Source organism: Strongylocentrotus purpuratus, unplaced genomic scaffold, assembly GCF_000002235.5.
Source record: "Strongylocentrotus purpuratus isolate Spur 01 unplaced genomic scaffold, Spur_5.0 spur5_scaffold_3, whole genome shotgun sequence".
Taxonomy (NCBI): domain Eukaryota; kingdom Metazoa; phylum Echinodermata; class Echinoidea; order Camarodonta; family Strongylocentrotidae; genus Strongylocentrotus; species Strongylocentrotus purpuratus.
Window position 1 is genome coordinate 15,081,107 of NW_022145609.1, and position 72,089 is coordinate 15,153,195.

Below are 72,089 nucleotides of genomic sequence, written 5' to 3' on the forward strand. Positions count from 1 at the left end.
ATAAGGCTGCGTATTATGTGTGTGTGAGAGAGGGGGGGGGGGCGAAGTGAACGGCCGGACCAAAATGGCAGAGGCCCATCAGGAGGGCTCCGCTCGCTAGTTATAAGGACCGCTATTCACTGGACAACTATTCATGAAGACCGCTATTCGTAATTTGAGAACATGGTCATTATGTATAAGGGTCATGAATTCGTAATCCGACATCTCCCTCCCCAGAACTAAATAAATAAATAAATAGAAAACATGAATAGATTAATAAACTTAACTAATGATACAATAACAAATAATGCCCGGTAACTGGGAATAGCCGCCTATGAGCGGAACAATGGGCGCAACAACAATCATTAGCAGCTCAAAGAGCTGTCTTTTGTCATTGCGTTGCAATAACAAAGTGCTTGTAAAAGTTACATGTACTATAATATCCGTATGCTATATAACACCCAATGTGAACATAACGTGTTCAGGCCTTATAACTATATACAGTGCGCGTTAAAACAAAAGACTTTACTAGCGCTAGCTAACAAATATGAAACGTCAAAACGTCACGAACAATTGACGACAAGAAATTGTTACTATTAATGCCACCACCAAAACAGTTTCTTCGCGAAGAAATATTCGATCGAATTTCATGTTTGGAACAGATATGCGATTTCGAATTGTTCCATCTACCGAAACGTTTTGATGATGCAGGCTCCCGACAATACGACTATCATTTTTGTAATATCTTTAATTTGCAGATGTTTGTTTGTTTCGTATGACATATTTATAAACGCCCTATAATCTTATTTCAAGCAGAATCTTTCAATCTCTTTGATTATAAGTATCATTTTTAAATCACGGGTTTTGAAATACAATAGCTAATTTTGCGAAGATTTAGAGAACCTACGTTTCTATTCTTTAAATCGATCTTGCATGAGAAAGAACAGATTGATGATTTAGATATATGACCTATTTTGATCGGATGACCGAACAAAATAAATGTAATATGAAACAAATAATGTGTCAAAACATACAGAAGGAATACAATTATACATATCGTTTTTGTTTTGTTCGTGAACAAATTAATATAATACAAGTATTGAATACATTAATGAACAGAAATGAACAATCATTCCAACGTCAACGCCTACACAACTTCGATGTTTGGGAGGGAAATAAACAATCAGAACAACAATCTAAATCAATGTCTTGTACATAAAATAATAATAAAACATATCAGTAGCCAAAGTGCAAATTTTAGAGTCAAATCTTTCAAGACGAGAGCGGACGCACACGCGGGGATTACATGAATAACTAATGCGTAGGAACGGGCGCGAAAGCTTTTCTTTAAGCTCCCATTCAAAAATTCACAATTCACAAAAAGCGCTTCGCCGTTAAGCGCACCGCCCCCCCCCCCCCCCCCCCCCCCCCAATGAGTGTTATGTAGGGTACGCATATGCATTTTCCCTCCTTTTGAAAACAGTCGCCTAAGTCCGGTGTGTAAAGTCAATACGGGCCGGATTTGTGTGTACTGGACGAGCCGGACTTTGGTGCGTGAAAAGTACCCCTTTACCAGACAGTAACAATGAGTCTCCAAACAATAGCCAGATTTGATATTCATATTGTGAGCATGTGCTTAGTTATATCGGGATTCCCTGGTTATATTGAAGACGTGGGCTAATATCTGTTTGCCCAGTATTTCTCCCTGATTGTTGGACCATCATTAAATTGCTATTGTCCATGCAGCTGACTTTCCTATAGGCTTTTCTACCCTCGGCGCTAAAGGGATTGCGGACAATTTCAACACTATTTGTGTTTCTTGATGACCCAGTAGAAGAAGAATAAGGGCTAGCCACCACCCCCCCCAAAAAAAAAAAAAAAAAAAAAAAAAAAAATTAAAAGAATAAAAAAATGGCCCCAAAACAACGCAATCATTATTAATTCCGTTTACTACTTGATACCAACACGTGCATGATAGATCCCCCGGATGGATCCTTATTTAGACAGTGAGACAGTTCTGTTACGAGAAGCAATTCAACGAATTGCCATGGTTTGTATTTGTTTTAGAACGAATCTAGAACAATTCAGCACAATATATACGTATTTTAGTTCTTCTCAACAATGACCTGGATCTAAAACTGGTCGCGGATGTAACCCCCCCCCCCCCCACCCCCTCCCCCTTCTTCGCAAAGAAATATTTGATAAAATTCTTTGGAACAGAATGATAAACTAATTTCTTCTTGAGATATGTTCGAGGTGAAATTTCAAACATCATTTCCTGGTAACTCTCTTTTTTTTTAATGCATGCTCTATTCTTACGATTTAGGCATAATTTACTATGTTGATTTGCAATTGATAATCTCCCTGGGAGTTTTGCGATATCCCCGATGATACGGGTACAGTGTATTTTATTTTGTTCGTAACATTAGTGTTTTGCAAAGAAAGAACATTCTGAAAATGAGCGTCTTCCTTCTAACGAAACATATTGATGATGTTCCCGACAATACGGATATCATTTGCATAAAAAAAAATCGTAATACAAATAAAACGCTTTTTAAATCCAATTCAAGGAGAATTTACGACATTCTTGATTAAGTATCATTTTCAACATCACGGATTTAAAAATACGTTCTCTAATTTTAAGAAGATTTAAAGGATCTATGTATTGAAATAACAGACTGATGATATAATTATATGATTTATAATGATCATACGACAGAACTGTTTACAAGATGCAACGAAAATTAAAGAAAACAAAACAAGAAAACCGAAACATGCGATAACATCGCTAGAGGAAATATACACAATTTTAATGTAATATGAAACAAATAAAGTGTCAAAACATGCACGAGGAAAACAATGTCAGAGAGAGTGGGGTAATAAAGTATAAAATAAAGTTGTTTTGTTCGTGAACAAATCAATTTGTATTAAAATTGATATATTGAACACAATCATGAACAGATTACAGGAGGAGATGAAAAAATGAACAATCATGCCAACGTTAACGCCTACAGAACTCCGATGTTGAGAGTAAAATAAACAATCAGAATAAATATTGTAACCAATGTCATGTACGTAAAATAATATTAAAACAAATCAGTAGCCAAAGTAATGCTTTTCAGAGTCAAATCTCGCAAGACGAGAGCGACACACAAGCGGGCACTACATGAATAACTAATGCGCCGGACCGGGCGCGAAAGGACCCGAAAGCTATTCAAAGTTTAAGCTCCCATTCACAAATGTCAAGTGCTTCACCGGGGCGCGCCCCGGCGGGGTAATTTCGTAACAATGAGACGCCAAACAATAGCCAGATTTTAATGAGCTGGAAACCAACTGAAGTCCTCTCGTATCCGACGCAAAAAGGCGCAAATGGGCGCAATAAGGCGCCTCCTTTGTTCTCATATCCTGCTCTGCGCCCCGACGCGTCGCGGCACAGTCGCAACTTTGGAAGGCTCCCCTAACATGGTACATGGAAATAAAAATACGTACATCAGTTTCCTACATATATGAACCTGATTCATACATGTACTTATATTTAATACATTTTATTTGCACATGTGTATATCGCTTTTCCTTCATGCTTTTTCTGGGAAACCACTGTAAGAATAATTCCTCTTACTTCAAGAGTGCTTTCACTACAGGTTTCAGTTCTTGGGTATTCTAAAGAAGGGTATTTGAAAAGGGATAAATAAGCTGCATGATATGTTACCATTTTCACAATCTATTCCGTTGAACCCTGTCGGACATGTACAGTTATAGTCATTGACCAAGTCGTTGCAGATTCCTCCATTCTCACAGGGGTTGTTCAAGCAATCATCGATATCTGGACCAAAAGAAAGATTGAATGAAAAATGTATGATAGGTTGGCTTCATAGCTTATCCATCACATTTGTTTGTATGTTGATAGCCCATTTAAAATACACACAAAAATATCAAGCCCTGCAGATGCCATCATTCATACTAGTTCAAAGGGAATCCTGAGAGTGCCGGGAATGACTGAGAAAAAATATCTAACGCATTTAAACTCAACACTGTTCTGAACATTTAAGACTGTTCTGAACATTTAAGACTACCACTATTGTACAAAAGCCAAATGAATGCAGTAGAAAAGTTTATTATAGCTGAGAAGAGAGCATGGAAAGATGAGAAAAATCAACCTAAGGTAGATATCTTAACTGGCGATTACCAGATCATGTGAGGAGTTCAGTGAATGTCTTCTCCTGCACGTTTTTAAAATCCACATTTAAATCCATATCCTAAAGTTAAGGGAGTTATCATCCCATATCTGGATGTGCCTGTTAGACTAAAGAAGGGCCATCTGACACAGCATATCAAGAAAAAGTGGCTGTAGATGGTAATTACTTAAACTGATGTGTCTCCTTGTGTATTTGAGTACCAGTACGCAAATCTTTGAATCAATAATAGTTTTACAGAATATCATGAGCCTGCCAATATCAGCAAAATCAGTAATAACTATTCCTGCAACACCACTTAAAATGAGAAATGGTATAAAATTATCAAAGGGAAGATAGAAGCTAAAGATGCATGATAATGATTCACAGCATCAGTATGGTTCCAAATTCCTGTTAAGAAAACATTCTCAGCCGAATATTTATGTACAGTCAAGCCTGCCTTAAAGACCACATTTATAGACATGCACAACCTGTCATATTAAATATTATTTTTTTTAAATTAGAGCAAGATTTCAAATGTAATGCCAGGAAAATATTTGTTCTATGAACACAATATACCATATCTTGTTGACATAACGAGTATACAAAATTATGTAGCAAAGATTCATTTATTTTATGCTTCACAACAAAAGCACCCACAGAAACTAAAGAATAAAGACTTGCATGTAGCACAATAGTTGTTTATAAATACATGAACTTTACAAAAAGAGTATATGTACCAGAGATTCATTTATTGTATGCTGCTCAACAAAAGCACCCACAGAAAGCTAAAGAATAAAGACTTGCATTTAATATAAGAGTTGTTTATAAATACATGTACATAAACAATACAAATGAATAGTTCACGTCTGATTTTAAGAATCAAATGGCAAGAAAAAGGTTTCATCAAGGGGAATGAAAAAGAATCTTTACAAGTCTACATCCAGAGGAAGCATGGGATAAAGTGAAAAGGGAGTAAGACAAGAAGATGGAATATACCCTGGGCTAACACACATACACACACACACGCACACACACATACAAACACACTAAATTAATAACAGGTTTCAATTAAAGCATATTTTCTAATAACAATACAAATAATAATAACTGTTTCTTATAAAGTGCTTTACCAGTTACAGCGTAACTGACCAAAGGGATTATACAATATTATTTCCCAAGTCACTGGATTCTAGTATGATTCAGCACTTTACAGTGCACATTCTCCGCTCCCTCAAAAGAGGAGCAATGGAGATAAAATGCCTCGTTCAAGGACATAAGTGCCGTCTTGTCCCCCAGATCGAATCTGCGACCCTTGCATTTTGAGTCAAGTTATTAGATCATGACAACTCTACGTCTTGTGCAAAAGTGTACCCAATACCAATGTAAGGAAAGCGAGTACCCATCTTGTTTTGCTACATGAACCTACCAGCAAGGATATAAATCTTTTTTCTTTCTTGATATACATGCACAATTATAATAACAGCCATACACAATATAATGCGAAAATAAAGTAGGTTAGTACAATCAATATATGATACCGGTATACACACAAAAAAGCTAAAATGCTCATTAGTATTTTGATCCATGTTTCCCAACATGACATCTTACAATCAAGCAAGAGAAATGCACATCTATGTACATGTATTTACAGTGTACCATGCAATATAAAGTCAGCAGAAGTTCTGTATTTCATTGCATAATTTAATTAGTTCTACTGAATATTTACAACAGCTTTGTTACACAAATAAACAAGCTCCTTTGATTAATCAGCTTTTCAAATTCAAGTATATACCAAAGTATTTATTTATAATATCACAAAAAAACCTGCTAAAAACAAACCTGGGCCCCAGCCCAGAAAATTATTATCATCAACAAGTCACAATACCAGTTTAAAGTTACTCAAATCAATGCTAACAGAATTTAATACATGGTTAGTGTTAAATAAACAAAATAATGATGCACATGAATTAGATGGGGAAATAACAAAAAAGGCTCTAAAAATTAGCATCCACATAAAACCCTCTTGAGAGGAGAGGAAGGACCAGGAAATCTCTCTGTGCAAGAACCCAAAGGAACTTGAGTAGCAATCAGGGCATTCATTTGCAAAACTGTCAGAAGTACAACTTTGGTGTCAGCCCATTGAAGCGTGTTAATTCCAATACAGGTATTTCCATAGGATGCCAGCAAACTTATATTTACAACAAACAGAGAACGGGATGCGAAAAGGAAGAGTGCAGTAAGGGATCCGGCAAGTTACAAGGCCATACTGTTACAGCTGCCCTGAGATGGCACTAGATGGGATTTTGCTGTAGTGCATCTAGTACATACAAACATTAACACTAAAATGATTTAAACAAATCATAATGAAGCAGAGATTTGTTTAAATGAATAGATAACAGTTTCCAATGTTGAGCACATTTTTTGCAAGTGTTGTACCCTATACCAATGTAATGAAAGCGAGTAATCATCTCATTTAGCGAGGTAAACCTTCCAGCATGGATAGAAACTATCAGATTTCCCTCTCAATATACACACTAATTATAATCACCGCCATACACAAATAGCTGAAATACTTTATAGTAGTTATTTGATATATACTTCCCATCATGAAATTTCTATATACTAATATTTTTTATTTTTGCTAGTGAAATCATGTTCACTACCTAATTGACAATTGTTTCCTGCATATCCCGTAACACAGCTACAGTATACAAATATTGACTGCTCATGAGGATGATGGTGGGAACTATCACTCCCAAGGTGGTGTTCACACCGGCCCTTCTATCACCCCGAGGCGAAAGCATCCTTTTTATTGATTCATGATGCATGATTAGATCTAGCTGTAGGTCTAGATCTAGCTCTAAAAAACAGGAAACGAGATCAAGAGGATTTTACTCACCAGAATAAGAAAAATCCAACATTAAGTCCAAGGCAAGAGTATTGAATTCCTACGCGCTGCGCGTAACCGCGTGATTGTGGTTGCCTAGCAACTCAAACAAATTGTGTGCGCAACTAAGTCGCGGGAGGGGTTAGGGGTCCTATCCCAGGGTTTGATAGTAGCTATCAAACCCTCTGACGTAATGATACTTGATAGATCGAAATGCTCCTTGACATGTGATATAGTTTTGACCAATCAGTGAATGACAATCTATGTATGAGGTATATAATCATAACTATTGACCCTGTCAGTACAAGTCCCTCCATTTTGACAAGGGGTAGGCATGCTGTCATTAATATCTATAAAAAAAAAAGGACAATAAAGAGTTGGTGATCAAACAAAGGGTATATTATATATACTTAAATCATTGAACAATAAATATCTTACAATTAAGCATCAAATGCAGATAAATCCAAGATATTAGCCATGGCAAAGAATACAACTACATACTTTCTCCCAGCATACTCTTTGAAATGACCCTTCAAAATCTTAAACTTCTGTTTGTTTGAATGCAGGAATTATAGTCACAAATCTTATCTGATAATTTCAAGTTATCACTCAATGTGCAAATGCACTTATCATGTTAAATACAAATGTGTTTTCAGCAGCCTTAGTAACAATCCTACTACATTTATGTACAGAAATAAAGATCAAGCATTTTCATGCTACTCATCCCCTATATGTGCAAGTTTATGTACTATTTTCACAACGTGTTCCATCGAATCCCTGAGGACAAGTACAGTTGAATTAATTTGTTTCATCATAGCAGGTTCCACCATTCTCGCAGGGCGTCGACTCGCATTCACGAATATCTACACATTAGACGAAAACGAATTATGAGTATTTGTATTTGAATAACCCTTTCAGCATGTTAAAAATTAATTTTATATAAAACAGCAAAAAAAAAAATTCTTTCTCCAATGCCAGGCATTTGGCAATAATTCAAAGCTCTTGATCAGCATCTTTAAGCAATAAGCTTTTTACTCCTTTTTTATTATATATAATGCAAATGATTTGGAACTTTGCACAGCTTAGTGCCAGTTCACTTTCAACAAACCTTGCTTAAATGATTACAATAAATAGGAATTTGTTAAGACTTCAACAAAAAATAATATTTTTAAAAATGGCATTTGAAAATCGAAACTTCAAGGCCCTGAATTATTTTGGAGGTTCCATCTACTGGTAATTGTCCACATATAAAGCCCTCATGGATCTGAAATTTGAAAATTCTATGAATCAATAGAAAATATATAATGCTTTTGTTAACAGTATACATAAACAGGTTATCTTAGAATTGTTGTACAATCCCATAACAAAATCTAATTGGATCATTTACCAAAGATTATTGGATGGAACGAAAGGAGATACATGTTTAAATAATTTTGTGTGAAATAATAGAGGTAGTACCGGTAATAATTGAGTATAGATTTTGCCTCAGTGTCTTTAAATCATTTCTTGTCATTTACTGGTATAAAAAGTGTTTATCTAAAAGTTTAAACAATATATTTTTCCTTTTATGAATATATGTCATAACAAGTTACACGACTATGTTAAAACTATGCTCAAATTTACCACATTAAAGTGATTAGTATTTGGTACACATGTTTCACAATTTAATTTAAAAAAAAAAGATATTTTTGCACTGGTTAGATGTGAATTAGTAAATCATCATGCAAAATGTTTCTTCTTATATGTGATGGTATCAAAATAATTGTGAAAGAGGACCAGTTGTATGCAAATCTGCATGAGATCGGCACAATACAGAAATTCAATATCCAAAAAATGACACGGTTTCCTGTAGAGTTGGAATAATATGTGTCTTACCTCTTTAAAAACAATGACTGTGACAATCTGGTTATTATTGATAAAGTTTACATCTCCGAAGAACTTTATTGGTTAATCTTAAGAGTTCTAGAGATTGATAAATAAAGTCCAGAGAAGATATCAACTTTATCTATCAAGATAAAGTCATACAGTCAATTCATGAAAGGTGTTAGGAAAAAATATTCCAACTTAATGGGCAACAGTGTACCATATTGTTCATCTCAATCATGATTTTGGAATAATTATTTGTGGTGGAATCGGTACAAACCATCTAAGCAAGTTTCCCCTCTCCATCCAGGTATGCAGACACATGTGAAAGTAGCATCACCGGTATTCATTAAGTGGTTTGTGAAGGTCGCACCATTGTCACATGGGTTAGGGTCACATGCATGAATGTCTTCAGGGTAAAGCAAAAAATATCACAGCCGCAAAAGAAAATACAAAAAAAAATAATCAAAATCATGCAAACTGAAATGTTAATCGCCCAATGTTGTCCATTACCTGCGAGCTTTGTATTTGTTCAAATGCAATTCGTTTAGTTTTTTTACAAGATGTGTCTAGCCGTTGATTGGGATTCTTGCATATGTTTGCACTAGTCAGATGTGAATACATAAATCATTGTGCAAAAATGTTTCTACTAAATATATGGTGGTATCAAAATGAATATAAATTTAACAAAGAGTGCAAATCTGCTTAACATTAGCATTTATTTGAACTAATTGAGGGGGTTCTAGCAGATGAAAAGGACCATTGATCTTACCGAGCACCCTCACCTCTACAAACTATTTTTCTTTAAACAATCTCTTCTATGATCAATTTTAACTGTTTAATAAATACTTTTTGTTATTTGTTTTCTTGATATCTTTTGTTATGAATCTTCACAAATAATTTCAATTTGGACCGAGGAAAGGTAGAGGAATACTTGTGAGGAATAAAAATACACATGTTCCATTGTGTTATGCATGCAACTCAACACTAACAAACTGCATGATACATACTTTTGTCAATAATTTAGCATCAGTTTTAGTATTTCTATATTATCAGAAGAAAAGGTACCCGTTTCTACCATTCAGATATAAGCATTTTTCACTTTTGAACGTACTCAATTGTTAAACTACATTACTGGTTAGATTTATCAAACAATTGTTAATGTCATGTCAAACTCAAATATATCAGACCTATTTTCAAGTTAATTCGGATTTTCAAAAAATGACATGGCTCTCACAAGTCCTCTGAAAAATCTTTCAAAAACTGTGCAAACTTTGTACTTTAAAGAGTGATACACTCAGTTGTGACTACATGATCAACACATGTATACAAATCAATGTTTGGCACAATGTTTGGTACGCACTTCCTTTACATAAGTCTATGCTATGATCTAAAAACATATGATGAATATAAACAAAAAATAAATCAGCGCAAATCAAACCATCATGCAAAACAAAACAAATTTAAATGAGTCGTGCACGGGTCAAAGAATTAATCACAGACACCTCACTGCTCTCTTTGAAATGGGGATAAAAGGATACATAGAAAAATAAATACATATATTAGTTTCTTACATATATGCACCTGAAACATTCATGTACTTATATAATTTTATCTCCACATGTGTATCCATTTTCCTTAATGCTTTTTCTGGGAGACGCTGGAAGAATTATTCTTCTTATTTCAAGAGTGTTTCAACTAAAAGTTTCAGCTTTCGGGTATTCTAGATAAGTGTATGTGAAAGGGATAACTAAGCTGCATGATATGTTACCAGTTTCACAGTCAGTTCCATTGAATCCTATCGCACATGAACATGTGTATCCATTGACCAAGTCCATGCAGGTTCCTCCATTTATACAGGGGCCGCTCAAGCAATCATCGATATCTGGACCAAAAGAAAAATAGGTTGGCTTTATATCTTATCCATCTCATTTGTTTGTTTGTTGATAGCCCATGGCATATACAAAAGAATATATCAAGCCCTACAGATGCCATCATTCATATCAGTTCTAAGGCATTCCTGAGTGTGCAGGGAATGACTGAGAAAAAAAAAACCGCATTCATACTAAACACTATTCTGAACGTTTAAGACTAAAAATATTGTACAAAAACGAAATGAATTCAGTAGAAAATTTTATAATAGCTGAAAAGTGAGTATTGAAGAAAAAAAGAATCTCAAGATACAATACTGTCTTCCTGTAATTAAACAAGATCACATGATTGGATACAATTATCACATTAATTATATTTGTTTGAAAATTTCTCACAATATTGGTTTCAATATTGGGGTCCACAAAAAATCAATGCTTGTACAAGTGTGAACACCTCAAATGATACTTAGGAATAATGAGTAATTGGATTAACTAATCCGTAATTGCAAAAGGAACTACAAAATAAGGGAAAGAAAAAGGGGGATGCCAACAGAGACGAGAAAGGGACAAAACAATACTTTACACGACAAAGATGGAAGAACACGGTCATAATACAAAGAGTAGACAATGCCAAAAAGAAGTGAGAGATCGAGGGTATAGAAAATAATACAAAATGATGAGCTATAATAATAATTATTTTATATTCATTCACAATGTAGGCACACATTACTCCATCTAACACAAAAACCCATCGGATTATCCAGGAAAGGAAAAATCATTTCATTTGATCAATGACCTGTGTAAATCAACATGAATGTTGATCTTAATGAAATATTAAAGAAAAATATGATAAGATCAAGATGTCAAAAAGTTAATCATGATTGAGTTGAACAGGTGAACTATACGAATATATTAAAGGTAAAGATATTTTGTACATGTACAAATTGCCTTTAAACAATATTGAATGGATATTTTGCACCCAAAACCCTTGAACCGCAATTTTACCACTAATGGTCTATATCTTTAAGCTTTTTTTAATGAAAAGAAGAGAGCATGCATGTATAGATAACTTTGGCTAAAGTTGCATTTGATTTTAAATAAGAATAGTATCCCCAAGGAATTAAGTTTTGGAATAAAAATGATAGTCAAGCAGGCTATTTTCTCAACAAACAAAAAAAATAATTTCAAATTATTAATCCCAGTTGCATAGTGAATGTGAACGTCAATTAAATTTTACTAAAAGCTTATAAAATGAAGCTATGAGAGAATATGTTGATAATTTTATGAAAGCTACAGGCTTTTCTACATTTTGAAGCAAAATGAGCATTTACATGAAATACTTTTCTAATTTTAAATAGATATTGAGGACCTTGAAGAGGCATCTGGAAGATGAGAAACAGACTTAAGCAAAAGCTCAAGAATGTTTTACGAAAGAAAGGGATTATCTTTTACAAGTTTCATACGTCCATACAAACTTGAAAGACTCAGGTTGATTCATATGTTCACAGTTTTAAGGACGAATATATACACAATGAAGGTAACCTCTACAAAGCAATCACCTATAAGAAAATAATGGTGTCTTTTTTTGGCTTTTTGACAAAATTGAATTGAAATACTGATATTTCTGTAAATTTGGTGTAATAGTTAGCTGTTTTTGAATAAAATTGCAATGAACTTACCTAGTGTAGTGGTTGGTCCCATTGCTAATTCATGTAAGTGATGTAAAAAGAAAAGAGAGAGAGAGAGAGAGAAAGAGAGAAGGGGGAGGGACAGTTGAGACAAAAAAAGAGATGATAGAGCTTTTACTTTAAAAAATATAGTTTGTGCTATATTATGCATGTTTTTTAATTGAAGTCATTGGACAACTCTAGGAAGTATACTTTTTTTTTCAATTAGTAAACCGATCTGAATCAAATTCTGATGAAAATTTATATTATTATGCAACTAAATTTGGACATTAATTTTACCATATTTCACCCTGTTATGACACAGATTAGGCAAACATATAAATCAAAGGCATTTGAAAATTTAAAGAATTTTACAATTTTTCTCAGATGTTTTTTCTTCTTTATATCCATCCTTATTTCATAATTCCCTATTAACTCTCACACCCGCTCATAAATATGGATATACTCCTTTATCAACTACCAGAAAGAGGAAATTAATGTTTTCCATAATGATGAGTTTATCACAACTATAAATGAATCGCTGTTTGGAAGAAGAAAACAATAGTTTCTCTTATTGTACATGAATATTTAAATTATTGTTGGTAAATAAATCAAATCAAATCAAATCAAATCAAAACATTGTGTTTCATCCATTAGCGCAGAAAGATATCTCCAATATTCTCATTCTTCATCAGATTTTAAAAAAATCCCACTCATGTGTTTCTCTCATCTTATACTTTATGTAATTAAACTTGTTGCCAGGATAGATTTCCTTTTATAGGAGGTCAAACATTCCTAATTGCAATTTGCACATAAATCTAGGGCCTTTGATCATTTTTTCAATCCTAAATTTCGAACACTCTGCAACCTAGTGATTTTGCTATTATATCTTATTATCATTGCTATGGAAATGTGAACTAAAGCTGTTCACTGGGTTAGCACACCCATAATAAGTACCTATATTTCCTACAGATAAAACTAAACTTAGCAATTTCATCTCTCTAGAATAAAAACTGTGGTTATGATAAACAATTAACTTACTTGTTTCTCCATTTGTTGCTCCAAACAGAAAACCTACATATTGGGGAAGAGAGAATAAATGAAATTATTATGATCCATTTGACTATTTCACACAATAAAATAATAAAGTACAATCTCCATTAATTGTATTGTAAATGTTCAAGAGTCTAATTCTATTCACCGGGCTGCTGACAAGTGCCCCATGGTAATTTCCCCAACTATAAACTACTTAACTTCAACTCTGGACCAAACATTATACCTCACCGTAGCCTTTACTCTAAATATAACCTAAAATCCAATTACAATTACTTGATGACAAAATACAGACAGAAGCAATTGTCACTGGAGCAAATATCGGATCATTACAATTTTGATGCAGAACTTTGAGGTGTACGATTACTATTATACCTAATACATGATGCCTGATAAACAAAAGCCAAGATGATTTTCAAGGTAGAAGGATCAGGCATGATCAAGCAGGCAGTGCAATTGGTAATCGTTATTTTCCTTGAGGAAACGAAATTAATTAGTAATTTACCGATAATCAGGTTTCCTTTTTCTAGGACACACTTAACTGTGAATACTAGATTAGGAATAACAAACCTGTCAATATAAGCACCGAACACAGACATCTTCTTCCTCTCAAAACCATTTTGATGATCTTCTATCTTGCACTCTTGAAGAAGAAGACAAAACGACAGTACTAGGCATAAATATTCAATTTCAAGTTTTTCATCTCCCACACTCCAATAAAAAGTCTCAGATGACAGTTCAGCATAACATTATTAAGCTGGCGTACGATTTATATAAATTAACATAATAAACACTAAAGCAATCTATGTGGTAGAATTTTTAACAACATAGAAAGATGGTCATGAAATGTAGTCTGTGTAGATCTCCTCCATAGTTTTACATTATAGCATCAAATTAAAAGATCTGTTAGAGGACAATTTTCATCAGGATATTAAAATATTTATGTTTTTTTTAAATTGGTAATCTTATAATCAAAGTACTTTCAATGATGTTTAAACACTGACTGGTTTTATACATTGCACATGTAGTTTACCCAACTCATAACCTTTTTTTATATCAAATATACATGTACATACAAACTAGTCCAGTACATATTTTGAATAATATTAATTTGTATACTGGGTTTCAATTGATCGATACTTGAACACACATGTATATGTACATGTAATTTTAACATATACAGCTTACTATTAATGCAAGATACAAACCAGGAAGTTGGAATAACTTAAATACATTGGACCTCTATACCATGCAGATAATATGTGTAGTACTATTCAATTCCCTCCTGTAATATTACCCAACTTAAGTAGCTTCTAATATTTAAATTATGTGTGACCTTGAATCATATTTTATTGTAAAGAAGAACCGATACCCTGTCTAATGATACCGTTTTCATGATTGTGCTGCTAAGGATGACTGAACAGAAGGCTTTAAAAAAAGGGGGGGAGGGATATTCAACATAAATCACACACATAAAAAAATTAAGGAGGGCTTCAACCCCCAAACTCCCCCCCCCCCCCCCCGCTGCGTACGCGCCTGCTCATATCATACACCCGTGACAGGGATATTAAAGGGTATCATTGGACGGAAAATAAGTTATTCTTCATCATAAAAGCAACTTTAAAGCTATATTGGTTATGACTTTTCAATTAGGAGCTACCACAGGTGGGTAAACTTTTTATTGATTTATTGACGCCTATATGCAAGCGACAACTACTAGTCTGCTTAACAAGATGTTTACAACTTTACAGCATTTATATTTCAACTGCACGTTGATAATGCAGTACATGTACATGTACTGGTAGATGTACTTTGAAATTCCCTAATGGTCCACACTATTCTAAAAGATTCATGATATATGCTTCACTTTCCCACGAGGTAACGTTAAAATAAAGAAAACAAGTTTTAATGTTTAACACAATGTTTTATGAATATAAAGCAGTTTTTTTGTTTTTATGTACTTTTTATAAACTCATGTAAAATCCTTTTGAAGATGATTTTAGTGGCCCTTTGTTTTACATGTGTGCACTTCTTATTATAGGTAATTACACGTACGGTGTAACATCACGATATGCATTTCTTTTAAAAACGATTTGACAATAAATATGGAAGCTTACATACAAGATTTCAAGCAATCACAACATTTTAGAATTTAAAATGACAGGTTTCCCTTTCAAATCAGTCCATTCTATGACAATTACCATTTCAATAGAATGAATTGCGCCTTAAGGACCTTGTAAGGTCGATACGTTCGCTATATAAGAATCCAATATTATTAGTATCATATCGAGCACGCGATCTTTATTTACTGGGTGTAAACCAATTATGTGTGTAAACGAAAAATGAACCATATTATTATTTTAAGACTACCAGCTTGAGGAAGTAGGTGCTTCAAAATGTACGTGATGTCACAAGAATATCTTAAAGGGAAGGTGAAATGCATTAAAATGCAGGATCATCTTGAAACTGGCATACGAAATCGCAATGTATTATTGAAAGAATAAATGTACACCGTTAACGTTGTAAAAATTGAGCAAATTACATGTCTGTGTCCTAGTTCATGTTACAATGTTGGGACAATTTTGTGGATATTCATCATTATTTTCACCATTTATTACAAATTGAGCGATAAATCACCCAAGCTGGGCCTATATGCTTGCCAAAAAGACATACAGTAGTAGTAGTAATTCTTTAAAATATATCTAAAAAATACATGTACAGTCTTAGATGACAGTTCAGCATAACATTATTATTAAAGCTGGCGTACGATTAATAACAATTAAAATAATAAACACTAAAGCAATCTATGTGATAGATTTTCTTTACAACAGAGAGATATGGTTATGAAGTTTTTTCTGTGTAGATTTTCTCGATAGTTTTACATTACTTGCATTAAATTAAAAGATCTGTAATAGAGGGGACTTTTCATCAGAGTATCAAAATATATATGTATTTTTCAATTGGTAATCTTATAATTTAAGTACTTTTAATTATGTTTAAACAGTGGCTGGTAATATACATTGTACATGTAGTTTACCCTACTCATAATATTTGTATATCATATACTTGTACATACAAATTAGTCCAGTACACATTTTGAAAAATATTAATTTGTATACTGGGTTTCAATTGATTAATATTTGAACACACATGTATATGTACATGTAATTTCAACATGTACAGCTTACTATCAATGCAAGATACAAACCGGGAAGTTTAAATTACTTAAATTTATTGGACCTCTATACCATGGATATAGTCTGTGTAGTACTATTGATTTCCCTCCTGTAGTATTACCCAACTTTGGTAGCTTCTAATAATTACATTATTTTTGACCTTCAATCATATTGTATTGTTAAGAAGAAACGATACCCTGTCTAATCATACCATTTTCATAATTGTGCTGCTAAGGATGACTGAACAGCAGGCTTTTCAAAAAGTATTGTCAACATACTCTTATACCAAACTTGGGATGAAGCAATGAATGGGGTCAAAAGCCATTATGTGTGTGTTATCTCATTCCAAAACAAGTTTTCCTTTACATACATTGAATTTTAGTCAGTTGAAGAAAAAAAGTGTTAACATGAACTCAACTCAAAGAAATACTTATTAAAAGCAAAATGTATGATTTTCTCTTCGTTATGACTATTATAATCTTGCCCTTATTCGCATCACTTGTTTATAGTTACCTTCTCATTGAGTGACGCAGGATGGATAACGTTATCAGGGATGTTATTTTTTTTATGAAAGTGTGTTGTCAATTTATTTGAAACTCATCATCTTAATTGTTCTTTCTTGTATTTTTGTTTAGTAACTTTTGAGTTTGCAATCGATATTCGAGATAAACATCCTATGCTCCTTACGCGTGTGAAATGGCGCAGAGGATAAGTGAGCAGAGAGAGCTTCATCAAGTTGGACAAGAAGTTAGTAGGCTGTTTAAAATAATGAAAGGTTATCCTGTCGATTGAAACAAGGTTATGTGAAAGCCTAGTAACATTGCGTAATTTTAAACAATGTAATACTGAAGCACGAGGCAATTTTTAACTTTTAAAAAGATTTCAGACCAAAGAAGCACATGCATGTAACCTGACCTACATCGTTCTCCAGAGCCCAAACTTGAAACAAGGCGATTTTGACAACACTTTTTTAAATACCCTGGTGCTCATATCATAAACCCGTGGCAGTAATATTATGAAAAGGATATAATTTGACGGAAAATAAGTTTTTCTTCATCATAAAAGCAATTTCAAAGCCGTATTGGTTATGACTTTTCAATTAGGAGCTACCACAGGTGGGTAAACGTTTTATTGATTTATTGACGCCTATATGCAAGAGACAACTACTAGTCTGCTCAACAAGGTGTTTACAGCTTTATCGAGCTTATATTTCAACTGCACGTAAATAATGCAGTACATGTACATGCAGATGTACTTTGAAATTCCCTAATGTTCCACATAATTCTAAGAGATTCATGCTATGCTTTACTTTCCCATAAGGTAAAGTTTAAATAAAGAAAACAAGTTTTAATATTGTACACAATGTTTTATGAATATAAAGCAGATTTTCGTTTGTATATCCTTTTTTTAAACTCATGTTAAATCCTTTAGAAGATGATGTTAGTGGCCCTTTGTTTTACATGTTATATAGGTAATTACAAGTACAGTGTAACAACATGATATGCATTTCTTTTAAAACCTTTTTGTTTTTTGCTGGTCTATACAACATTAGCAAGATATCAATGTATTTCCTATGTTCATGAAGAAGATGTACAAGTCTGAACTCTCTACCGATTTAGTAACAACTGGAAACAAAAAAGGTGCTGCCACAGTGGATCTTTGCCACAAATATAATGTATAATGTATAGTGTACATAAATATACTCTAAACAATGTGGTAGTCCAGTCTTTCCTTCAATGGCAAATACAGAGCTAACAACGATTTGACAATAAGTATGGAAGCTTACATACAAGATTTCAAGCAATCACAACATTTTAGAATTTAAACTGACAGGTTTCCCTTTCAAATCAGTCCATTCTATGAAAATTACCATTTCAATAGATTGAATTGCAATTGCATGGACCGATGATAAATGCATATGAACCATATCGAGCAGGCGATCTTTATTTACTGGGTGTAAACCAAAAATGTGTGTAAACGAAAAATGAACCATATTTTTATTGTAAGACTACCAGTTTGAGGAATTAGGTGCTTTAAAGGTACTATGTCCCATTTGTAGGCCAAAAAAATGAAAAAGTTAAATTCCAACTGCATTTGAAAGATAATACTTATTTAGAACTCCCATAAAAAAGGTGGGGCTTGAAAATGTGTTCAAGTGGGAAAATAATGACCATCAGTTGTCAAATCGACTATAGGGCTATAGAGCCCAAAATTAATAGTCTTGATTTTCAGACAATTGTAGCAAATGGTCATAAGTTTTATGCTGCGCAAAGATTCAATCAGTTTAATCATGGCTATCACATTGATGTAGACAAATGCTCATGTATCCTTTAAAACTCTTTTCATGTATGTTATTACCAAAGAAGAAAAAAGCCAGTCAGTCACTCAATAGTGTCTGACAGTGATGTCTAGCGAGTAAACAGGTTTCCTTGCATAATTTGAATATGAGGACACTGCTAACGTTTAAAATTTCACAGATAGGACATACATGACATATTCATAATTCCTGCGGCAAAGTTCTACAGAATTTGAGGTTGGCTGCAAAAGGGACATAGTACCTTTAAAATGAAATTGATGTCACAAGTATATCTAAAATGGAAGTGAAATGCAAGATCATTTTGAAATTGGCATACAAAATCGGCATGTCTTATTGGAATTGTAAATGTACACCATTAACGTTGTAAAAATTGGGCAAATTACATGTCTGTGTCCTAATACAGCATGTAACTATGTTTGGACAATTTTGTGGATATTTCGTAATTATGTCCACCATTTTTTACAAATTGGGCAATTAAATCACCCAAGTTGGGCATATATGCTTGCCAAAGAGACATACTGTAGTAATGCTGTAAAATCCATCTACAAGTTACATGTACATGTATAAAAGTACATCTAGTCTATGTCTTTTCTTGTAATCAAAAAATAAAATCCCAGTAATTGTGAATACTGGATTGTGTTCTGGTAGCAGATATATGAACCAAACAATATTTGTTCATTAATGAGGTACATCCGATCAGAAATGTGGTCTTAATACAAGACTTGATGGTTACAGGAATCTAATCTCACAGGGCACTAAATATTGGATTTTCTTTCTTCTTTTGTTTATCATTCAAATTTTCAGTGTGACTTATTTGTGGGGGTGGAAATACAAAGTGCATCACAATAATTCTCATGCCTGTGCCATGTAACATAAGACTGGGGTTTCATCTTACTCTTCGCAAAAGTGTGACGAGCTCTTTCTTGCTGTGGAAGTGTTATGTTCTTTAAATAAAATGCTACTCTAGAAACCATAATATCTATATTTCCAGTTTTTATTAAATAACAAGGTACACATGTACATTATGCGCAATGTTGGTTTGGGAAACATAACATAATTGTTACAGTACACAGAAACAGAGCATCAATTTAGAAGCAACTCAGGTCTTTTAATGGGTGTGATTTTTGTACCACAACACACCTTAACATAATGTATTCCTAACATGTACAATTAAATGTGTTTACTCTAATACTCCACAGATCATTTCCTCATTTCACCGGTACAGTTGTTTTCGGAATACCAGGCTTAATGGCCAATCATAATCTGCAGCCAAAGCAGGACTGTACAGTATAATGTCTGAAGCACATGTAGTCTACATGTAGCAATATTTCAAAGAGAGGTTTATGATGTGGGAATATTCAAATCTAATCAAACCCTTTGTTTTAATGTCCCTTCTCCCCTACAAAGTGTGAACATTTGGTATCACGAAATCATTTAGATACACAATGATATAGCAACAAAGACATACATGTGGGCCTACTTCATTCTACGCTTACTCACAAAAACAAAATTCTTCCGAAAAATGTGGATGAGAAACTTGCTATGTAATTTGCAGAACTTGCACTGTTTAAAACAAAACTTCTGCTTTGATACCTCGGACAAAACTGTATAAATTGTATAAAAAATAAACAGTATAAAATTATGTTCATTTGCTCTCCTTTCCTGAATTATTTTGAACATTTGGTAAATGTATGCCCACAATAATATAAGAAGTTTAGTGACATTTGCGTTAGGGGTGTCAAATTTGGCAGACATGGCACAATACAAATGCTCATTATTATTATTTTGATAACAAACGTACATGTAAACTGACCGTACAGAGACAAAAAGGCATCAAGGATGTGTTGAAGTACAGGTAATATGAGGTCAAAAGAGAAGAAAATCAAGTGCTTTTGAAATATAATACCTTACCCTGATCTGATGACAATCAGCCTCTTCTATATGCCTACTATCAAGCGTCGTGCTCTGGTACAGAATAACCTTGACCTGGAAATGATAAGAAAGAAAAATAACCATGGAAACAAATATCTGTAGGTATAGAAATTACTGATTACATTCATAAATTTCACTTATAGTTTCTCTAAGACTAAGCTCAAGCTCTGAAAACCTCTTTGTCAGATTTCATTGATTCTACATCTAATTAAAAACGTTTATGTGTACTCACAATCTTATAAGCTGCTGCAAAGTCTTTCTACTTCTAATTGGAGTAACACCAATGACAATAGTCCATAATATGGCCGGCTTGATTTTATTTTGCAATTATGATCTCTCCAAGCCGAGGATGGCGTGATCCACACATCGCTAGGCCCAGAGTGAATTTTTCCCGGGGGTACAAATTCAGGAATGACGCCATCTACGGCTTTTGCAGGATCCATGATCAATCTAAATCAACACAATTGTTTTCCCTTGGTTTTGGTAACTCTTGTCACGACCTGTCCGTTGTGGATTAACAATATTTTGGGACTCATATGTATATATATATATATATATATATATATATATATATGTACATGTACTTGCATAACCATAAGATGAAAAGGATCAACTTTTATTTCCTTATCATTCTGATCCGTGCTGTAACTGCACAGTAAACAGTACATACACACAGTTAACAACTAAATTAGCAATACTCTTACGAGGTTTTGTTCCTGATTTAGATTTCTTAAAGTATCACATTGGCAACGGGAGCGGAAGGGGTGATTTTGGACGCATTTTAAGGTTTTGTTTACATGCCTTTCCAAGTTTCCACGCAGGGATATTGGTGTAGGTTAAGGCGAAGTGATATCAATATCATATTGTACATTATCACTAAGCCGTTAAGGCTAATCATGTTAAGGAACGAGAGATCTATGTGCGGCTAGTTTACAACATTTTAAAGGTTTTATTTCAACATTAACTGCATATGAAAAGTATTTACAAAGTAACGCATATACAATGTAACAAAACATATACATATATTCAATGGATAGGTGGTATCAAAACAATAAAAACGATTTTATGCACGTCATTAAATACAAAGGGTGCTAACTTAATCGACAGTAATGAGGAGGAAACCTTACAAGCAATATGCTTGTGCCCTAGAGAAGCGTAAGTACAACATGAAAATCCAAAACTGGTCAAAATTGGTGCTTTTCCGTGTGTGTGTGTGTGTGCGTGCGTGTGTGTGTGCGTGTGTGTGTGTGTATGGCTCGTGAGTGCTCAAGTCATGCATATGTGTGCGCTCTACGCACACAATCATGTATATGTACAGGGGTGAGATCTCCATATGTTTGTATACGAAATACGTAGTTAAAGACGCTACTGTGTGTTTGCCCCCCCCCCCCCCCACTCCGTGAACGGAGGGATACCATGCTTGTTCCCAAACTCTCCGGCTCGTTACTAAAGAAACAGGTCTACCCGTATTGACTTAACACACCGGATTTTTGCTGAAAGGGGGGGGGGGGTGCTGAAAAAGGCTCGTATAACAAAAGAAAAAGGTCGACCCGTATTGACTTTACACACCGGACTTTTGCTGAAAATGAGGGGGGGGGTCGCTGGGAACACGCATATGCGTAACCTAAATAACACTGAGTGGGGGGGGGGGGGTTGGGCGTGGGAAAAAGTTAATGCAGAAGGGCATGGTCAATATGAAAGGTATTCGTGGCGCCGCACAGGTGGTATAATGGATTGACAGCTCAATACATAGCGCATAACAACTTGACCATATGAAATTGACATCTGCTGATTGTGTGAAAGAATCTCTCGTAAATATAGAAATTAAAGTTAAAGTTTATATCTTTTAAAACGACGGTTTTAGTTCCGATCTATCGAGGGCCAAAATCTGTTTCATAATGTCTGATGGCTTAAAGTTAATATTAACTGATGATTTTACTGCTGGTCTAAATAACTCAGCGCAAACATACCTCTATATTTAGAACAATATGAATTTTGCTGTCAATATTTGTGTATGAATCACCACATGACACCGCTATCTATGACATAAACTATACCTTAATGGGCGTTCAGTAGGAATACCCATAGTTCGAATACACTTATTCTAGAAATATGTGATTACTGTGTTTGATGTGACAATTGTCATATTTTCATTTTCAAATATTTGTGTCAGTATTAATATAGCAGCTTTTTAGATCAATGTGATTTTGTTATTTGGTACCGCAGGCCTCACATCTCATTTTAGGTATACTTTACTGGGACATATTATACAAACTTTGCCTACTATGCTATGCTATAAAGAGGAAATGCCTTTGTCTTACCCTTTTCCATGAAATGGTTGTGACAATATTGTTTGTTCGTGATAGATAACTGTGATATCTTCTGCAAATCGTATTTACCAAGAGATCAAGGTCATAGAGATTGATCTATATTGTTATGAAAAGATATAAATTAATCCATCAAGAATAATTCAGATTCTCACAATTAATTTTTTGAGCCTTATAGGCAAGATGAATACCTCGGTCACACCACCGATTCGACTCCATATCGATTTTAAACCAACCGGCTGTTGGAATGGCTGGGGCATATCTCTGACGAATAAACATCAATGCCCGTGTCACAGTTGAGTGATTTGAATTATTTAAGGAAGGCCTAACAAATGAAGAAAAGAATAAGTAAGTTTCCCTCCTATTTTTCAAATTGTATGCGATATCATACTTATTATGTTGACATCATTACCAAATTTAGATTCGGCGACAATATATCGAAAGAGAATATTTTCTTAGGTTATGCTTGATTGACTGTTATAAAAGCGACATCATATTTATTGTCTGAATTGGTTGAACGAGGTCAAATTATAATGAGTCAGAAAACGGAACAAAGTGTCTGAATATTCGGCTTCAAAATTCGAACAATCAATACACCGGACTTGGTTTTGTGCGTCATAATTTTAACCACAATGCAAAACAAAAATACATTTTGTGATTTTGCATACACTTCCTATTAAACTATGGGGAATAGTAAATAATCGGATACCGAATGGATGGGTCATTCCACAGATTTAACATAGATTGTAAAGGGTATCATATACGTGGATAAAGTCTGGCTGTCTCTTTCCCTCAGCGTCCTCGACCCTCTGCATTTTGTTTCTAGTTGTTACAATTCCATCCGTCTTCCTCTCTATTTCCCCGTATTTTGTTTAACCTCCTTTCATTTTCATTCTTATTCCCCCCGTATCCCCCTTTCTGTTTTTCTTACTCCTTATCACCCATCCCTTTCTCATTCTCTCTCTCTCTCTCTCTCTCTCATCCTCCATCTCTTCAAAATCTTTCTAAAATTGTATTTCCTACTGTTCTCTCTCTCTCTCTCTTTCTCCTTCTTCTCTCAACCCTCCCCCTCTCTCTTTCCCTTTTGCCCCTCCACTCTCTACCTTCTTTTCTTTACACTCTTTCTTAGATTATGTTTGTCCCTGTTCTTCACTTTCTTTCTCTCAACCCTCTCTCTCCTTACCTCCTTTTCTTTCTCACTCACTCTCTCCCTCTCTACCTCCTTTTAATCTGTAAACTCTTTTAAAGATAATATACTTTCCTTTTTTCACTCTCTCTCTCTCTCTCTTTCTCATTCTCCCCTCCTTTTTCTCTCTTAATAAGGCTCAATATTTTTTCTTTGACATACAGAGGTCAAGTGAAATCATAAATTCAAAAGATTTTCAAATCATCTTACCCTCCCTTTCCCTCGTCTACTGACACGAAATTTTAATCGATGTGAAAACATATCCGGGCGCCTAATAATCTCTAGATCAAAAAAATTATTGTGTATCCGTCACCTTAAGTTATGTATTTTTGGTAGCAGTAATTCTTGTTTCATCAATAACATGTGGACTTTGATCACGTGTCACTAGATACATACACAAGAAGAACAAAAGAAAACGTAAAAACATATTTTTCAGAGCATGTAGTATCTTCGTTTTAATTCTGAGTATAATTCTAGCCCAAACACCAAACCAACAATGTCAAGATCGAAAAGTTCCATGAATGAGTATATCTATCCCTTATTCCCCTTACCGACGGCTACAATAAAAACAAAAATTAAAAAGCTGAATGTGAAGCATCAGATCAAGTTGTGCGATATTATAATCATGAATATCATTGAATCTAAAAAATGATTCCTCACACTTGAGTATCAAGTCTGACAGGCATTAGCGCTATACAAAAAATCCACTATTAATATTACAATCATCACCACTATTATTGTTATTATTGTTATTATTATGGTTGTTATTATTACTATTATGAATAGTATCATCTTTATCATCATCATCATCATCATCATCATCATTATAGTAATGATTTTCCAATTTGTTACACAAAAACTTGTTATGTATATTTTATGTTTCAGTGTTGTATGTTTATATGTAATATGTACTATGTCTTCATTGTATAGTTTATGTTGTCCTGTACTTGTTCTTTGAATTAAAACCTGTAACCTGTACTTTTGTTTGTGCTTCCCTTTGTGTTTGAACAATACATGAATATATACATGTCAAAACAAAGTAAATTTGCAATTTGTAAATTGTAACAAACAGCAATTATTGGATATCATCCACCTAAAATGGAAATCCCGTCATTTTATTTGCTCATCCATCAACACATTTAAAACCAATTTGAAGACAAAAAAGAGTACGAAATCATGACGAATCAAAATATAGAATCAATAAAAGAGATTGTTTTAAGTACATACATGCATATATTACTTGAATATAAATTGCCCTCTCAAACCTTTCAGTTTGAAATTCAATCATAGACCAAAACTGCAGTTACTACAAAAAGGAAAAAAATATTTCTACGTATATATGCTAAATCTCAGGGCCACTGACCCTTTTCAGGAGTTGTCAACAATTACAGGAATGTGGCACCATTCCTCACGACCATTTCATTAAATAATCTCTCGATGAAAATAAAGGATCAACAACCCTAGGTATTAATATACAAAAAAGAAAGCGGCTTAGTACTAAAAAGAGGGATTATTCATAAAAGAGTCACTCGGACATTAGAGAAAGTCAAAGCAAGCCATGCGCTTATTATTCGTTTTAAGTTCATAACCACGAATCAACTTACTCCTAACAGGGTTTCCATTAGTCACTCATAGTCCAGTCATGAAGATAATTATTTCAGCATTCAGTATCGGTAAAACCAAGGAGCTTGTTTTATTATATAACTGTATCGTTTAATGAAATGATACAAAAGAAAGGGACTGTTCATCTTGGTTATTGAATAAAATACCCTCTAGTTGGAATCTTCCATTTAACACGTCTGTGGTGTAGTATAATAAAAGGCTAACGTGATTTTGTTTTTTAGAATTATGTTTTTAATCAACGGGTTTAATGGTACTCCAGCATTATAGATACTTTTAATAAATCTTTTACGCAAACAAAATAATGATTTCATAAGGTAATTCTCTTTGTTATGATAATCCCCACGACTGTCTTCAATATATATTTCAAGTGTATATATTGATGCAATTCGATTTTGTAAAAGACTTGAAATCTATTTGATTTACATTCTATATGATACAAACTTCATAGGCCGGATCAACATCTTCCTTACCGTCAAAAGACTTCATTGGATCACCGCCCTACTCGATCTTAGAGAAATCAAGATCAGTATATTCCTTACCGGAGGACGTCGGCTTCGTTGGATCACCGCCCTTCTTGACTTGAGAGAAACCAAGGTTAGTATATTCCTTATCGTCGAAGGACGGATTCTCATAATCATGCGACTGGTCGTTTTCCGACGTCGACTTCGTCTTGGTCAAGGAGATTCCCTGACTCGTTCCTTGGTTTGCACGGGTGCTCGATTTCGACGAGTCCTGCCCGCAAACGCACACCCTTTCATATTCATGATATACATCGTCTACTTGTTGTTTTCCTGAGCTTGTTGGTGAATTTGCGGGTAACAAGTGTGTGCACATACGGGGAGTCGTGGTGAAGCTTGCCGAAGCGATGGGAGAACTCCTGTTCCCTTGCTGTTGAGATCTATGGACCAAAAAAAGAAGAGATTACCAAGGATAGATAATTAATTAGACTTACAGAGACATTGAGGTTAAACTTCTCACCTGTGATTTATTCAGCGAATAAAGAATTATAACCTGTTTGTTGTGACTGTCATTCACACTGACATTATAATCGGTCTTTGCATGCTACGAGAGTAATGATATTATATGAATAAAATCTATTATTTTTCTTCTTTAAAGTTACTTGGTAACACTAGATAAGATAGAGTGGTCATTTATACTGAAAACGATACGGTTTTCAAATTTTGGCATCGACTTAGTCAACTGGAGTACAGTTTTATATAATGATGTGAGCTCATGTGTTATTAACAATGGTTTTGCCTCTGAATATTTCAAAGTAACATGCGGGGTAAGACAAGGCTGTCCGTTAAGTCCACTCCTTAAAATATGAAATAGTGAGTCTCAAGATAAGAAAAGACACCTTGATTAAAGGAATTAAAATAACGGCACAGAAATTAAAATAAATGCTTATGCTGATGATACGGTATTATATCTGGAAGGCCGTAACGATTTGTTAAGAGTTTTTAGATATGATAGAAGGATTGAAATGTGTCACTAGACTTGTATTAAACAGAAATAAATCAAAGCTGTTAATTTTGGGTTATTATAAAGCTTACCCTTCGGACATTGCTTCGTCTGGTTTGACGTTCAATACAGGTATTACTACTTTTCTGGGTGTACAATTTTCGGTGCATTTGAAAGACTATTTTGAATTAAACTTTCCACCCCAACTACAAAAAAATAGATTTTTTTCCGTATTTGGTCAATTAGAAACCTAACTCCCATTGGAAAGATTGCTATCGTAAAATCATTGGGATTGTCCCAACCAATTTATTTACTTTCGATCCTTCCAAAACCGCCTGAAGCCCTCTAAAAAGAGGTCGAGTCTTTACTTGTTTAATTTATTTGGAATGGAACACCAGACAAAATAAACCGTACAACAATAATTGGAGACTATGTAGACGGAGGTCTGAGAATGTTACATTTACCCTCAATTATTTCAGGCTTAAAGATTGCCTGGGTTAAACGTCTGCTTGACGATAGTAATGTTGGGCAATAGAAATGTTTTTATGAAGTTTGTTTGGCTCCATTTGGAGGAAGTCTTTTCTGGTATAGTAAAATTAATAAAAACGATTCTCGTATATTGTCGATAAAAAACATTTTTATTCGGGAAGTTGCCCAGTCATGGGCTCTTTAGCACTCGATACGGAAATCATTCCTTCCCATATCAGACGACAAGATATATGGAACAACACTATAATTCGTGGAAACAACAAATTATTGTTTATAAAGTTATGGTATTACAAAGGTATAATTAAATTATCAGATCTTCTTGACGAAAATGGTAATATTTTTACCTTCTTTCAATTAAGAAACAAATATAAGTTTGAATACAATTTTGTAGAATTTGATTCTGTGAAAACGGCTATTCCCCACAATTGGAAAAATAATATCCCTAAATGTTCAGAAGCAGACCTAAAAGCTCAAGAGGAAATGATTACAAATATAATGAAGGTAACGAAGATATGTCGATATATTCATAATTTAAGTGTTCAACAGGTTTTTAGTCCCCCTTAATCAATAGATAAATGAATTCTCTGTTTAATATCCCAAACATAGACTGGGCTAAAATTTTCTTAGTGCCTGTTAGGTCATATTTATCTATACGATCCGTTATTTTCAGTTTAAGATAATACATCGTATAGTTGGTGTTAATGAATATCTTAAATTATTAAATATTTCGCAGTCAGACTTATATTCATTTTGTTATAGCTCCGTGGAATCTATAGAACATTTTGTTGGGAATTGCCCAATCATTAGAAGGTTTATTGCGGATGTCCAACATTTCATTTTAGAGGATAAAGTTACTTTGAATAGAATTAATTTCTTATTTGGGTTTTATGGAAACGTTGGAGTCCAATTTAATTTTATTATTTTATAAGCCAAATACTTTATATTTTCCAACAAATGCAAAAATAGCGTACTCTCACTTAATTCTTTTAAATGCATGTTAAGGTATTATCGTTCCCTTGAACAATACATTTATGTTAAAAATATCATTTGATAATAGGTGGACAAACCTTGTGTTTTTTTTTAAAGAATATTCAAAAAAAATTATCACCATGTCTTGTATAATCAGCTATATTCTTGTTGTTGATTCTATTAGTTATATTATGTATGCATATTCATATATGTTTTGTTATGTTTTGCAAAGTCGAAAGCAATATTGAATAAAGATGATTTTATTGAAGAGAAAAAAAAAAAAAAAAAAAAACTTTGCCTCAGATTCTCAAACAAAATCCTGGATTTAGCTCATGCTGCAATCATAATGATATACCTTTAGGTCAGTCGATTGCCTGTCTGATTATCTAGATATTTATGATTGGAAATCGAAATGGGGAAAATGAGTATGGTAAAACCGGCACTCAAATATGTTTAGGGCTTCAATATTACACCATATCACATACATTGATAACACGTAGGGCCATGCATCTCAGATTTAACATTGTTAAACGATGCCTTTAAAGATCCATATGTATGCTTAACAAATTTTGTTACACTAATTCCTATGTTCTTCTCTTTCTTTCTCGCCACCCCTCTCTTGCCATCTTTCCTTCGCCCCCTTGAATATAAGTTGACAGCACGGCTGTTCTACCGAGGGGTCTTAATGAGAGGTCCTCTTGGGCATTATTCTACCTCTCTTTCTCATTTCCACTGTCTCTCTCTCTCTCTCTCCCTTTCTCTCCCTCAATTTCTCTTCCCTTTCTTTTCTTTGTTTCGTTAGTATTTGCATTGATTATAACGGCTTTCGTCGAATCATCGGGTCTTCGCGTCGCGTAGTCGCGTTACCCGACTTTTTGTGAAAATGTGCCCTTTATTCACGAAATGTCGGGGGGATGTTTGTAAAATAAACCCCTCTCATCTACAAATGGTGTGTTCTAATTTACACGGCACTTTGTGAAAACGCTAAGACAAACGACAAATCTACGAAAGATCGTGTAACGCGACCACCCGACCGGACGCGATGATCCGATGATTCGAAGTAAGCCATAAAATAAACGAAATTAACACCAATTTACCTTTTGCGTTTACGAATACAAATGAACATCATGATGACACAGATGAGGACAAGAATCACGGTTACAGAAACGATCGTCAAAGTCACAGGCGTGCCACTGCTTTCTAAATTTAAAGATGATAAATTATTAACACGAGACTTTTGAGAAATCAACCCAAGGGTAATTTAAATACTTTATTGTGTATCCTATATAAATCATGTTCCGATTACATGATACGTCATCAGATTATCTGCATATTCATTTCAATCAATGACGGAATATGCTATTACAATTTTCTTAAATTGATCTTTCGGAAAGTCCTTGCGATCATTTTAATTAATCACATCTTCACATAACATTTAATCTAAATAATGTATCGAATGTTTTTGGAAGAATGAAACAAAGTATTAGATGGAACAAAAAGGCATTGGAGCATAACTGAGATTTCCCGATAAAATACGATTAGTAGTAAAATAGTGATTACGATTATGAATTTATATCATAAGTAAGCAAAGATATTACAGAAAGCAATGTAGACTGGAATTTTTAAAAGTATTTTCAAGCCGTTTCTATGAAATAAAATATATTCAGATTGAGCATTTGTATATTGTCTACCACGTATTTTATCATGAATAATATGAAGTATTACCCTGCATTGTTAACAATCAAACATGACCTGGGCTTTTTCCCCTTTCACTTTTGTATACTTTCTTTTGTAGTGTATATTACTTCCTTTGTTGAAAATCATGATTGTTAATATAGTGATCCTCTGTTCTCTGACATGATAAAATTGCATTCTAATTCTATATGTTTATTTTTGGGTCATCAAGTATAAGTTCATTTACTTCTTTAATTATATATCAGAGAGAGCGAGAGAGTGACAGAGAGAGAGATAGAGAGAGAGTGAGAAGAACGAGAACACAAGAACAAAGATAACCCAATTCATTGTCTTAAAAGGCCACTCTAAACAAAACGGGCTAAAAAATGAAAAAAGACATGTAGAATAATTTTTGACCGAGATTCCGAACTTGACAATGATTTTTCTTAGAAATCATTAATAATTTTGGAATCTAGCTTTAAAAATGACGACTCAGAGCGCTCAGAAAAAAAGCCCAGTTTTGGAGCTGTATTGCGCAACTGTTTATGACGTCACTGCAGGCGCCTCTCCGCGAAAAGGAGGGTGATTTAGGCATTAAAATGTCTTTAAAAAGGCAAACTATGATATTAATTAGACCAGAAAAGACATTTATCCGAAAATAATATGCACTTGATAATCCCAGAACGTTTCTGGCAATTTCGTCATTCGTAATGTAAGATCCTTAGTTGTAGTATTGGTGAGCACTATTTTTTGTTAATGTTTTTTTTGCTCCCGAAAATTGGAAAATTCACGTGATTTTTTTTACCTTTTTTTTTTTAAAGGGGGGATGCCCCCCTGGCGCTCAAGGGGGGGGGGGGGGTAGTGAGAACAATTTTTTTGTTGGCTCTCGAAAATTTGAAAATTTGCAACCCCCCCCCCCACTTGTTTTTACACGTTTTTTTCTTCCAGGGGGGGGGGTTCAACCTTCAGTTTGTTTTTAATTTTTTGGCCATACAAGAATGATATGCCTACATGAACCTGATAGAGAGAATTATGAGTCTAGGAACGGAAAAAACACAAGAACAAACGAATATGTTACTAGAATAGAGGTTTGGGGAAAAGAAGCACATGCACAAGGGGAGGACAAGACCAACGAATGAAAAATGAGAAATAGGAAATTCCACTTCTGAACTCGGCTCATAGCATGAAGTTGAAAGCGGAATATGAATGGTAAACAGACATTGTGAAAATGCGGGTTGAAGGGGACTGGGAATAGAAAGCGTGCATTCATCTTGTTGATCATGCATGCGTTAATATTATCAAATGATCAAAAGGAACCGTGCGGGTCCACAGACAAAGAAATATATATATATGACGAGGGCGAAGACAGACAAAATGCACACTTCTCACACAAAGAACATTAGTTGTCGTTTTCAAACCGCGCAATCTCCTATTTTAAAGTATGGACAACTTTAGTGCAATCAATTCCAGCACGTTACACCCACACGCTGAAAATTTGGCAGATTCAAAATTTCAAACAATAAATCTCCTTGGTTTAGCAAGGCATCCTTATATTTCATGACACCAGTGCCCCCAAGAAAGATGCACCTAGATGTAATTTGTACATGCATGGAGAAGAGGTTTAAAAAAGTAAAACAATAATACTACCTTGGAGGTTGATTAACTCAGAGGGGAGGAGTAATGCAGAAGCAAAGAAACGAAATGCACTTGTAAAGGAGTCATTAACCAAACCAAAACCAAACACAATGTTCAAACTTCATGGGCAACCGTGTAACCATATCGTTCATCTTAATCATGACAAAACGTGCACTAAGCGTGGCAGAACGTGACAAAACTTGAAAAGACCGTAAGATGCCGGGGAATGTGTGGGCCTCCCGTCCCACTACGGACCACCTGCAAGTTTTGTTACGGTCTATTACGGACTGTCACGTTTTGTTACGTTCACCCCGTTTTACTGGAGTGTTGGCTCAGTCAGTATAGAGCGTCCGCCTCACAAACGGGAGGTCGTGGGTTCGAACCCCGGCCGCGTCATACCACAAGACGTTAAAAGATGGGAGTTGTTGCTACCTTGTTTGGCGTTCAACAATAAGGGATAGAGCAACGTCGATCTGGTGCTGCTCTGTGGCTGCTGGGCTCACGATCAATTGGGCAAAAAGAATTTCTGTTTCGGTTTAATAAAATTTGGAGTGGACTATTAGGCTATTATTATTATTATTATTATTATTATTATTTTACTACGTTTGCCCATACGGTCCTCCGCGTTGTGTCACGTCAATCCCGTTTCGCCCACGGTGGCCCGAAACGTGGTTGCCGTGGCCGCCGGGAACATAGTGTAAACGTAGCATAAGGTTTTGCAGTTTTTCCCGGCACAGCATTTATATTCATAATGTTTTACTCTGCCAATATGTAATAAATAGGTATCCCAGACTTTATGGAACGCCAACATTATGTTGACTTGAATCTTTAAACATTGTACATTATGACGGGCTTGAATGCTCCCCAGTAAGAGAAGAAAGTTGGACTCTTTATAAAGCCCCATTTCTACCACCATGGCAGAATAAAATAGGTGGCTGCATCTCCAATATGCCCCGCCTTCATTCAACTTCATTATTATCATGAATTGCATCAACAGTTTTTTTCACTGATCTGCTATGTTTAAAATGAGGAATTAATGAATCTGTAGAAAATTCATGGTTTATTCTGATAACTAAATCACATATGACGTACATAAACATTCCTGAGACACCTCTTTTATTTCCGATACAGTATAAGCCAATATTAAATTTTTGTGTAAAGATATTTTTCTTGAAGATCAAGGGGTCGAGGAAAAATTGCAAGTGGTTATAAATTTGCGTAAATCCACAACAACTACCCATTATATATTTTTCATTTATTATCATTCTATTTACGTGGATCATGAACTCATTCCCGAGTATCGTAATAATATATTTATTTCGGGAGAATTTAATGAACAAAATTTATTGAAGCACCCCAATTACAATCAATGTGATCTCAAACTGCACTACATGGCCAAGTGTTGGCTCATGCTAAAGTGTGAACACGCTGTGCGCGACATGCAATACGGCTTGCTTTAGTGATTGTGACATGCAACATAATTTGCTGGAAATCTTTTCACGTGTTGTTAAATTCGCGATCAATGACTGTTTCGCAAAAATTCACAGAAATAACTAGTCATACAATAATCAATTATCTAAACACTCTGCCTCTACCTCTTTGGCCCGAATTCACAAAGGAGGTTTGTCGACAAACCTAGGTTTATGTGCGTCATATGACGCGTTTTGATAAATACAAACCCAGGTTTGTAAAAACGCCAAAACGCGTCATGTGACGTACATAAGCCTAGGTTTGTCGACAAACCTCCTTTTTGAATTCGGACCTTTCTGATTAGGCATACCTGTCCAGATGTAAGTTTCAAATGAATCTTTTGATAAGCAATTTACGGGATCTATCGTTAATGGACATACCAGCTTGTAAGGTTGTAAAAGGGTCCGAGTGGGGTGATTCTTCACTAAACTGGTTCCCTTCCGGTGCGTTGCGATTGAATACTTTTACACTGACTGTGTAGACTGTATTTGGTGTAAGCTGTATAAAAATACCGCTGGTTCCGCTTCCAAGACCAGCTGTAATAAACGATATAAGAGAGAAAAATGATACGCAAACATGTACGTGCCTCTTAGCCATGCATTATGACTTTTAGCAGTGTGATATCACTTTTTTACGAGATTTTTGTTTGCATGGTAGCCGTGGTAGGAAAGTATATGATGCACGGTTACATGTTTTCAAGAGACATAATAGATTGCCTAGATTCAAGAACCCATTTTGTAAAGCAATATTGCCCTCACACTTGTCAAAGCACAGGTTGATGCTCACTGATTCCCCATATGATCCAAATAAATGTACAACAGAAACACTCTCCAATTCAGGACAAGATTCTATTATTTCGGCTAAATATATCACACATGGTTCTTCAAACTGACAAAAATGCAATATCTCAGATAACAGTATACTTGGGTAGAAATTTAGTTGAAAAGTTGATAAAAAGGCTAATTTCCATTGAAAACAATGAATTCGAACCTCTCAGAGAGTTAAAAATTAAAAAAAATTACAGCTTATTTCCCTCTTAAAATTCTTGGCACCATATGCAATGTGGACATGCAACAAAAATTAACACAATATGTGCAGAAATCTTTGCCGCTGCCCTTTCCTTCTTTGCATTTGATTTTTTTTAAGGCCCTGAATATAAAGTTATAAAATAATAAAACAGAGCCAAAATTAGGATCAAACCAGTGATTCACAAACAGTTACAAATAAATCAACACTTCCTACAGATCTCACAACATTTGATCATTTTTCAATACTAGATCTCGTATTCCATCACTTAACCTTAAAAAGGCTGGGTTATGTTTGTGCCATTTTGCATACAAATAGAGTGTCTCATAAAATATATGTCCAGGAAGTTTTTTAAATCTATATCTCATATGGATTATAAATTATGGCTACGTTAGTATTCACATATCTGTGAATATATATGTTAAAATTGTGAATCTAACAAATGTTAACTAGGACTTACAGAAAGCTACATTATTGAGATCTCGACGTCTAGCTATGAGACTGTATCCATCGATAGGTCCATTTTTATCCGCTGGCTCGTCCCATTCTACAAATACCTCTCTTGCTTGTATACTACTAATACGCACATTCTGAGGCTGAGACGGCTCTGAAATAAAATTGAATCATGCATTTTAAGACTTAACCATAACTTGAGATCAGGGATCTAATGGTCCCTGAAAAAAATAGATTGAAGGTTAGATATTTGAATAATAAGTACTGCCTCATATTAACGTTGCACAACAAATAATTATCGTTCCCCTCTCTTGGTGACTTAGCAAAATAGGATACCAAATTGGAAGGCTAGTTAAACTAGTTAAATTCATATATAAAATTATCATCTAATAATTTTTCTACGCAAGGGTCTTTGTTGTGCAAAAAAAAACAAGGTCACATTAAACTTTAATAAAAACTCATATAAGGATATATGAAGAAAGATATGCATAAAATAAATGTGGGACCACTCATACACTAAAATACATGCGTGACTCTTTCATTTAGGGTGACATAAGAATGAATATACATGTATTAAATAGTGATCATACTTCCAGCTAGGGTTCGTTGGGGTGGAAAGTCGAGAGGCTCGCTGCTTCCAGCAAGATTCACACAGATCAGCTGAAACTCGTAGATGGTGTAGGGCTCCAAGACCGTCACGATACCCGGTGATGTACTTCCCACATTTTTGTCTTCTGTCTTATTGGTGCCTTGAATCCTGTATTTGGCTGTGCAGTTGATGTCATCGTCATTGCCTTGAACTGGGAAGTCCCACATAAGTTGAAGTTCCATGGAGAGGACATTGGAATATCCTGGATTAGCAAGTTCTGCCACTTCTGTGAAAGATACAGGACGGTCAAAATGGTCAAAAGTTTTATATTCATAGTTGGTGTTTCAGAGGTATTGTAGTCTAGCCGTACTTTACTTCAGATGAAAAGGTCAAGGGTTCGAGCCCTGGAATTACACTTGCACCTATCACTTCTTCTTTTTCTGCTCATTTACTTCTGTCACAAACTGCTCCCTCAAATGCTGGACCACAAGTGCAGTTCCCATCAACATTACCGCAGTTAGCTCCATCCACGCATGTACAGCTCTCCATACTATAATCTCCAAAAGTACCCGCCGGACAGCCTAAAATAGTTGCATTAGATACGAGTAGTTAAACAACAACCCTTTTTTAATTATTTTCCCTCCATCCGACACACTCTAACAACAATAATTTCAATCGTAATTTTACTGTGCAATCAGATTACCAATCTCAGTTTAATACAATGGCCTCGAACGAAACATTCACTTCACACCTTCTAAAAGATCCAGACAAACTTCATATTAATTGCTATTTCTCTTAATTATTCATACCATCAACACACTGCATGCTATCACCAGCAATATCATAATAAATGCTTCTAACTTTGCTTCGTTTGATTCATAAAGCATTTCTTTAGAAAAGGCCAGCAGGAATTCAAAAAATTCTACATACACTGTATTTACAAACTATGTGGCCCGAATTCACAAAGGAGGTTTCTGGACAAACCTCCTTTTGTTTTTTACAAACCAGGTTTGTAAAAAACGCGTCAAAACGCGTCATATGACGTACATAACATCGGTTTGTCGACAAACCTCCTTTGTGAATTCGGGCCTGTAGGTATTAGCATTTAATTTCCCTAGAGAAAGGATGCAGAGCCATATTTACTATGAACTATGCAAATCTTGTTATGCCCCTATAAGATATGACACACAAAGTGTTAAAAAAGAAATAAAAGATAATATCTAAGATATTATATATTATTACATACTTTCTTTCAGCATAAATTTTGAAAAAATTTGAACTCATAATTCTTTTGGAACTGCAATTCTGAGTTGTCAATCAATTTGCAAATGCACTTATAATGGTAAATCAAATGTGTTTTTAGCCACCTTAGTAACGATTCAACCCTTTTATGTTCAGAAATAAAAGATCAAGCATTGTCATGCCACTCATCATCCCCTACATTTGCAAGTTCACATACCGATTTCACAATTTGCTCCATTGAAGCCCTGAAGACAATAGCACTCGTAATAGTCTGTGCCATCCACGCATGTTCCGTTGTTCTTGCAGGGCATTGCATTGCATTTACGAATATCTACACATTAGACGAAAAGGCATATGGATATATGTATTTGAACAACCCTTTCAGCATGTTCAAAATTAATCCTATATAAAACAGCAAAACATTTTTTCTCCAATACCAGACATTTGGCAATGATTCAAAGCTTTTGATCAGCATCTTTAAGCAGTAATTTGTTATGCTACTTTTTTTAAATTTGAATAATGTAAATGCTTTAGAATTGGTTGAGTTAGGTGCCTATTTACTTCCAACAAACATTGTTTTATCAATTACAATAAAGAGATAAATGTTAATACTATAACAAAGGAATATTCGTAAATTAGCATTTGAAAATTGATGCTTCGAGGCCCTGAAATATTTTGGAAGTAACTTCTTACTCTCCATATGGATCTGTAATTTAATTAATTAAATCTTGAGAATCATTACAAAATGTGTAATAGTGTTGTTAATAGTATAACTTAACAGCTCATCTTTGAAGTGTGTTACAATCCCATAAAACAAATATAATTGGATTATTTACTAAATATACTAAATATATATGTTTAAATATATTAATTGTGAAATAATCGAGGTACTAATAATTGAGTATAGATTTAGCGTTGGTGTCTTTAAATTCATTTCATTTGTTGGTATAAGACACAGTACATAATATTTATCTAAAAGTAAAAAATACTTATTTTATTTCATGAGCATTTGTCATAACAAGTGAAACATCTATGTTCAAACTATGCTCAAATTTACCACATACATACATCATTAGTATTTGGTACACACGTTTTATTTTTCAATAAAAAATTAAATATTTTGCACTGGTCAGATGTGAATTAGTAAATCATCATGCAAAATGTTTCTCCTGACTATGTGATGGTATCAAAATATTTGTGAATTAGGACCAGTTGTGTGCAAATTTGCATAAGATCAGCACAATACAGAAATTCAATTTCCAAAAATGACACGGTTGCCTGTAGAGTTGGAATATTTGTCTTACCTCTTTAAAAACAATGACTGTGACAATCTGGTTATTATTGATAAAGTTTACATCTTCGCAGAATTTTATTGGTTAATTTAAAGAGTCATAGAGATTGATCAATAAAGTTCAGAGAAGATATAAACTTTATCTATCAAGATACAATCATATTGCCACAGTCAATTCATGAAAGGAGTTAAAAACAAAATATTCAAACTTCAAGGGCAAACGTGTACCATATTGCACATCTTAATCATGATAATTTTTGAATTACTATGTTGGGTGGAATTTGTACAAACCTTCTGAGCAATTTCTCCCTGTCCATCCAGGCATGCAGACACATGTGTAATTAGCATCACCGGGATTCATTAAGTGGTTTGTGCAGTTCACTTCATTGACACATGGGTTGGGATCACATGCATCAATGTCTTCAGGGCAAAGCAAGCAATATCACAGCCACAAAAGAAAATACAACAGAAATAATCAAAATCATGCAAACTAAAATGTTAATCGCCCAATATTTTCCATTATCTGCGAGCTTTGTATTTTGTTCAAATGCAATTTTTAAAATTTGTATAAGTTGTGTCTAGCCGTAGATTAGAATTCTTGCATATGTTTGCACTAGTCATATGTGAATACATAAATCATTGTGCAAAAATGTTTCTACTAAATATATGGTGGTATCAAAATGAATATAAATTTAACATAGAGTGCAAATCTGCTTAACATTAGCATTTATTTGAACTAATTTAGGGGGTTCTAGTAGATGAAAAGGACCATTGATCTTAACGACCACCCTCACCTCTACAACATTTTCTTTAAACAATCTCTTTTATGATCAATTTTAACTGTTTAATAAATACTTTTTGTTTTTTGTTTTCTTGATATCTTTTAGTATGAATCTTCACAAATAATTTCAATTTGGACCGAGGAAAGGCAGAGGAATACTTGTGAGGAATCAGAATGCACATGTTCCATTGTGTTATGCAAGCAACTCAACACTAACAAACTGCATGAAACATAATTTTGTCAATAATTTAGCATCAGTGTTAGTATTTTTATATTATCAGAAGGAAAGGTACCCGCTTCTACCATTCAGATATAAGCATTTTCACATTTGAACGAACTCAATTGTTAAACTACATTACTGGTTAGATTTATCAAAAAATTGTTCATGTCATGTCAAACTCAAATATATTTGACCTATTTTCTAGTTAAAGCGGATAAAAAAAATGACATAGCTGTCACAAGCCCTCTGAAAAATCTTTCAAAAACTGTGCAAACTTTGTACTTTAAAGAGTGATGCACTCAGTTCTGACTACATCATCAACACATGTATAAAAATCAATGTATGTGTACAATGTTTGGTACGCGCTTACTTTACATAAGCCTATGATATGATCTAAAACCATATATTATGATGAATATAAACAAAACTAAATCAGCGCAAATCAAACCTTCATGCAAAACAAAACAAATTTAAATGAGTCGTGCACGGGTCATAGAATAAATCACAGACACCTCACTGCTCTCTTTGAAATGGGGATAACAGGGTACATAGAAAAATAAATACATATATTAGTTTCCTACATATATGCACCTGAAACATACATATACTTAAATACTTTTATCTGCACATGTGTATATCCCTTTTCCTTCATGCTTTTTCTGGGAGACCCTGTAAGAATTATTCCTCTTATTTCAAGAGTGTTTCCACTACAGGTTCCTTCTCTTACGTATTCTAAAGAAGTGTATTTGGAAGGGATATCTAAGCTGCATCATATGTTACCATCTTCACAGAATGTTCCGTTGAATCCTTCCGGACATGAACATGTGTATCTATTGACCAAGTCCATGCAGGTCCCTCCATTCATACAGGGGTTGCTCAAGCACTCATCGATATCTGGACCAAAATAAAAATAGAGTGAAAAATTTCTGCTAGGTTGGCTTCATATCTTATCCATTTCATTTGTTTGCTTTTTGTAGCTCGCGCCTTTGAATGTTTTTTAAAACAGATATATGGCGCCATACAAATACTGTTCATCATCATCATCATATACAAAAAGATATATTAAGCTCTGCAGACGCCTTCATTCATACCGGTTCTAATGGAATCCTGAGAATGCAGGGAATGACTGGAGTCATACTAAACACTGTTCTGAACGTTTAAGACTACAAATATTGTACAAAAGCCAAATGAGTTCAGTAAAAATTTTGTTTAATAGCTAAGAAGTGAGCATTGAAAATGAGAAAAATTTCAAGATACAATAATGTCTTCCTGTAATTAAACAAGATCACATGATCGGATACAAGTCAAATTAAATCTACTAAAATAATTTGTGTGGGGATTGACTGATATGTGTATGACCTTTGACTTTACATGGCCTGAAATACATTGTGCGTGATCTCTACGTTGCAAACACTAAACACACTAATATTACTAACAAAATGGAAATATAATCTCTAATAACAAGGTTAATAGTTTGTTTGATTAGTTACTGAAGCAGAAAATCCTGTATTTGATATAGATCTTAGAGTTGTGCTGATAATTAATACCCCAAACCCCTCCTGGTCTAATGGGTTCCAGGCGAGAACCTTGATCACAATTTGTTTTAAAACACAGATTTAACACTTCACCATCTAAAGGATAAAAAGAATTTTGGACTGGCAAGAGCCTCCGGATATTTTGTTGTTGATGACTGCAAGTTCTTTCATTAATTTTGGAAGGGGCATCTTACTGTCATCTATTCAGATAAATAATAAAAACTATACACTACTTGATGTACATCTAAACAATGTTTCAGATGACATACCATCACATGTCGTTGTGCTACCAGTTTGCAGTTTATAGCCAGGATAACACACGCATGTAAAGCTTTCTAGATTGTTCGCACAAATACTTGTTGTAGTATCACACGTATGGCTTCCATCATCGCATGCATCCACATCTGTTTAAAATATAAAGATTAGTGCAAATCTGAGCAAGAGCATTGTATGTAAATAAGATTCATAGTCAGATCATAAGATGTAAGCGAGCTTCACTCCATCCAATGTACACAACATTTTCTTTAGAAATAAAAACTTGAAGGTTATTTGAATAATGTCCCAATTAACGAATCAACATGAAGTTTGTCATTACCACTTTTAACTTTTCTTTTAAACCAGAATTAATATGGGGTTTACTGATATGTGTATCACCTTTGACATCAAATGACATAAAATACATAGTGCATGATCTCTACTTTGCACACACAGAGGAAGAAGGTCCCTCTAAACACCCTAATTTTAATAACAAAATGAACATATGAAACATAATAATGAAGTTGAATTTGTTTGTTTGGTTAATGAAGCAGCATATCATTTGCCTGAAAAATTGAAAACTTCACCATCTAAAGGATAAAGATGATTCGGGACTGGCAAGGGTCTCCTGATATTTTGTCTAGATGACTGGAAGTTCTTTTATTAATTTTGGAAGGGGTACCTTACTTTTACCCAATCCGATAAATAATAAAAACTATACACCTCTTGATCTACAACTAAACTATTTATATCAGATCGCATGTACCCAAAACCTTTAAATGTTTCAAATGTCATACAAACACATATCGTTGTTCCAGGACTTGGATGTTGATAGCCAGTATTACACATGCAGTTGAAGCTTCCTACTGTGTTCACACAAACACTAGTTGTAGCATCACATAAGCTTGGAACAAGGCACTCATTTATATCTGTTCAAGAAATATAAATTAAGAAATTTTTGAGCAAGAGCATTGGATGAAATTAAAGTTCATAGTGGGGTCATATGATGTAAGCGAGCTTCACTCAATCCAATGTACACAACATTTTCTTTAGAAATAAAAACTTGAAGGGTATTTGAATAATGTCCCATTGATGAAATCAACATGAACTTTCACATTACCACTTTTAATTTTTCCTTTAAACAATAATTAGTCTGGGGGTTGACCGATAGGTATATGACCTTTGACTTTAAATGACATGAAATACATTGTGCATGATCTCTACTTTGCACACGAAGAGGAAGAAGGTCCCTCTAAACACCCTAATTTTAATAACAAAATGAACATATAAAAACTAATAATAAAGTTAAGAATTTGTTTGATTGGTTAATAAGGCACCATATCATGTGCCTGCTATATATATATCTCACATTTTTGCTGTTAGTTAACAAAACTCTTTCCATGTTTAATAGGCTCCATACAAGTACGTTGATACCACAATATAATTTCAGACCGACTAAACACTCCATCTTCTAAAGGTTAAAGAGAATCTAAGACTGGCAAGGGCCTCCTGATATTTTGTGTGGCTGACTAAACGTTCTTTCATTGATTTTGAAAGGGCCACCTTAATGTCAGCTAATCAGATAAATAATAAATAGTTAGTCAGGTCAATATATGGTAAAAAACACCCCAACCCCTAAAAATTGCAACAACAGGTTTTTTTTAACGGTTTCTAGTAGTATTTGACCTCAGGAATAACATACTAAAAGTACACCGAAATCGAAGCTTCAGAAAGCTGTTTTTTTATTAAAGATGGCGTCCAAGATGGCCGCCGATACCTAAATATGGCCATAAATCACTTATTATCCATCCTAGAGACATAATTTTGGTGTCTATCCCATGGTTTCAGGGGTCGGAGAATCCATTGAGACAAGTAAGAATGGTTTGTGATGGTCTAGGAAACCCCAAAATCCAAGATGGCGTCCAAAATGGCCGCCATAACATGAAAATGGCCATAAGTCACTTATTACCCACCCTCACTTTTTGGTTCTGCAAATGTAATTTTTGACGGCTATGGTGGAGGAGCGTCAATTAATGATAATACACACCACAGCGACGTGGGCAGAATGCCCATCCAGTTGTCAGACATTGTATTCTCAGGCAAGAAGGATGAGTTTTTATCAAGAGACTGCAATAAGCAGGGACTCATGAATCCCATTAGTGAGGAACGGAGGAAGAGTAATCGCGCCGTCATCAATGTATCCGGGGATGCAAATGTACATATTGCTAAAGCTGCAGTGAATTCTTCTCGTCGTCAGTCTACTACTCTGATTTGAGAAGGCACTGACCTATTGGTGTTACTCTTGCATTACGCGGATGTAGATAGCAGGGAACTATACTTCCACTCTTACAATGCAGCCAAGGCTCCGAAGGTGTATAACATTAAGCAGTTGAAAGTGGACCTGGGTAAAGATCTATGCTCACAACTACTTTTTTGAGATGCCTACACTGGTTGTGATTCGACTTCCAGGATATTCGCAATCGGAAAGAGAGCAGTCTTCCAGAAGCTTGTGAAATGTAGCCCCACTTAAGAATCCAGTGCTAGTACTTTTCTTCTCCCAAGTCAGCCAAAGGAACTAATAGAGGAACTTGGTATCAAAGCAATGTCTGTCATGTTTGGTTGCTGCTGTAATGACTCACTTGCATCATTACGATACAACTTGTTCGTCTAGAAAATTGCCAATGCGACTCCCTCCTACGTCAGCTCCACCAAATTCCACTCCCTCAGAACATATTACCAAGTCATAGCATGGATGGAGAGTGAACTAGAAATGCAATCGTGTCACAACGATGTGCGTGCAATGACGCCATGTTTCGTAGATGGTCATTGCTTAACACATATGAGTCGCTTTATGAATAGGAGTACCTGGAAACAAACTTATTTATCAGAAAGCACCTGCTAGAAAAAAAACAGGGCCCCATTCCAGAAAACCTATTATCGATAACTAGTCGAAATACCGGTTTAAAGCTACATGTAATCAAATCACTGCAATTGATTGGCTGTGAGCAATTTTGATATATGATGTTGTAATGTGATAATTGTTATTGATAAATGTTTCATGAAACAATATATCCATATTTTCAAGTTGTTGAATGAGTAAATAGATCCATGTTTCTCATTATGAAATAAAAAAATACATTTGTATCCTGAAAAGATAGGCACAATCAATACAAGTTTGACAGTTCATTCCTGTATATCCAAGGACACAACTGTAGGTGTAACCACCATGTCCGTACAAGTCCCTTCATATTCACAGGGATCAGAACCACATTCATTGATATCTGAAAAACAAATAAAACCAACAATGCTATACAAATATATGAAATATGTTTGACTTATCGAACAAAATATGTGCTGTAAAGTTGGCATCTGTAATGAAATTTACTTTACATACATGAACATAAATACATAAAATACTCTATACAAGATAGATAGTTTAAGAATTCTTTTTTTTGTCAGCAGAACATCTTTACTTTTTAGCTTTACGGCATAATAAAGTTTACATCTTCTCAGAGATTTATTGGTTAATGTAAAAGAGTCATAGAGATTGATATATAAAGTCTGAGAAGGTATAAACTTTATCTATCAAGATAAAATCATATTGCCACAGTCAACTCATGAAAGGAGTAATGGACAAAACATTCCAACTTGATGGGCAACAGTGTACCATAGTGTTCATATTAATCATGATTTTGGAATTAATTGAATTTAAAACCGCTTAACATTAGCATTTATTTAACCACATCTCGTAAGGCTCTGATAGATAAAAACCGACCATTGAAGTAGGCATTTACATCTATATCTTCAAGGAGTTATCATGCCATGTCTGCATGTGCTTGTGAGACTAAAGGAGGCCTGGGGCTATCTTACACAGCATATCAAGCAAAGGTGATTGTAGACGGCAATCGCTTAACACCAATGAGTCGATTTGTGAATAGAAGTACCCGTAAACAAACTTAATATCAGAACACACCTGCTAAAAAAAAAAAACCAAGGCCCCATTCCAATTTTTTTTTCAACAACAAGGCACAATACCTGTTTAAAGCTGGCTGTGAGCAATTTTGTTATATAATTTTGTGACACTTTTTATTGATAAAATGTTTTATGAAACAATATATCCATGATTTTAAGACGTTGAATGAGTAACTAGATCAATGTCTCCCATTATGTAATATATATACATTTGTATTCTGAAAAGATAGGCACAATCATACAATGTTACTTGGCAGATTGCGTTCTGATTTCGACATATGTGACAAAGCCTTAGAGTGGTTTCAGACCTATCTTTCTGACAGATCTTTCCATGTTTCGATATCGATATCAATTTTTTTTAGATATACATCCTCTGAAACATGGTATTCCGCAAGGTTCTGTCCTGGGACCTGTGTTGTTCATGTTGTACGTTAAACCATGGTATTGAGTACCATGTTTATGCTGATGATACCCATCTGCATTGTAGTTTCGATCCTAAAATACCTAGTAGTCTTACGGAAGTAATGGGTCTTCTTCATGATTGTATTGCTGAACTAAGTGGATGGATGTCACACAATAGATTAAAGCTTAATGAAAATAAGACAGAGATGATGGTTATTGTATCTCCTAAACTCAGACATCATCTTCCAGATAATATTTCTCTATCTGTATGTAATTCTCAAGTTGAGCCATCCGATCATTTTCGTAACTTAGGGGTGAAATTTAATTCTTTGTTGTCCACAAGCAAACAAGTTACTGCATTGAGCCAATCTCTGAATTTTCACCTTTACAACATTTCAAGAGTAAGGAGATTTTTGACAGAAGAAGTGTGTCATCACGCTGTCCGTTCGCTAGTCCTTAGTCGGCTGGACTATTCCAATTCCCTCCTCATTAGTGCCCCAGTAACTGAAATTCAAAGACTTCAGCGTATTCAAAACCGAGCTGCTCGTGTTGTTCTTTGAGCAAGGAGACAGGATTATGCATCACCCCTACTTAGACAACTTCATTGGCTACCGGTCGAAAAAATAATAATGTACAAAACCGCACTATTTGTTTACAAATGTACACATAATGCAGCACCTAAATATTTGTCTTCCTCGTTACAATCTTCTCGTCACTCCACATATAATCTTCGCTCAACTACAGACACAACGGCTCTCCATGTGCCTAGAATAAAATCGAAGATAGGTGAGCGAAGTTTGCACTACAGTGGTCCGGTTACATGGAACAGGAAAATGACATTAAAGAATGAAACTCTCATCAAACAAAGGGTATACTAGATATAATTAAACCATTGAACAATAAATATCTTACAATTAAGCATAAAATACAGATCAATGTATATACAGTGTACCTTGCAATGTTATGTCAGCAGAACTTCTTTATTTCACTGCACAATTTTATTTCTATTTATAGGTGTGTAACTGCTTAATATTAACGTAGCTTTGTTACACAATTATACATGAAGCTCCTTTGATTAATCAGCTCTTCAAATTCAAATATATACCAAAGTACTTATTTATCAGAAAACACCTGCTAAAAAAACAAACCTGGGCCCCAGCCCAGAAAAATTATTATCAATAACAAGTTACAATACCAGTTTAAAGTTACTCAAATCATTGCGTTTGATTGGCTGTGAGCTATTTTCTTATAGAATGTTGTTATGTGACACTAATAAAATGTTAACGTCGACTGAACATACTCGTATCACACGTCGTTCCTTCATATCCTGCTACACAGGTACATGTGAAACTATCAATACCATCCACATAAGCAGCTCCATTCATACATGGATTGGATATGCATTCATTAATATCTGATGAAAGAGAAAAACAACAGTCATCAGAAGGAACAAAACATAAAGGCAAGATTGTTTTATTCCTATGTGTATATACACTTGCATAATATATTGTTTATCTGAAGGAGGTAGACCAGCAACACCAATGTCTTTCATTGACTCCCTAGTCCTTGAGATGCTGGATACAGAGGTGGTTGACGGCATCTAGAGCTCACAGAGGCAGGATTTGTAAGCATACATATTTAATTTTGAAGTCATACCTGATTAAAAAATATTCATGGCCAGTTTTCCAGTTAGTTTAATAGGCTGGGAATTCTGGGAGGTCACTGTGACATTTGTGATATGAGTAGATCATACATACATAGCCATACAAAGGAATCGCAAGCAGAATACTTTAACAGTTATGGGAAAAACTGAAATATTTGGGTTTAGTCTTTAATCTTTTTCAGTTTTTTAATGTAATTTTATTAAAATAATCCATAACATGGTTATGAATCAGTATAATTGTGGGACTAAAACTGAAAAGTCCCGATGATTTAAAAAAAGCTGTTTTTATCTCTGTTTACTTTCCTGTGTCACATATTATTGTAGGCAGCTGAGATGTCCATCACATTTTTTATTTGAGTAAACATGAATCAATGTCAACATAGCATAAGTTCATCATGTCAAATCAAATCTATTTAAACTCAGTTTTGCCCTGAAGGACCATAATATTTATAGGGACATATAGGAACAACACTTTTGCATCTTGTTCCTGTACCTGTTTTTGTAATTACTGTGAGATTTAGTGCCGGTCATTATAGCATGACCTACAAAAGGATGGATGCAGTTCCTGACACTTTTAGATTCCCGCTCACACCCAAGCTAACGATATCGATCTGCATAAATGAATCTGTTTTACATTCCCAATTTATACATATTTTTTTACATAGTTTATTTTATCTCGACAAAGTTTGTTAGATGATAACTCTTTTTGTGTTAAATCTCTTTTAATTTAAAGGACATGGAGGACGTCATTGGAAGTGTAAAGGAAGATGAATGAGCCATGGATGAAGGAGAGGCAGTAGAGAATCTAGAAGAGAAGGGGGGGGGGGAGACGCTGCACAAAGTTGTGAAGCGTATGTGTACAGCCGAGGCTTGTTGAAGTGGGGGAAGAGCGGAATTCGAGCTTGCAGGATATCCTGCATGTGCACTGGGAGCATTTGTATTTTAAATTATTTTTCATTTTTATTTGTAAAGGATTTTGAAAACAAATGTTTTCTATGACGCAAGATCAAATTTTGCTCTTCCTTCACTTCGACAAGCCTCCTGTTTTACCAATACAAAAATTGAATGTTGAGTACATTAAATAAATGTTTTTAATTCCTTCGGCAATATTCGTCTTCATACACAATCGTTTCAAAATAATTTTGCAGTATTGAGTTTAAATGACATCCGCTTTAACCTCAGTATACAATTTGAATGCAATGCCTTTCCAATTCTGAGGAAAAAAATCCTTGATAGAAGTTCTTTGCCATGAGAGTAAACTTGATGAAAATTTTGAGCCAAAGATAAGTAGCGAGATTTGTTTTTTGTGTGTTCAGCATAATTTGTTATTTCAGAAAAATTAAATAAATCTATTCACTTATGATTTCTAAACAACTGGTCAGTTTGCTCTTAATATTTGAACAGGGTTTTTCTAATGCCAAAGAGGTAGCCTTGGAATATCATCTAATTGGGGAAAGGGTGTTTAAATGAGGCCCACTACCTGTAATTCTATAGATCATGATTTACACCACTTTGTATTTTCTGTCTGCTAAAGAGACACAGCACCTTTAAAGTTGGTAGCCCTCATTTGCACACCCTCCCCAAAATATAATATTGCATGGGTAAAGCTCTTTGGCATGAGAATACACGATGCACTCCATGGAACTTGATGAAAGGAGTGCAAATGAGAGCTGCTGCCTTAAAGAGGAGTTTTTAGTTGGTAGCCATTAACTACATGTTAACTTTATTATTAAAATGAGCTGTAAAGGACACATTAGAATTTGTACACATCAATATCCTGCTTCTTGTAATGGCCAGCAATAAAGTGATTGAGTCCGTACTCGGCACAAAACGACTGTTCAGTACAAGGGTCTGAATATCAGACTATTTTGTAGTTGTTTTTTTCCCTTCTCCACTTGTTGATATAATTCCACCTTGAGGCTAGTATCAATTCTAAACTTTTAAGAGGCGATTTTAGTTGGTATTGCTCTTGTTTACCATTAGATTTGCACCATACTTTCAAAGTAGTTTTTAGATGCTATTACCTCTTGTTTACAATCTGATTTACACACATTTATATTTTCAGCCTACAAAAGGGACAGTTACACTGTAGGTCATTACCAAGCAAAATAAACACTAAGATAATTTAAAATAAATACAAAAATTGTGTGGAATTATTTTAAAGTTTTTCCTTTGTATTTACTGATGAGATGTACAACTTTAATCTTTGACAAAGTACATAAATACTTTAGTACATTGTGTTGATTTACCTGTGGACTTGCTGTTTTACTGACATTTTGATGCAATAATCCTTGTTGGAATTTACATTATTGAATGTTTATTTTTTTATTATGTTTGCTTCAATATAAAAATGTTTATTTATTTATTCTTCTCATTCATATATTTTATATTAAATAAAATATTTCATTGTGACATGTGTTACTTACAACATTGTTTATTTTAATATCAATGTAAATTATTCTCAGTTGAGTTATATTTATGCTATAAATATCTGAAATATATCCGTTACATCCATTTGAGTTACAAGTGTACTGCATAATACTCTAGTGTCATTTTTTCTTCTTGAAATTTAAGTAATAATAAATAATATGTGAAAGATATGTGAAGACTTTGAATACTTATGAGAGGTAAAAGTCTCTCGTAACTTTATGAGAGACTTTTGACTTAAGAGAGACTTTTATGTGTAGACTTTGCTTTATAAAACAGAAAATTATCTCATAACTAAAGTCTCTCATAAGTAGGACACTTAAGAGAGACTTTAGGGTTTATGTCTAGACATAAATTCTTTATGAAACACCCCCCAGATGTGACAACCTTTGAATATATGATGTATTATGACAAGAACCATACGTTGGCATTTGCTTTGAAGTAAAAAAAAAATAAGCATATTGCAAAAATGCTCTTTACAGGTGCTTGGCCTCATCCAGAAGGGGTATAGGGCGGATTTAGAATGCAAAATTGCATAATGAAATATTACGCCATATACGATATCTTTGAATTCTCTAAAGATTTATATTTTTTGTTTTGGGGGTTAATAAGTATGTATAGGTCAGATATAAAATGCAAAACTGCCTCATGAAATTTCATACCATGAAATCTGTTTATCTTTACAGGGAGCATAGTGCATGGCCCCATCCATATTAATCACACAAATGGGAACATCATCTAGTGTTTTCTTCTTCAATCAACTTTTCTTTTACATTTCTTTTTATAAGAAGAGGCGACAATGAAAAAGTTTGAAGCATATACCTATTTCACAATTTATTCCTGTGTATCCTGCTACACAGCTGCATGAGTAACCGATATCACTGGTATCTGTAGTTTCTGAACCCATACTTTCTGTGCATGCCCCTCCATTCACGCAGGGAGTAAGAGTTATGCACTCATTTTCTGTAAAAGATAGAAAAGAAAGTGTGCAATAGAAAATTTACAAAAATGAGAAACTGAATTAGTTAGCATAGCAGGTGTGACAATCTTTAAATATGACATGTTATGACAAGTTGGCATTTGCTTTATAGTCATAGAAAATAAGCATACTGCATAAATGCTCTGACACAGTTACAGGAAGCATAGTACCTGGGCTCATCCATATTAATCACACAGATGGGAACATCACCTAGTATGCCTCTCTTTCTTAAAAAGAGGTGACAATGACAAAGTCTGAAGCATATACCTTCTTCACAAGTTGGTCCTGTGAATTCTGCTACACAGCTGCATGAGTAACCGGGTGGAAGACTGGTATCTGTACATGTTCCTCCGTTCATGCAGGGAGTAAGAGTTATGCACTCATTTACTGTAAAAGATAGAAAAGAAATTGTACAATAGAAAATTTACAAAAATGTAAAAAAAAAACTGAATAGCTGGTGTGACAATCTTGAAATATGATATGCCTGCAATGCCCTTCATAAACAGAGGCCTGTATTCTCGATAGCCGCTAAATTTAGGCCAGGTTAAAACCTTGGTTATATGTGTAGAGTTAGTGCACAGATATATGGTGTGGCAATGTCATCCTCTTCATTCTGTACAAATCATCCTACTTATTTAACTACCGGGTATATACAAATACAAAAAACCTATCATTTAGAAAACAATGATAGCTTTGACTTCTCTCAAAAGATGATTTGTTTTCGGTTGATCGATTAGTACCATATGTATTTTGTTTTCATTATTTATGATTTATGTACTATGTATTGTTTACTATGTATTATGTACTATGTATTGATTTATGTACTATGTATATCTGGATTCATTTAAAAATGCCCTCCTCTTCATTCTGAACAAATCACCCTACTTATATAACTAAGCAAGGACAACAGCGTTGTAAAAAAATATGGAAGACAATCATAAAAAACTATTCTTCTTAACAATTCCTAAAATATTTCAAAGTTATTTAAAACTGAACTCTCACGATTAACATGTCTTAGCCCATTTAATGCTTTAAAAAATATACCTACGAGAAATAGAAGCAGGTATTTGTAGATTTAATAAATATCTAAGCTTCGCACACACAAAAATCAACACTTCAATCGTGGAAAGTTAGGAGTGTCAAGGAGTGAAAATAGAAAGAGAAGTGTCTTATACATGTGGCCTTACATTCGATAGATATCTGTGCAAGATATTCTAATATTTTATCACTGATTACTGATGAATTTCAGAATACAAAAATGTTTTCTAGGAGATAGTGACACACACAAAGTCACAACCTTCATAGGTTTACATGTATTTGGGGGTTTTACGTTTTTGGAGTTTTACATGCCGGGCAGGCTGGGTCAGGCAAATAAGTTACTTTTATATTTTGCTTGTGAATGAGTCCATTGGAGGAGAGAAAAAACTTTATAGCAGCTTAGTATTGATATTTCCTTGACATCTATTATTTAAATTCAAAGCTCCGGGAATACGCCTAGAACCTTTGTTGCGCGAGGTTGCCAATCGTAAAATGCACGTTATAAAAAAAAACGCCACAATTCACTGCTTCATATCTCAACAAGCCTCTAATGTGCACTTCTAAACAGAAAAGGGAGAGTTAGTATTCTATATCATCACTATAGAGGCATAAAAACGAAATGTTGCTTTAAAAATGAGTAAATTTGACAGATAAACATGTATAATGATCTGCTAGTCACGCACCACCTGACTAAATATCTGTAAACGCTTGGTTATTAAATTTTCACACAGGACCTAAGTTTTCTAGTGAAAAGAAGAGTATACATGTAGGGATAACTTTGGCTGAAGTTGCTTTTGATTTTAAATAAGATCATTATCTCCGAGGAATAAAATTTTGAAATAAAAATGATATTCAAGCAGGCTATTTCTTCAAAAATTGTATTTTAATTTCAAATTAATAATGCTATTTGCATAGTGCATGTGGACGTCAACTAAATTTTAATAAAAGCTTATAAAATGAAGCTATATAAAAGAACATGTTAATAATTGTATAAAAACTATAAGCTTTTCTACATTGTGTGGCAAAATGAACATCTACATAAAATATTCTTCTATTTCTAAATAGATATTGAGGACCTTGGAGAAGCATCTGGAAAATGTTAAACAGACCTGAGGAAAAGCAAAGAACGTTTCACGAAAGAAAGGGATTATCTTGTACAAATTTCTTACGTTTATAAAAACTTGCAAGACTCAGTTTGATTCAGATGTTCACAGTTTAAAGCACGCATACATACACAATGAAGGTAACATCTAAAAAGCAATCACCCATAAGAAAATTAGTTCCTCCATTTGGCTTTTTGGCAAAATTGAAGTGAAATACTGATATTTATATTAAATTTGGTATAATAGTTAGAAACAGTTGTAAGCTGTGTTTGAAAATTTGCGATGAACTTACATAGTGCAGTGGTTGGTCCCATTGCTATTTTTTTAAGTGATAAAAAGAGAAAATAGAGAGAGAGAGAAAAGGGGATACAGGTGAACAAATGGAAAAGATGATAGAGCTTTTACATTTAATTTTTGTTACAGTTGGTGCTATATTAGGCATCTTTTTTTTTTGAAGTCATCGGACAACTCTCGGAAGTACACATTTTTGAAAAATCATTAAACTTTATATTATTGTGTAACTAAATTAGGACTTTAATTTTACAATTTTTCACCCAGTAATGAAGCAGATTAGTCAAAAAATATTAATCCACAGACCTTCATTCTCATGACAAGGGTATTTGAAAACCTCAAGAATTATACAATTTTTCTGAGATTTTTTCCCTTCTTCATATCCATGTCCTATTTCATAATTCCCTATACACTCTCACACCCGCTCATAAATATGGACATACTCCTTTTATCAAATACCAGAATGAGGAAAATAATGTTTTTCATAATGATGAGTTTGTCACAACTTATGAATAACTGTTTGGAAGAAGAAAACTTTGTTTAGCACAGAAAAAAATGTACAATTTTCTCATTCTTTATCATATTTTCAAAACATTCACCTTTTTTCCTCATTTTCTACCTTGATTTAATTAAACATGTTGCCAGGATAGACTTTCCTTCAAAAGTGGGCATATATATCTGAGTGATGTTGTACATAAATTCAGTGCTATGATCATTGTTTCAATTCTAAATTTCCAACTCTTTGAAAAATAGTAATTTTGCTAGTATATCATATTTCATTGCCATGGCAATGTTAATTAAAGCTGTTCATCGTGTTAGCACACTAATAATAAAAGGTTTCTACAATTCCATAACGATAAAACTGAATTTTGTCCACTACTATATTTTTCACTAAAATTAAGCAATTTTATCTCTCTAGAATAAACACTGTGTTTATGATAAACAACTTACTTGTCTCTCCATTTGTTGTTCCCAACAAGAACCCTGCATATTGTGAAAAAGAGAATACATAAATTAATTATGATCCATTTGACTCTTTCACACAATTAAATAATAAAGTACCATCTCCATTAATTGAATTGTAAATGTTAAAGAGTCTTATTCTATTCACTGGACTGTGAACCTTCAAAAGCCTGTGTCTCCATTCAATGGATTGTGAACATTTAAGAGTCTGTGATTCCATTCGATGGATTTTGAATCTTCAGAAGTTTGTGACTCTAACCATTAAATTGTGAACGATCAAGAGCCTGTGACCTCATTCAAAGAACTCTGATCTGCAAGACTACGTAAAAATAGTTTTATTTAATTTTTAATCTCTTTCTATTTTGAATATTTGAATTTAAGCGACTTAAATTTCTATTCCTTAAATTCTATTATAAACGACTGATGTGGAAGACTAGTCAACGGACGAAAGGTCGCGTTCAAGTCAACGCGACGCGACGCTACCCACCCTTTCGGCATAAGCCGCAGAGAAAGGATGCAGACAATGTTGTACACTCGACTTTGTAACGACACATGCTCCCGTTACAAGTGCTGCATGGTAATTTCCCCAACTTAACTTATTAACTTCAACTCTGGCCCAACCATTATACCTAACCCTTACCTCATCCATAAATAAAACCTATAACCAAATTACAACCTTAACCATAAACATGTTCTCATGACAAAATACAACCTGGGCAATTGCCACTAGAGCAAATGTTGGATCACTGCCATTTTGGTGCAGAACATGGAGGTGCACGAGTACATATACCTAATACATGATGTCCCTGATAATCAAAACCCAAGTTTTGGGGTAAATAACTCTTTATTCCAAGATTATATTTTAATTAATGTGTATATCTTGATGACAAAAAAAGTCACTTGTCATCAAAAGAATGATCAATAAATCTTGCATGGGCGCTATCGGAAGTGTGATTGTCAGTAGCCCTTTCGTCCAAAATAAGCAGATGGCTGTTGCTTTTGGTTCATTATGGTTGTGGGAAAAACAAAATTGAAATTATCACCTACTTAATAAAAACATCAACACAATTTTGATGTTATGCATATTCCAAATGACAGGATGATTTTCAAGATAGATGGATCAGGCATGACCAAGCAGGCAATACAATTTGCAATCGTTTTTTTCCTTGAGGAAACGAAAGATTTGGAATTAATGAATAAATTACCGATAATCAGGTGCCCTTTTTCTGGGACACACTAAACTGTAAATACTAGATTAAGAATAACAAACCTGTCAATATGAGCACCAAACACAAACACCTTCCTCCTCTCGGAACCATCTTGATGATCTTCTCTCTTGCACTCCTGTATCATACAGAAAAAGTAGAAGAAGATAAAAACGGCTAGGCATAAATATTCAAGTTCAAGCTTTCCATCCCCCACACTCCATTTAAAAGTCTCAGATGACAGTTCAGCATTACAATATTAAGCTGGCGTACGATTAATACAAATTAAAATAAACACTAAAGCAATCTATAAGGTAGATTTTCTTAACAACAGAACAAGATGGTGATGAAATGTTGTCCGTGTAGATCTCCTCAATAGTTTTACATTATTTGCATCAAATTATAAGATCTGTTAGAGGACACTTTTCATCAGGATATCAAAATATTTATGTATTTTTATTTGGTAATCTTATAATCAAAGTACTTTCAATGATGTTTAAACACTGACTGGTTATATACATTGTACATCTCGTTTACCCAACTCATAATCTTTTTATATAATATATACATGTATATACAAACTACTCCAGTACACATTGTGAACAATATTAATCTGTATACTAGGTTTCAATTGATCAATATTTGAACACACATGTAGATGTACATGTAGTTTCAACATGTACAGCTTACTATCAAATGCAAGATACAAACCGGGAAGTTGGAATAACTTAAATTCATTGGACCTCTATACCATGCATATAATCTGTGTAGTACTATTGAATTTCCACCTGTTGTATTACCCAACTTTGGTAGCTTCTAATAATTAAATTATGTGTGACCTTGAACCATATTGTATTGTAAAGAAGAACCGAAACCATGTCCATGGTACCATTTTCACAATTGTGCTCCCAAGGATGATTGAACAGCATGCTTTCAAAAGGTATTGTCAACATTCTCTTATACCAAGCTTGGGATGAAGGAATGAATGGGGGTCAAAAGCCATTATGTGTGTGTTATCTCATTCCAAAACAAGTTTTCGTTTATATACATTGACTATTAGGCAGTTGAAAAAACTCAAAGAAATGCTTATTTCAAGCAAAATTTATGATTTTCTATTCGTTATGACGGTTACAATCTTGCCCATATTCGCCTCCCCTTGTTCGAGGTTACCTTATCATTAAGTGACGCAGGATTGATAAAGTTTATCAGGGATGATATCTTCTTTTTTTTTATATATAAGTGTGTTGTCAATTTATTTGATACTTATCATCTTAATTGTTCTTTCTTTCATTTTCGTTTTGTAACCTTTGAGTTTGCAATCGTTATTTGGGATAATCACCCTATGCTCCTTATGCGTGTGAAATGGCGCAGTGGACAAGTGAGCAGAGAGAGCTTTATCATTGGACAAGAAGTTAGTAGGCTGTTTAAAATAATTAATGTTATCCTGTCGATTGAAACAAGGTTATGTGAAAGCCTAGTTACTTTGCATCATTTTAAACAATGAAACACTGAAGCACGAAGCAATTTTTAACTTTTAAAAGGATTTAAGACCAAAGAATCACATGCATGTAACCTGACCTGCATTGTTCTCTAGAGCCCAAACTTGAAACAAGGCGATTTCAACAACACTTTTTAAACACCCTGGTGCTCATATCGTACACCAGTGACAGTGATATTATGAAAAGGGTATCATTCGACGGAAAATAAGTTATTCTTCATCATAAAAGCAATTTCAAAGCCATATTGGTTATGACTTTTCACTTAGGCGCTACCACAGGTCGGTAAACTTTTTATTGATACGCCTTTATGCAAGCGACAACTATTAGTCTGCTCAACAAGGTGTTTACAACTTTACCGAGTTTATATTTTATCTGCACGTTAATAATGCAGTACATTCCCTAATGGTCCACACCATTCTAAAAGGTTCATGCTATGCTTTACTTTCCCATGAGGTAAAGTTAAAATACATATACGTATAGAGGTTAAGAAAAAAGTTGTAATGTTTAACACTGCCTATAAATTTAAAGCAGATTACTGTTTTTATTTACTTTTTATAAACTTATGTAAAATCCTTTAGAAGATGATGTTAGGTGCCTTTTTTCTATACACGTGTGCACTTCTTTATATAGCTAACTACAAGTACGGTTTAACAACAGGATGCATTTCTTTTAAAACCTTTTTGTTTGTTGCTGGTCTATACAAAATGAGCAAGATCTCAATGTATTTCCTATAAAGAAGATGTACAATTCTAATGTCTACATGCATGTAAAGTGTACACAAATATTCTCCAAACAATGTGGTAGTACAGGCTTTCCTTCAATGACAAATAAAGAGTTAACAATGACTTGACAATTAGTATGGAAGTTTACATACACTTTTTAAAGCAATCACAAAATGTCAGAATTTAAAATGTCAGGTTTCCCTTTAAAATCGGTCTCTCACATTCTATGAAAATTACCATTTCAATAGAATGAATTGCATAGACCGATGATGAATGCATATGAACCATATCGAGCACACGATCTTGATGCACTGGGTGTAAGCCAAAAATGTGTGTAAACAAAAAATGAACCATATTATTATTGTAAAACAACCAGTTTGAGGAAGTACGTGCTTTAAAATGTAAGTGATGTCGCAAGGATATCTAACATGGAGGTGAAATGGATTGAAATGCATGATCATGTTGGCAAAGAAATTGGCATATCTTATTAAAATAGTAAAATGTACACCGTTAACTTTGTAAATATTTGGCAAATTATCTTGTTTGTGTCTTAGTACATGTATTAATGTCGGGACAATTTTGAGGATATTTCGTAATTATGTTCACCATTTATTACAAATTGAGCAATAAATCACCCAAGCTGGGCCAATATGCTTGCCAAAACGACATACTGTAGTAATGCTGTGAAATATATCTACAAATACATGTACACGTATAAATATACATCTAGTCTATGTCTTCCTTGTAAGAAAAAATAAAATCCCAGTAATTGTGATCACTGGATTGTGTTCTGGTAGCAGATATATGAACCAAACAATATTTTTTCATTAATGAGGTACATCCAATCAGAATTGTGGCCTTAATACAGGACTTGACGGTTACAGGGATCTGATCTCAAAGGGCCCCACATATTGGATTTTTTTTGGTTTTTTGTTTTGTTAATCATTCAACTTTTCAGTGTGATTTATTTGTGGGAGAGGAAATACAAAGTGGATCACAATAATTATCATGCCTGTGCCATGTTCCATAAGACTGGGATTTTCATCTTACTTTTCGCAAAAGTATGAGGAGCTCTTTCTTGCCGTGGAAGTATTATGTTTCTTTACATAAAATGCTACTCTAGAAATCACAACATTTATATCTCAAGTTTTGATTAAATAACAAGGTACACGCTATGTGAAATTTTGGTCTGGGATACATAATAGAATATTTACAGCACACAGCATCTATTTAGAAGCAACTTAGGTCTTTCAATGGGGTGAACTTTGTACCACAACACACCTTAACAGAGATGATGCCTACATTGAACAATTACATGTGTACGCTCTAATACACCACAGATCAGTTCCTCATTTTACAGGTACAACTTGTTTGCATAAAACCAGGCTTGATGGCCAATCTACAGCAAATGCAGGACTGTACAGTACATTGTTTCAAGCACCTGTGGTCTACATGTAGAAATATTTCAAAGAGAGGGTAACGATGTGGGGATATTCAAACCTAATCAAACTCTTCGTTTTAATGTCCCTTTTCCCGTACAAAGTGTGAATATTTGGTACCAAAAAATCCTTTACATACACAATGATATAGCAACAAAGATACTTGTATTTCATTCTACGCTCACTCACAAAACCATAATTCTTCCGAAAAATATGGACGAGAAACTTCTGCTTTGATACCTCCTACAAAACTGTATACATTTTTTTTGAAATAAACTGTAAAATTATGTTAACATGCTTTCTTTTCTTGAATTACTTTAAACATTTAGTTAATGTATGCCCACAATAATTTATGAAATGTTGTGATATTTGCGCTAGGAGTGTCAAATTTGACAGACATGGCACATTACAAATGCTCATTATTATTTGATAACAAATGTACATGTCAACCTACTGTTCAGAGACAAAAGGGCATCAAGTATGTGTTGAAGTACAGTAGATATGTGGTCAAAAGAGAAGAAAATCAAGTTATTTTGAAATATAATACCTTACCCAGATCTGATGACAATCAGCCTCTTCTATATGCCTACTATCAAGCGTCGTCCTCTCGTACAGGATAACCTTGACCTAGAAATGGTAAGGAAGAAAAATAACCATTGAAACAAATATTTGTAGGTATAGCATTTACTGATTACATTTATAAATTTCACTTATAGTGTCTGTAAGCTCTGAAACCCTTTTTGTCAGATTTCATTGATTCTAAATAAATAACGTGCATGTGTACTCACAATCTTATAAACTGCTGCAAAGTTTTTCTACTTCTAACTGGAGTGACATCAATGACAAATATGGCCGGCTTGATTTTATCTTGCAGTTACGATCTCTCACTTCCCCTACCTGCTGCAATCCGAGGATGGTGTGATCCAGACATCGCTAGGCTCAGTCTGATTTTTTGCCGGGGTATAACACATTCAGGGATTTCGCCATCTACGGCTTGCAGCAAGTACAAGGAAATCGTGTTGATGGAGATTGTTGAAATTAAAGTTGCTACACTCTAGACTTAAATATGTGGGAACTCATCTATATGAACGTGTACTTGCATAACCATAAGATGAAGAGGATCAATTTGCATTTCCTTATCATTCTGACCCATGCTATAACTGCACAATAAACAGTACATACATCATCCATATATTATATACACACATTTAACAACCAAATTAGTAATAATCTCACCAGGTTTTGTTCCTGATTTATATTTCTTGAGAATATGGCATATTAAAGTAAGTATCGAATTGGCAACTGATGTGGAAGGGGTGATTTCGGACGCATTTAAGATTGTGTGTACCTGCCTTTCCACGCAGGGATATTGGTGCAGGTTAAGGCGAAGTGGTATCAATATCATATATCATATTGTACATTATCACTAATAATGAAAAGGAACGAGATATCTATGTGCGGCTAGTGTACAACATTTTAAAGGTTTTATTTCAACATTAACTGCATATGAAAAGTATTTACAAACTAACGCATATACAATGTAACAAGACATATAAATATATTCGATGGATAAGCGGTATTAAAACAATAAAAACGATTGTATGTACGTCATTGAATGTCATTTTATTAAATAAAAAGGATGCTAACTTAATCTACAGTAATGAGAAGGAAATCTTATAAGCATTATGCTTGTGCCTCAGAGAAGCGTAAGTACATGAAAATCCAAAACGCAAAAATTGGTCCTTTTCTCTGCGTGTGTGTGTGCGTGTGTGTGTGTGTGTGAAATAATTGTGACAATATGGTTTGTTCGTAATAGATAACTTTGATATATTCTGCAAATTGTATTCATCAAGAGATCAAGGTCATAGAGATTGATCTATAATGTTATGAAAAGATATAAATGAATCCATCAAGAATAAATATCATTTTCACAATTATTTGTTCGAGCTTTATAGGCAACATGAATACCTCAGTCACATCTCCAAATCAACTCCATACCGATTTCAAACCAACCGATTCTGGGCCATACGGTTTAGTGTAAAATTGTGTAGCTTTTGTTCGGTTTGGTGTCAGTTTTGTCAGCTTAACTGAGGCATATCTCTGACGAATAAACATCCATGCCCGTGTCACAGTTGAGTGATTTGAATTAATCGCTGAAGTTCCTTCTAGGGAAGCCCTAACAAAGGAAGAAAAGAATAAGTAAGTTTCCCTCCTATTTTTCAAATTGTATGCGATATCATACTTATTATGTTGACATCATTACCAAATTTAGTTTTGGCGACAATATATCGAAAGAGAATATTTTCTTAGGTTATGCTTGATTGACTGTAGAAAAGTGACATCATATTTATTGTCTGAATTGGTTGATACAGAGGTCGAATTCAGTTGAGTCAGAAAACGGAACAAAGTGTCTGAATATTCGGCGTCAAAATTCAATCAATCAAGTTGGTTTAATGTCATAGTGCCCTCATTGGTCATAATTCCAACCACGATGCAAAAACAAAACAAAACAAAATGAATTGTGATTTTACAAAAATTCCTTTGAAACTTTAATGGTGAAAAGTAAATAGTCGGATACGAAATGGATCGTTCATTTCACAGATTCAACTTACTTTGTAAACGGTGGGTCATATTCTGGTATTTTCACCTCATTTAATTTTCATTTTTACCCCTCCCGTATCTTTCCTTTCTGTCTCTCTTACTCCTTATCATCTCCCTTTCTCTTTCTCTCTCTCTCTCTCTATCTCATCCTCCATCTCTTTACACTCTTTCTAAGATTGCATATTTCCCCGTTCTTTACTCTCTCTCTCTCTCTCCCTCTCTACCACCCTTTCTGCACACTCTCTTTCTAAGATTATATATTTTCCTGTTCTTCACCCTCTTCACATTCTCTCTCTCTTTCTCTATCTACCTCCTTTTTATCTTTACAATCTATCATAGAATAAATATTAACCTCTCTCTTATTCTACCCTCCCTTCTATTATTTAAACAAGCATTTAAGGCGGTAGACAGTTTGTTGTGTATTTTATGTATGCCAATTGGCTTTCAAAGAGGGGGGGGGGGGGGGTAGGGGTGTCATGGACTGGTCTTACCGTAACTGTGTCCTTACCATTGTATCTTATATTACGTCAGTAGACCATATCTATTCATGTTCCTTTTGAAAATGTCTTCGAATGTTTTCTTAGTGTAGTCATTCTTCTGCATAATACCTCCTGCTATGGTATCATGATATAGAAACGTATTCCAGAGGGAGAGAGAGGGAGAGAGAGAGAGAGAGAGGAAGAGACAGTGAGAGAGAGAGAGAGAGAGAGAGAGAGAGAGAGGGGGTGACGGGGGGGGGGGGGAGATGGTGAAAGTGAGGAAAACGAGGCTCCATGTCATTCGCGTCCGATATCATAATTAGTATCAGTTCGAGACCATACCATTTATCTACCACGACGACCTCCTGTACTTAAATCTGTACCGGAAGAGCATCTCAGCACATCTGACTATTCGAGCAGTGCAGCTTAAAAATGTGTATGGAATCACCCAACACATGAGTCGGCGTAATGACTTTCTATATCCGAAACCTGAGATCCGTAATAAATACATTCGATGAACTATTGACAATAATGCAATGAAACTTGGTCGAATAATGAAAATAATGATTACTTCTCGATTGATGGATTTCTCCATTTTTTAAAAGATACTATTTCCCATTAAATTCCAACGGCACTTGCAAGATTTAATTTAGAGCACCCCTAAAAAAGGGAGGCTCGAACATGTCTTTAAGTGGGAAAATAACGACTATTAGTTGTCGACTCGACTTAAAGGTACTATGTCCCATTTGCAGGCCAAAAAAGTGAAAAAGTTAAATTCCAACTGCATTTGAAAGATAATACTAATTTAGAACTTCCCTAAAAAAGGTGGGGCTTGAAAATGTCTTGAAGTGGGAAAATAACGACTATTAGTTGCCAAATCGACTATAGGGCTATAGAGCCCAAAAGTTATAGTCCGCTTTTCAGACAATTGTACCGAATGGTCATACGTTTTATGCTGCGCAAAGATTCAATCAGTTTAATCTTGGCCATCACAAGAAGTGGGTTATTGATGTAGACAAATGCTCATGTATACCCTTTACAACTCTTTTCATGTATGTTAATACTAAAGAAGAAAAAGCCAGTCAGTCACTCAATAGTGTCTGACAGTGAAGTCTAGCAAGTAAACGAGTTTCCTTGCATAATTTGAATATGAGGACACTGCTAACGTTTAAATTTCACAGATAGGACATACATGACATATTCATAATTCCTGCAAAGTTCTACAGAATTTGAGGTTGGCTGCAAAAGGGACATAGTACCTTTAAGTGATACCAATACAGTAAGTAACATCCATAGAAGAAATGTTTTAAAAAAATGCCCTTTCTAAAGTAAAACAAATAATGCATGACCCCTCGCACCCACTGAATGAGCACTTTAATTATAACAGATCTGGAATACGCCTGTGTACAACACGAACTCAACGTGCACGTTTCCGAAAATCCTTTATCCCCGACTCCATTCATCTGTTCAATTCTAAAGCAAAACGTGTTTGATTATTACTATGAACTTACCATGTCAATGTATCAATATAAATGTTATAAATGTCATATACATACATTTCAAACATATGCCATGAAACTATCAGTTACCGATTGAGCCAGTAACTATGTGACATCAATAAAGTTAGCAATAATAACGATGTCGGTAATAATTATACTATCGGAAATGGTATTCGATAATAATAATTCATAATAATAATAATAATAACAACAATACTACTAATAATAATACTTTATGTATTTATTATCATTTAAGATATATTATCGAACAATCATATCAAATAATTTAGCTTCATATTTTGTAAAAATGGAATCTGATATTATCTCTATAAACACCCTATATACCGTGGCTTACTCATTTATTACCTCATTCATTATGTATGTTTATGTTTATCACTGTCCTGTTATATTTCATTTATTTATTTGTATTGTATTACTTTGTAACCAGTGGAAACCAAATTTCCTGATATAGATAATAAATTATTATACTATGCCTAAAATTTGCCAGGAAATACATAAGGGCTCTATATTTTGCCGCAGTATGCTACCTTCCCAACAGTAGTCATGAACCAGTGAGTTATGCTTCATAACTACTGTTGGGAAGGGAGCATACTGCGGAAACATATAGAGCCCATAAAAAAGTAATACAATACAAATATATTATTGCCCCTATTTAAATCCGGGAAGTGCTCATTTCAATTTAACAAATGCCCTTTGCTTTTGTAATAAGTGTCCCTTCCCTTTCGGATAAGCGCCCCTTTTCATCTTTGGTGAGTGCCGCATCGCACCTCTGATAAGCGTCTCTTTTTATTTTGACACGTTCCCCCTTTTTGTAAATGCCCCCTTGTGACATCTCTGCTAGATGTCTTTATTAAAATCTCATAAGTAACCCTTTTCCTTCGACAAGTGCACATTTTCCTCCGTTACAAGTGCCCCTATATGTCTATATGCCTCGTTTCCTTTGTATGCCCTCTGTTCATTTTTATAAGTGCCCCTTTTCATCTGCTATGAGAGCTTTTATTCAAATTTGAGAGGTACCCTCTTTATCTCTGTAATAAGTGCTCCTTTTCATCTCTTATAAGTGCCCCTTTTATTTTGACACGTGTCCCTTATCCTTTCTAATTAGTGCAATTTGCCTTCTGATAACTGTCCTTATTAGGTGCGAGAAGTGCCCCATTTTCACCTCTGGTAATTCCCCTTTTACTTTGACATGTGCTCTTTTCTCATAAGTGTCCTTTAACTTTTGGATATGTGCCTCCTTTTCCTTTCCCCCAAAATGTGCTCCTAATTTAAAGCGACTAAGGGCAACCTCTTCTTCATGTTCACCCAAATAATTATGCCTCTTATTCAAGATTTTGTAAGTCTTTTATGATTAGATTGTGTCTACAAAAAACCCACCAGGATTGTTTTTTCCGCTTTATAAGATGTAATTTAAGATGATCCTATATCTCTTTCTCTGTGTGCAATAAATGCACAATGCAATAAGTTTGAATTGTTGGTCTCTATTAAAATGCAAGCAGACTTTTCATTCCTCGACCATTGGAATCTTCTTTATCAAAACTAAATTTGACTTTATCTCTTTAAACATGATATTTTATATTGATATATTCTTTGACCGCTTATAACATTAATTGCTTTTACATATTGTAGTTCGTGACAAATATATATATATATTTGTCATCTTAATAATTGAATGCCATACTCATAACCTTAAAAACCTGGAAACAACTGATCTTACACATTCAGCATCACATTTTCTGTCGGATGTATTGCGTATTAACTGCGACAAACTTACTTCCAAGTTACTTTGCCACTTATGCCAATGTTTGTATCATTTAATGGTAATGTTGTCTGGTAAACACCTACTCCACTTCTTTCTTTTCCTTACCTCTCCCTCTCTCTCTCTCTCTCCTCCTTGTTCCTTCTCTAACTCTCTACCCCTTCCTCTGTCAATCCACCTCTCCTTTTCTCCACTCCTGTAACTCTCTCTCTCTCTCTCTCTCACTCCTTTCTCTCGTGTTCTCCCTTCCATCTGCTTCCCTTTTCGGGTCTTCACTGTAATACATCACACTGTGCTATTTCATAATTTCACCTATACACCTAAAATCGTGCTACTAATTCAATGGAAGACTCACATGTGCTCCTTGGTATTACACTCATGACGAATTTATAATTGCATATTATTTACCTGTATTATTATGATTCGCCATGTATATAATGCATTTTTTCATGTAGATATTTTTGTATAAGTATTTTACAATTCACCCCCCAGGCTGTGATGCATATTTTGAATAAATAAGCCATTACTATTCATTTGTTTTGCGAACAAATTCCAAAGACCCCATAATTTTATTTTTGTGTATTGGTGTTTCCTTAAAAACGACAATCCAACCCTTGTAATAAGTTGATTTGTATGAAAGCAGAAAATAACAGAAACAGAATGGCAAAAAGTTTGAAATGAATCGGACCAATAGTAAGGAAGTTATGTAAGTTGGAAATATGACATCACTAAGTCTATGGGAATCTCAAATTGGTAGTTTGGTTAGTGGATTGTGACGTAGGACGTGGATAACTCTCACATCTGCCGTGTACAGAAATATCATTAATTTTTGTTTTTCTTGTTAGTTCCTTCTCTCTTGGGGCACTACTCAAAATATATTATAGGTAGCATATTATTATAGGTCTTCTAAAAAAGAACGTACTTAGCCATGATCTCTTGAAAATTTTTAATTTTTAGTCATTTTATATCTTGGAACCGATGGGACAGTAGTCCGGCACTACATCACATTGGCATTACCGCTTCAGCCAATTTGAAGTGCCCATACGAATAGTGATTACAACTTTTAATAATTCATAACTTTCTTAAATTTACTCAGATTTAATTAAAACTTTCATCAATTTTGCTTCTTTGATTTTTCTGCTTTCTTTTAGAGTAGTTGTCTATTTGGGTTGAATTTCCCTTTAAGAATGAATGTAGAGGCTTTGACAATCACAAAGAAAATCCCCTTTTCCTCTCTGTTCAATGTGCCTTTGGAAAAGATGTACATTAATTCATGTTTATACTTTCATTCATTAAAAAAGACACAACAAGTCAAGCACAGGGTAAACAGTGCAGAGAACACAACGCATAGATTGATCAGAATAAGGATTGTCTTTAATCTGTAGTGGAAAAAAACACACACACGATGCACACATGACCATTGCTGATGACAAACCTTTGCGATAATATTCATTGATTGTTGGGAAGAACAAAATAGGGAGTACAAGGACATTGAGGCAAAATTAGAATATTCAGACATCAGAAGATTTGTGGCGAAATGGAGACATTTTCTAGATTCAAAATGATAACGAAAACTGTTTATTTCCTTAGTCAAATGAACATAAATTGAAACATGCATTTACAATGGAAGATTCACATGCTCCTGAACAAAAAATGAAGGTTAGATTCTTGACAGGTGACAGGAAAGAACTTGTTTCTGAATACTGGGATGGCATCTAGCGTCTTACCTGTGCCTAAATCATAGGCATGTTACACTTATGAGGGACTGATGGTCATCTGGGTTATGCTTGGGTACTCATGTGCTATCTGATACTTGTGAATAATGTTCCAGCTGGATCACGACCTCCCTAAATTGCTGGAGAACGGTGTAGTATTATGGGTATTCTAGGCTGACCCGTGATGGTTCACTGGTACTCAATTATGACGTAAACTTGGGGAACCTGCAGTAGTTAATTGCAAGCCAGTGCAATATCTTGCCAAGAATAATCAAGGCTAGACATCTACAAAGTAAAGATAATGGCAAAACGAATTTCACTTTGCATCAGAAGGATAGTTTTGTGCTCGGTAGGGATCGTCATATGTGACAGGTGACACCAGGCCATCATCCAGCCACTGTACGCAACAGTAGTCTAATTGAAATTAGTACCTGGAACGTGAGCACCATGTACCAAAAAGGAAATTAGCAGATTGTTGGGAAGTACAAAATACAGGTACACGTGGAATACAAGGACATTGGAGCGAAACTAAAATATTCAGACATCAGAAGAATGGGGAAATGAAGATTTTCTAGATTCTGAATGATAACGAAAACTATTTTTTTTACTTAATCAAATAAACCTAAAATGAAATACATATTTACCATGAAAGATATAAATACTCCTGTAAAAACAAAATAAATGAAGGTTAGATTCTTGACAGGCGAGAGGAAAAAACCTGTTTCTGAATACTGTGATGGCATCTAGCTTCTTATCTGTGCCTAAATCATAAGGCATGTTTCACATATGAGGGACTGGTGGTCATCTGGGTTATGCTTGGGTAGATGGGTGAATATGGAGAACCTGCAGTAGGTAATGGTAAACCAGTGCAGTATCATGCCAAGAATAATCATGGCTAGACATCTGCAAAGTAAAGATAATGGCAAAACGAATTTCACTTCTCATCAGAAGGATAGTTCTGTGCTCGGTAGGGCTCGTCATATGCGACAGGTGACACCATACCGTCATCCAGCCATTGTACGCAACGGTAGTCTAATCAAAATTGGTACCTGGAACGTGAGCACCATGTACCAACAAGTGAAATTAGCAGATTGTTGGGAAGAACAAAATACAGTAATACATGGAATACAAGGGCTTTGGAGCAAAATCAATAAATTCAGACGTTTGAATATTTGTGGGGAATGGAGATTTTCTAGATTCAGAATGATAACAAAAACTATTTTTGTCCCTAATTAAATAAACCTTAACTGAGATACATATTAACAATGGAATATACAAATACTCCTCTAAAAGCAAAATAAAGGAAGGTTAGATTATTGACAGGCTACAGGAAAAAACCTGTTTCTGAATACTGTGATGGCATCTAGCTTCTTATCTGTGCCTAAATCATAAGGCATGTTTCACATATGAGGGACTGGTGGTCATCTGGGTTATGATTGGGTAGATGGGTGAATATGGAGAACCTGTAGTAGGTAATGGTAAACCAGTGCAGTATCTTGCCAAGAATAATCATGGCTAGACATCTGCAAAGTAAAGAAAATGGCAAAACGAATTTCACTTCTCATCAGAAGTATAGTTCAATGCTCGGTAGGGCTCGTCATATGCGACAGGTGACACCATACCGTCATCCAGCCATTGTACGCAACGGTAGTCTAATCAAAATTGGTACCTGGAACGTGAGCACCATGTACCAACAAGTGAAATTAGCAGATTGTTGGGAAGAACAAAATACAGTAATACATGGAATACAAGGGCTTTGGAGCAAAATCAATAAATTCAGACGTTTGAATATTTGTGGGGAAATGGAGATTTTCTCGATTCAGAATGATAACAAAAACTATTTTTGTTCTTAATTAAATAAACTTAAACTGAGATACATATTTACAATGGAATATACAAATACTCCTCTAAAAGCAAAATAAAGGAAGGTTAGATTATTGACAGGCTACAGGAAAAATCTTGCTTCTGAATACTAGGATGGCATCTAGCTTCTTACCTGTGCCCAAATCATAGTCATGTTACACTTATGAGTGACTGGTGGTCATCTGGGTTATGCTTGGGTAGATGGGTGAATATGGAGAACCTGCAGTAGTTAATGGTAAACCAGTGCAGTATCTTGCCAATAATAATCATGGCTAGACATCTGCAAAGTAAAGATAATGGTAAAACGAATTTCACTTCTCATCAGGAGGATAGTTCTGTGCTCGGTAGGGATCGTCATATGTGACAGGTGACACCAGACCATCATCCAGCCACTGTACGCAACGGTAGTCTAATCAAAATTGGTACCTGGAACGTGAGCATCATGTACCAACAAGTGAAATTAGCAGATTGTTGGGAAGAACAAAATACAGTAATACATGGAATACAAGGGCTTTGGAGCAAAATCGATAAATTCAGACATTTGAATATTTGTGGGTAAATGGAGATTTTCTAGATTCACAATGATAAAGAAACCTATTTATTTCCTTTAATCAAATAAACTTAAAATGAAATACATATTTACAATCGTTCGTTGGTGTCTCCTTAGATCAAGATTACTGTAATCTTGATCTTCGGAGTAGTTGCTACAACCGGCCGTGTCAGACACGTTGCCCCGGGGTGCGAGATAGGACTCTTGTAGCGTGCCCCCATTTTAAACAATTATACAGTTACAGTTAACAATACATTTAATTAATAGTATGAAACTATTAAAAATACTCTCATGTTACGGGAAAAAATATTGCATATACATATATTATGAATCAATTGATTTGGTCGATCCAGTTCGATGGCACAAACACGGCACTACTGGACAGAGATCCTAATAATTACAGAGCTCGGTCTTGTTGCTCTGTTCGCCAGATGTAAGATATAAATACTCATGTAAAAACAAAATACATTAAGGTTAGATTCTTGACAGGGAGCAGGAAAAAACCTGCTTCTGAATACTGGGATAGCATCCAGCGTCTCACCTGTGCCTAAAGGGAAATTAGAAGAAGAAAAAAACAAGAAATGGTCAGGCTGTCTGTTAGTGTTCTAGGACTAACTCAGGTACATTCCAGTCAGATGATGGTAGAGCTAGTGGTAGAACTAATGACATAGTAGGACCTCATGGACTTGGGACCAGAAATGAAAGCAGGGAGAGATGGATACAGTGAAGTACAAGTCACCATCGGGTGTTACATATACATGTTTTTTCACCATACGAGACGACTGTTGACTCGGAAAAGAAACCGGATTGGCTACATCAGAGTAAACGGGAGATTTCGGAACTTCATACAAGTTACAGGATATCCAGTGGCTGAACGCTACAGTGAACATGTGCTCCTCATATGTCACATGCAGGTCAGGCTTAGACAGTTGAAGAAGACGGAGGCAAGCCGGAGACTAGAGCTGAACCTTTTGAGAGAGGACAAAGAACTAAAGGAAAAGTACAGAGAAGCAGTACAAAATAGGCTAAGCATGTTACAGGTGGAGGGAGAACAAGGGGTGTCAATGGCCAGGGATTTTTGGAGCTGTCCCCAAGGTAGCTTATGAGATTCTTTAAAAAAAAGGACAGGAAGAAAAAAAAAGAAATAGAATACTTCGGTAATAACTTAAGATTGAAGGAGAAGGGGCGAAAAGAGAAACATATTGGAGAGGCATATGAATATGAATATCTAGACAAAGAAATTTGATAGAAGGGTAACAAAGTCAAAGACAAGGGGCTACATGAGCACTGTAAGGAAATAGAGTAAGAAAGGAGCCTCAACCATTCATGCGAAAATTCGATAAAAAGCAGGAAAAAAAGTTAGCAGCTCTACCAGATGTTTGATGGCAAAGGATGGGATGTATCATGGTTAAAGAGACAATCAAGCTGCATGATAATGTTACCAGCTTCACAGTGAATTCCGTTGAATCCTGTCGGACATGAACATGTGTATCCATTGACCAAGTCCATGCAGGTTCCTCCATTATTACAGGGGTCGCTCGAGCAATCATCGATATCTGGACCAAAAGAAAAAATAGAGTGAACATTTTTTTTTAGGTTGGCTTCATATCCCATTTGTGTGTTTGTTGATAGCCCATTAAACATACATCAATATATCAACAGCTCAGCAGATGCCATCATTCATACCAAGGGAATCTTGAGTGCCGGGAATAACACATCTGACTGAGGCTTTAAGGTTCCGCATTTTATCCCCGGCGCATCATTAATATTCATGTTTCACTCTGCCAATATGTAATAAATAGGTATCCCAAACTTTATGGAAAGCCACAATTATGTTGACTTGAATCTTTAAACATTGTAAAATTATGACGGGCTTGAATGCTCCCCAGGAAGAGGAGAAAGTTGGACTCTTTATAAAGCCCCATTTTTACCAATATGCCCCGCCTTCATTCAATTTCATTATTATCATGCATTTCATCAATAGATTTTTTTCACTGATCTATGTTTAAGATGAGGAATTAATGAATCTGTAGAAAATTAATGGTTTAATCTGATAAGTAAATCACATATGACGTACATAAACATTCCTATTACACCTCTTTTATATCTGACTCTTGCTGATAACAGCCTGACTACGTTCAACCATAGCACATTTGAACCGATTCTTAACACGCTAAAATTTATTAACATTTCTGACAACGAATTAGGTTGTACCTGTGAATTAAAATGGCTCCCTATATGGCTTAGAGGGTCCATCACGCTACTGAATGAAAACGACACAATTAAGGTGCTCATCTGTCTCAATAGAGGCACTGCGAGAAAAGCCACTGATGTCATTCGACCCAGCAAAATTATGTGGTCTAAATATGGCTCTGTACTGCACATTTCCTCTTGTAATCGCTTGGATTCTCGTGGTTTTGATTGTTGCCTATCGTTATCGCTGGTTCTTGAAATACAAACTATTTCTCCTGAAATTGGCTATCATAGGTGATCGGGAGATCCAAGACGCTCGAGAATTTGACGATTATGAATTTCATTTTAACGTCATGTTTGCAGAGGAGGACGAAGAGTGGTTCAGAGATCGCTTCCGTCCAGCCTTAGAAGAACTGCTTCCGGAATACGAGAGGAATCTCTATGGTGATAATGACCTTCCGTTGGGTATGCATTACTATGATGCAGTTCATTACGTCGTTGAGAAGAGCTACAAGACCATCGTGTTGGTCAGTAGGGCCGCTATCCAGGATAACTGGTTC

The 72,089-nt window shown here is 34.7% G+C and overlaps 1 protein-coding gene and 2 long non-coding RNA genes across 3 annotated transcripts; all 3 read right to left on the reverse strand.

Moving 5' to 3' along the window:
- Positions 1-26,554: 26,554 nt before the first annotated feature.
- LOC105436836 lies at positions 26,555-37,379 on the reverse strand. Its single transcript, XM_030995772.1, has 6 exons — positions 37,282-37,379; positions 35,824-36,108; positions 35,241-35,387; positions 34,135-34,290; positions 30,073-30,175; positions 26,555-26,954 (listed from the first exon to the last, which is right to left on the reverse strand). The coding sequence occupies exons 1-6, from the start codon at positions 37,373-37,375 to the stop codon at positions 26,555-26,557; spliced, it is 1,185 nt and encodes a 394-aa protein (XP_030851632.1). The 5' UTR covers positions 37,376-37,379.
- A 2,760-nt stretch (positions 37,380-40,139) lies between these two features.
- LOC115928425 lies at positions 40,140-42,068 on the reverse strand. The gene is made up of 3 exons (XR_004066046.1): positions 41,944-42,068; positions 41,161-41,295; positions 40,140-40,250 (listed from the first exon to the last, which is right to left on the reverse strand). It is a non-coding gene; the product is annotated as an uncharacterized LOC115928425 (long non-coding RNA).
- An 8,370-nt stretch (positions 42,069-50,438) lies between these two features.
- On the reverse strand, positions 50,439-54,013 carry LOC115928643. Its single transcript, XR_004066134.1, has 4 exons — positions 53,973-54,013; positions 53,023-53,046; positions 50,857-50,976; positions 50,439-50,573 (listed from the first exon to the last, which is right to left on the reverse strand). It is a non-coding gene; the product is annotated as an uncharacterized LOC115928643 (long non-coding RNA).
- Positions 54,014-72,089: the final 18,076 nt, after the last annotated feature.

Bases quoted from the DNA above. Each gene is read 5' to 3' on its own strand.
- LOC105436836 (XM_030995772.1), bottom strand. From the start codon at position 37,375: ATGCCCTGCAAGAACAACGGAACATGCGTGGATGGCACAGACTATTAC. The intron at 36,109-37,281 runs GTATGTGAACTT...TATCTTTCACAG, and splicing joins TGGAGCAAATTGTGAAATCG to AAGTGGCAGAACTTGCTAAT. The intron at 30,176-34,134 runs GTATGTCCATTA...CTTTAAATTTAG, and splicing joins TTTTACAACCTTACAAGCTG to AAAGCAGTGGCACGCCTGTG.